Here is a 72,089-nt window from a genome sequence, read left to right as displayed (position 1 = left end):
TCCAAACTCTAGTAAGTCTGACTGAACAACCCTCTATACAGTCAGTCATTTCTCGTCATAACCCGTCATGGGGACTCGTCACGATTACCGAGCGCGATGCCGTCAAAAGGTGTGAATGGAACGCCGGGCCCTTCAAGCGTTTCGCCAAGGACTTGAAAATTGCCATCGAAGATGACGAAAACAGGAACCGAGCGATTGCACAACAACCAAACCCATTCCAGATCGGAGATATAGTGGTCAGGGCTTCCTCGTTTCAAGTCGGAAAGATGACAGTGAATATGACGGTTCGAAAGATCCCTCCTGAAAGAAAGGAGGACGAACCATATCTGGTGGCCGACATCCTTCTAGGAGGTTATTGCAAGCTCATCAATACGGACAAACTGGAAGGTGTGGTGGTCCACTCACGATGGCTCGAACCCTTCAGTACCTGAAATGTCACACTACCTCACTTTCTGACATCCACTCTTTGATATTTCCTTCAGCAATTTCCCTTTTTCACCATTACAATTGTATTCCCCCGAGATAAATACACCTCTTGCATTTATCCAGCAGGGTTCTAGTTTTCTTTTACTAAGCAATCTTATATTTTCCGTCCAATAAAATCTCTGAATCATTTTTTTTTCCTTTTTACCCATCCAAACTATCAAAACCATACCAGGAAGACCACTTTCAGTCAATTGGATGCTCCAATAAAGACAACACGGAAATCAAGACAATCCTTTTCCATAGAAGTCTCGGGTTTATAAGTTTTATTCAGTATGAAGCCACAAGAAGTTCAGCATGAATACAAAAAGGGGGATTGCAAAACGTCAAAACAACTAAGCGACAAGAAAAAACAGCAAAAGAGAAAAATTATTCGCCAACAAAGACTCGAATCCATGGCGCCCCTATTTAAGATGCTTCAGACACTTTCCCCAGCAATCCATCGGGCAGCAAAGATTCCACAAGAAAGGCGTGTCAACAACAACTGCCTCAATGTCCCACCTGGGTACCGTCCCAGCATCAGCGATGTCCAATCCCTTCCTGGCTTCCGCTCCAGCAGTTGATCTGATATGCGCTACCATGATTTCCCCAGCATCACCAGCAAAATTTTCACCGTACGTCTCAGAAACTTTCTCAGTAGCCGTTTGAGGAAGATCCCCTGACTCACCCATGTCGGAATCCATAGAAGTATGGTCTTTCACCTGTATCTCCCATGGGTAGACGGAAGGAATATCCTAGATGATTGCTCTGATTTCGCAAAACAGTGACCCGATCCTGTCCAACGACTCCTCATGATAAGAGGACTGGCCTCCATCATCCCCACGACATCTCTCCAAAGACCTGGCGGTTCCATCACTACTAGGACACGCCATCACGGTATCAAGAGAAGATCAAGGTTTACCCTACCTACAATCACTAGAAAGAGGAAGACGACTTAATTTCACCAACAGTATATATATATATTATGCAAACCCTAAAAAAGAAGAAAGGAAAGAAGAAATGACAAGTGTAACGCTTCCGGATTTTGAATAATGAAATAATATCTTGATTAAAGCCGTGCGTGAAGGAAGGCAATCGGGCCCACAAGGAAAAATCTCGCCACTCCCAAAGCATACGCATCTCCCTTGCTAACACCGGCTCTATCAAGCGCTTACTTTCCAAACACCAGCCATGCTCTCCTTTGCCAACGCCATGCCAGCCAGATGGACCACACTCATTTCAAGCTCCTTGATGCTGACAAGTCCCTCTCACACCAAGTCTATGCTAGCAGCTCCGCCTCGCGCTCCAAAGCCTGACCACAAAGACATATAAACGACTGGGATTTATACAAAGCTACCAGATGCAAGGATTACGAATTCTACTTACATCTCGAAAAAGGTCAGACAAGTCTCCTTAGCCCTTTTTCACGACTTACTGTCTCAGTTATATCCTCGTCTGTCAGCATCTTATGCTTACCTTGCAACAAGGCCCATGTTCCAAGCTAAGCATAAGACTTAATGTTGATGGTTTTTTTTAGACAAGGGGTAAAATCGTAAAACCTTACGCATAGCATGACGTCATCGGTGACGCTAAACACATTTATTAGAACATTTAATGCACTTATGTAAAAAATTACCAGGGTATCTTTTTTCAAATGCTAAAGTAGGGTTTTGACACACAAAACCCTAAGCCGCACAATCTTTGCGCATCATGGCAACTATGCCAAAACCAAAGCCGCACAATCACTGCGCATCATGGCAACTATGCCAAAACCAAAGCCATCGCTGCGCATCATGGCAACTATGCCAAAACCAAAGCCGCACAATCGCTGCGCATCATGGCAACTATGCCAAAACCAAAGCCGCACAATCGCTACGCATCATGGCAACTATGCCAAAACCAAAGACGCACAATCGTTGTGCATCATGGCAACCATGCCAAAACCAAGCCGCACCATCATTGCGCTTCACGGAAACCGTGCCGAATTCGAGCTGCACAATCATTACGTTTCACGACAACCGTGCCAAATTCGAGCTGCACAATCATTGCGCCACATGCGCCATTGGAACATGCCAAACGACGCTTGCGACCTAGCATGCCAAGCCATGCAAACCTAGGGCCAAGCCGCCAGACGCGCCATTTACACATGCCAAGCGACCCTTGCGATCTAGCATGCCAAGCCGTGCAAACCTAGGGCCAAGCCGTCACACGCGCCATTGGCACATGCCAAGCGACGCTTGCGACCTATCATGTGAAGCCGTGCAAACCTAGGGCCAAGCAACCACACACGTCATTGACACAAGACAAGCGACGCTTGCGATCTAGCATGCCAAGCCGTGCAATCCTATAACCAAGCCGCCACACGCGACATTGGCACATGCCAAGCGACCCTTACGACCTAGCATGCCAATCCATGCAAAGCTAGGGCCAAGCCGCCACACGCGCCATTGGCACATGCCAAGCGACGCTTGTGACCTAGCATGCCAAGACGTGCAAACCTAGGGCCAAGCCGCCACACGCGCCATTGGCACATGCCAAGCGACGCTTGCGACCTTGCATGCCAAGCCGTGCAAACCTAGGGCCAAGCCGCCACACGCGCTATTGGCACTTGCCAAGCGACGCTTGCGACCTAGCATGCCAAGCCGTGCAAACCTATGGCTAAGCCACCACACGCGCCATTGGCACATGCCAAGCGACGCTTGCGACCTAGCATTCCAAGCCGTGCAAACCTAGGGCCAAGCCCCACGCGCCATTGGCATATGCAAAGCGACGCTTGCGACCTAGCATGCCAAGCCTTGCAAACCTAGGGCCAAGGCGCCACACGCGACATTGGAACATGCCAAGCGAAGCTTGCGACATAGCATGCCAAGACGTGCAAACCTAGAACCAAGCCGCCACACGCGCCATTAGCACATGCCAAGCGACGTTTGCGACCTAGCATGCCAAGCCGTGCAAACCTAGGGACAAGCCGCCGCACGCGCCATTGGCACATGCCATGCGACGCTTGCGACCTAGCATGCCAATCCGTGCAAACCTAGGGACAATACGCCACACACGCAATTGGCACATGCCAAGCGACGCTTGTGACCTCGCATGCCAAGCCGTACAAAGCTAGGGCCAAGCCGCCACGCGCGTCATTGGCACATGCCAAGTGACGCTTGCAACCTAGCATGCCAAGCCGTGCAAACCTAGGGCCAAGCCGCCACACGCGACATTGGCACATGCCAAGAGAAGCTTGCGACTTAGCATGCCAAGTCGTGCAAACCTAGAACCAATCCGCCACACGCACCATTAGCACATGCCAAGCGACGCTTGCGACCTAGCATGCCAAGACGTGCACACCTAGGGTCAAGCCGCCACACGCGCCATTGGCACATGCCAATCGACTCTTGTGACCTAGGATGCCAAGCCGTGCAAACCTAGGGCCAAGCCTCCACACGCGCATTGGCACATGCCATGCGACGCTTGCGACCTAGCATGCCTAGCCGTGCAAACCTAGGGCCAAGTCGCCACACGCGCTATTGGCACATGCCTAGTGACGCTTCCAACCTAGCATGCCAAGACGTGCAAACCTACGACCAATCCGCCACACGCGCCATTGGCACATGCCAATCGACCCTTGCAACCTAGCATGCCAAGCCGTGCAAACCTAGTGTCAAAGCCGCTACGCGCGCCATTGGCACATGCCATGAAACACTTGCATTTTGGCATTACCACCTGCACCCGATGCACAACCTACAACCAAGGCATTCCACACAAGCCATTGGCACATGCCATGCAACCCTTGCACTTTGGCATGCCGCGCCTACGTCAAAGGCCACGATTCCTCTCCAGATGAAAAATATCGACCGTCGAAGGTTCCCAATGAGACGACACATCTCTCAAGCTTAAGTGATCAAACACCAGCGACATGCTACACGTTTTTCACGAAAACACTCGAGACATCAATACATGTCACAAACTGGGGATGCTCTTTAGGGTTTTGGTTTGGCGGTTTACAGCATGCGACATACACAAATGCCCGTTTGAAGACAGTGTATTCAGAATAAAACGGTTAATAAATGCAGGAAGTAATGGTGAAATGCTCTTTCATTATGGACATCAATTCCATCAAATTCCATCAATACCAGGCGTTACCACCTCTTCCCATTTAACTTATTCGTTTCTTTTTCTTACGAGGCCATAGTACGTTTCACTTAGACTTGTATGAATAGGTCTTACCTATTTCAACCAAGACAACAAGTTTTTGGTCAGGAGAAATACAATACTCAGAAAGGAAACTTTGCTAGCTTTCCCAAAAGCTTTCACCTCCTGATACAAGTCAAGTACTACTCTTCCAGAACTGTTCTGGTCTCAACACTCTCTTCGCTTCCCTCCCTAAACCAGCCCTTCTCCTCCTTTTTGTGACCGAAGCAAATCCGGAACGACCATTTCTTGGTTTAGGCCGGAGTTGTACAGATTAATATCTCGAATCTAAAGTACTCCCGTGCAGTACATTTGTTTAGGGTTTAGATTTGTTTCTCACTCACCTACCGAAATTGCCAAAATCGGTAGAAACGATTTTCACTCATAAACAACAGTCTCCTGCATGGAGTCCTTAGAGGCTCCACAATTCCTCAGCCGAAGTGGATCTCGATTTTCTCCCTCGTTCCCCAGATGAAGTTCCCCTGCTTTTATATTTTCTTTCAAGATTTGTTTTAGTCTATTGCAATCACTAGTTGGGTGATGAACAAATCTGTGGTAGTGGTAGTGTTTTGGCTTTGCCATCTCGGCCTCAGTCGGTGGGCATCTGGGAGATGGTAGTCTGATAACATCATCTTGAATCCATGCTTCTAAGAGATCGATCACCTCCTCAATGGGAAACGGGAAATCCAGAGCATTTCCTTCATCTTCATGATGACGCATGGGAGCTTTAACGACGGCCTTCCATAGCAAAGTTGCTCGTTATGCTGGTGCTTGGGTTTAGGCTGCTGGTCTGCATCTAGGGACTTCATTTTTCCTCCCTCGTTTACTATGATCACATAGGAGGGACCGACATTGTACTATTTGCTGATGAGACGTCTATTCCCGCGAGTTTCGCGAACGTCTTGGGCTCTGGTTGGTCTAGCTCTTTCCAATAATGTTGGTACTGTCGTTGATGATCGCTTGGAAACTTCATGGAGTTCAGAGAATGTCTGGAAACGCAGGTTCTCTAGCAAGGCGCGGTAAATGGGAGCCATACCCTTGATGCATGAATTCACCAACTGCTGCTCGGTCACGTTTGGGTCATGAAAGTCTAGTGCTTGAACCCTGAATCTCTTGACAAAATCATTTGGATGCTCATTGTCCCGTTGGTACATCCTTCCTAAGTCCTAGAAGGTAACTTGTTCAGCCACAAAGAAGTACTTCTTGTAAAATGCGGTAACCACCTCAGTTGGGGACGTTGTTTGGCACGATGCTGTTGTACCATGTGTATGCTCTTCCGGTGAGCGATTTCGAAAACTCCCTCAGAGGAAGAACGTAATTGTATTCATGATCGCCAAGGGACTCCAGGAATCGAGAGACATGTTCACGTGCATTTCGGTGCCATCGTACATGGTGATTTGAGGAGAGGAGTATCCTCTTGGAAGAGGAATTCTTTGTATTTCAGGTGGGTAAGGAGGTTGATGCTAATGCATGTCTACTTAATCATTCTTGATTCGGTTACGGATAGGTTTCTCCGTATCTTATCGTGTGACAAAATTGGAAGGATGATTTATTTCCAATAGGATTCTGGCACGAATCTCCTCGTCCGCGGAGATGCGTTCCGCCGAGGTGCTGGCACCGGGGGTGTTGGAGGCGTTTCTCATCGGCTCTGGAGGTCATGACTCCTGCGGCAGCCGCTCTGTCAGGGCTTTGAGAAAGACGAGTACTTCTTTTTGTGTCAAAACCATGAACGTATGGGCTCTAGCGAGAACCTCCTTCCATTCCATCAAATCAGCGATGGTGATATAGGGTCGGCTTCCTATGGTTCCTCCGGTATCTCGTCCTGTTGGCGGGGTAATTGCAGTTTTAGTGGAGGTTGGAGGCGCCATGCTTGACGAAGCAGTAGGAACGTCAGCGGCATCTCTGGCCCTGGTGACTGGCGGCTAACGCCTGAAGGAGCGCTTTCAGTACTGCCAGGATTAGCAAGTTGGGAAGGAACATTAGAGGCAGCAGCGGCTCTAGCCATGGTGATCGGTGGTGTTACACTTGAAGTAGTGATTTTAGTGCTGCTGAGGTCAGTAGGTGGCGCAGTGATGCCGTTGGAAGTGGCGTTAACACTAGGGACAGATTCTACGTTGGTGTTTTCGGGAACTGATCCGGATCTGAGTTCCACCATGTTGGAATTGGAAGTGAAAGGTGATATCGGAAATTTGGAAATCGATGTTGCAACCGAGAGATTGATCTACCACGGTGGTTGTCAATTGTTTGAGGGTGAAAACGGTTTCTGCTGATTTTGGTAATTTCGGGTGTGTGGGTGAGAAATGAGTTTAAACCCTAAACAATGTACTGCAAGGGAGTACCTTAGATTCGAGATATCAATCTGTAAAAATCTGGCCTAAACCAAAAAATGGTCGTTCCAGACGTGCTTCAGTCACAAAGTGAAGGAGAAGGGTTGGTTTTGGGAGGGAAGCGAATAAAGTGTTGAGACCAGAATAGTTGATTCTGGAAGATTAGTTGTTTCACGACTTGTATCAGAAAGTGGGAAGCTAGATGGGAAAGCTAGCAAATTTTTTCTGAGTGTTGTATGCTCCTGACCAGAACTTGTCGTTCGGTGTAAATATGTAAGACCTATTTATACAAGTCGAAGTGAAACGTACTCTGGTCTCGTAAGAAATGGAAAATGGATGAGTAAACGGGAAGAGGTGGTAACCGGTAACGCCTGGAATTGATGTTCCATAAAAGAAAGTGTTTCACCATCATTACTTGTATTTACTAACCGCCTCATCCTTATGACACTGTCTTGTAACGGGCGTAGTGTACGTCGCACGCTGTAAACCGCCAAACCAGTACCCAATGAGCATCCCCCAGTTTGTGACATGTGTTGATGTATCGAGCGTTTTCGTGGAAAACATATAGCATTTTGTTATTGTTTGGAAAGTTGAGCTTGGGATACTTGCCGGCTCGGTGGTGACCTTCGACGGTCAAGATTTTGCATCTTGAGAGGAAAGGTAGCCGTTGATTTTGAAATCCTTCGTTTGGTAGCCAGTGGCATGAAAGCATGGACGGACTGGCTTTTATATGGCATAGTTTAAGCGCGTCCAAAAGTTAGGGTTTTGGTATTGTTTGGGAGCGACCAAACTATGGCTTGGTGTCGGGCCAAAGGTTGTCGGGCGTTGGCTGGTAACCTTGGACGACTAGGATTTTCATCTAAGATGGAAGGATGGTCGTTGATCGTCGCAAGCCTTCGTTTTGGCAGCCGTAAAGGGAAGGCCGACATGGTATGGCGTGGCAAGGTGGCTGACATGCTATTGGCACATGTGGCATGGACGACATGCCTTGGCGTGGCCAAAACTAGGGTTTTGGTGTTGAGCCAAGGTTACCATGCGTTGGTTGGGGACCTTGGACGGCTAAGATTTGCATATAAGATGGAAGGATGGCCGTTGATTGTCGCAAGCCTTCATTTTGGAAGCTGTAAAGGGAAAGCCGGCATGGTATGGCGTGGTAAGGTGGCTGGCATGCCATTGGCACATGTGGCATGGCCGGCTTGCCTTGGCGCGGTTTAGGCGTGGCCAAAACTAGGGTTTTGGCATTAGGCCGAAGGTTACCATGTGTTGGTTGGCGACCTTGGACGGGTAAGATTAGGGTCTCAGATATAAGGATGGTCGTTGATTTTCGCAATCCTTCGTTTTGGTAGCCGCAAAGGGAAGGCCGACATGGTAGGGTTTAGGCGCGGCAAGGTGGCTGGCATGGCCGACATGCCTTGGCGCGGTTTAGGCGTGGACAAAACTAGGGTTTTGGCGTTGGGCTAAGGTTACCATGTGTTGGTTGGCGACCTTCGACGGCTAAGATTTTCATATGAGATGGAAAAGGTGGTCGTTGATTGTTGCAACCCTTTGTTTTGGTAGCCGTAAAGGGAAGGCCGTCATGGCATGGCGCGGAAAGGTGGATGGCATGGCAAGCATGCCTTGGATCGGTTTAGGCGTGGCTAAAACTAGGGTTTTTTCATTGGTTGGCGACCTTGGACGACTAAGGTTGGCTTCTCAGATAGAAGGATGTCCGTTGATTGTCGCAAGCCTTCGTTTTGGCAGCCAGCGGCATCTAGCAGGGCCGACATGGCATTGGCATGTGAACGTTGATGGCATGGTTTGTCATTGACACGGTGGTGCGGCTGGCATGGTCGGCATGTCGTAGCGTGGAGACGTCGCTGGCATGGCAGGACATTAGCACAGTGGCGCGTCTGGCATGGTCGGCAACGCCGTGGCGCGGAGACGTGGCTGGCATGGTCGGCATGCCTTGGCGCGGAGACGTGGCTGGCATGGCATGCCATTGGCACAGTGGTGCGGCTGGCATGGTTGGCATTCCTTGGCGCGGAGACGTGGCTCGCATGGTTTGCCATTGGCATGATGGTGCGGCTGGCATGGTTGGCATGCCTTGGCGCGGAGACATGGCTGGCATGGTTTTCCATTGGCACGGTGCTGCGGCTGGCATGGTTGGCATGCCTTGGCGCGGTAACATGAGAATTAGGGTTTGGCATAGATGATTGTCAGTCAATGTTAAGGGTTCTGCCGTGGAACATCACCCATGTAAAAAAAGGTACCCCTGTAATTCTTACGTAGGTGATGTGATTATAGATAGTGGAACATCACCCATGTGAAAAATCACTAATAATTATAGCAAACACTGACAAAGTTGATATCAATATTAAAAGACAACTGAGGCTAAGATTTCACTATTTTTCAAGTTCAAAGCGATTTAATCCAATCTTTATATTCATGCAATTTTCTCGTTCAATTTGATTCTAAAATATTGCAACAAGTAGATTTTCAAAAGTAATAGTTGAAAAAACCAAGTATGAAGCATCAAAAGTCTTAAATTGAGCATACTCCATCAAAATAGATCACAATCACTCAAATAAAAATCATATTCAATCATAGTTTAAGGCAAATAATCATAATAATAATTGCAATAAATAGATAAAATAGAATATACCACTTCTTGTTGGAAAAATAGCTTCCTCTATCGCCTCAGCAATGGGGTTTAACTCCTCATATTAATGATGATCTCAAAATATGTGTTTATGGCTCAAAAGTTGATTAGAAGGATGAAAAGTAACGATACAGACGATTTGCAACAGTGTAAATATGTTACAGAATCTCTGTTACAAAGAGGAACAATGGATAAAGACCTAATGAAATCACTGTTGGTAAACGATATGTAAGTTCTGCTGTTGAATAACGATAGTTTTCTGCGACAGATACGTGTGCGTCAATGTTCTTCGTGTTCTTAGTATTGCAACAGCGGAAATAAAACTCCAACTCGTGACTTCAGCTTCCTGTTCTCCTTCAAACTTCCCCAAAGTTTACGTAACCCCTCTTTGACTTGCAACCAACCTATATATAGCCAACAACCCCCAAGCAAACCCTAAACAACTCGAGTTTATCTTCATTCTTCTTTCACGACAAGTCACGGATTTTTATATTTCTTCTCTTTTGTACGCGTCAACTGGATCAATCCCACCTCTTCAATACTCCGGCACGATCTCATGAACTCAATCATGTGCGTCAAATCCTTTCCTAAATCATCCCGGAATTTCCAAATATTCCAACAGAATCCCAACAACTTTTCTCTTCCTTGTTTTATCCAACTCAATGATTTCCTCCTCTATTTTAGAATCTAAAGGGATTATCATCCTTGTTTGACCGAAACAGGATACTCTCAATCCATCTCTACGTTAAACTCCGACTAAATCTGCTCCCAGTCAACAACAGAACTTCGATAAGCTTCCACCTCCTCTGTTTCGCTCCAACAGGGTTGCCCAGCCCAAAATACTCGATCCAAACAAACACACCAACCATGTTTGGCTCTAACAGGTCCATTCCAACGAAAATAATCCATTGAATCTCCATAGAAATCGCTCAAGACTCCAACCCTAAATCTGCCTGGTTCTGCATTATTTCCCGTCAATTTGAAATTTGAATTTGGGAAGAAAGATGGCCACCCCCTATCCAGAGTGGGGGTGTGAATAGCAGCTGCCTTGGGGGTGTCCTGTAGGTTCCCCTTATCCAAACCGTAGGTGCCAATATCATTTCCTCCGGGTGCTTTAGACAACTTTTCGAGCCGATTTCTCCAAAAATGTTTATTGGCCAAAAATACCTACATATATTTAAAATACCATCATAAGTACAAAAATGAGCACTATCAATATATAGAATCGAGACAAATCGGACACAAAAATGTGTCCATCAAATACCCCCAAACTTATTATTTGCTAGTCCTCGAGCAAAAATAAAATAAAATAAAAACAAAATCTTAACTCACTGTCGCACGCATCGTCGATTGCATTTAGCATATGCAATAAGACTTTAAACCCCTAGGTGGCCCTAGTGGCCGAGTTATAGTCTCGAGAGGGCTTATCAGAGGTACACCCACAAAACCTTTACTCCAGACCGTAACTATCTACGCAGAACCTTGGAAGGAACTAAAGAATCTCCTTGGTTGGAATACTTATTGACTACAGGAGGAAGTACCCTGATGGAAATTCCAATTGTTGTACACGAGTTTTCACTCAAGCATACTAAAATTCATATAAAGTGACAGTCTCTACTCAGATAGTTTCTGGATATCATAATCGGAGTCAACCAATCACATGGATGCATTAAGAAGATGGATGTAGAGAAAAACGTAGATGATGTTAACTTAGGTGAACCTGTCCTAATGGACTGAGATACTGGTCTGGATTAATATCAATACACTGGCATACATAAGGGAATCAGTGGTCGATAATCCTAACTCTAGGTCAACTCAGCTGGCATATACAAGGGTAACAGTGGTCGAATTTATTGTATTTATTCCGGCTGGTCTAGTCTCAATTTTTTTTCAACTTTTTTTTTTTTAATTGTATCTCAGTCACTCGATTTCACCCTAGCAATGGTAAAAAGAAAAAAAACAAGTGATCAGGATTCTTTCGATGTTTCCATCACGAGATATGGTGAAACTACCATGTTTTTTTTTCTAACACCTGAGCTCTGTGCTTTTATGAATAGACTCTTCTAGATGTTTCCATCTAATCAGATTGGTTCCTCAACTCCTACAACCAAAATGCTTCCATCCACTTAGATTGGTTAGTGTCATCCTTAATAAGCATAAATTTTTAGGCTCTGGAGTTTATTTATTGTAACAAAAAGGCAACAAAAAGTTTCTACCCACACCCAAATTTAAATATAACATTGTCCTCAATGTTTCTAATGAAAGAGCAGTACCAAAAAATATAAGTAACATGAGGAAATAGTAAAGAGAGAAGCCGGAAATATAGTACCTGGATGAAGCGAAACCAAAAACCTAAAAGAAAATAATTTACAACATACAAACTGCCTCGATGGTCAATCAAGGTAAACAGGGTCCTCCAGAGGGACCTCCTTAACATCACCTGTAGGACAAGGATCTAAAAAGGGCTTCAATCTCTGACCGTTAACCTTTGAAGAACTATTACCATCTGGTGTCTCAATCTCAATAGCGCCATGAGGAAAAACAGTACGGACCACAAAAGGACCGGTCCACCGAGAGCGCAACTTCCCAGGGAATAGATGCAAACGAGTGTCATACAAAAGAACTTTTTGACCTGGAGAAAATGACTTCCGTCAAATATTCTTATCATGCACAAGTTTCATTTTGTTCTTATACTCCTTAGCACTATCGTATACATCTCTACGAATCTCGTCCAACTCACTGAGATGGAGCTTTCTATGAGCTCCTGCCTTGTCAAGTGAAAAGTTTAGCTGCTTAATATCCCAATAGGCTCTATGCTCTAACTTAACATGACTTTCCAAATACTAAACGGTAGGGTGACATTCCAATGGGTGTCTTAAACGCAGTACGGTAAGCCCATAAGGCATCAGTAAGCCTCGACGACCAGTCTTTCCTATTGGGATTAACTGTGTTTTCTAAAATATGCTTAATTTCCCTATTGGAAACCTCTACCTGACCACTAGTGTGTGGGTGATATGAGGTAACTACTTTGTGGGCAATACCATATTGTTTCATTAAAAAAGCAAACGGTCTATTACAAAAGTGTGACCCTCCATCACTAATTATAGCTCGCGGTATACCAAAACGAGTAAGTATATTCTCTTTCAAAAACTGGACTACGACCATGTGGTCATTTGTTTTACACGGAACCGCCTCAACCCACTTAGACACATAGTCTACAACGACAAGTATGTAAAGATAACCAAAATAATTAGGAAATGGACCCATAAAATCAGTGCCCCACACATCAAAGACCTCGATCACTAAAATAAGGTTCAAAGGCATCATATTTCTACTGTAAACGGTTCCTAACCTCTGGAAACGCTCACAAGTAACACAGTGACTATGAGAGTCTTTAAACAACGAAGGCCAGTAAAAACCACACTTCAATATCTTAGCAGCAGTATTCTTAGCACTAAAATGATCCCCACATGCATGTTCATGACAAAAGGACATAATACTGGACTGGTCATTCTCAAGTACACATCTCCTAATAATATGGTCTGCACAATACTTAAACGGATAAAGATCGTCCCAAAATAAATGCTTAACCTCGGGTAAAAACCTAGAACGATCTTGCTTACCCCAATGTTGAGGCATTTGACCAGTAAAAAGATAATTCACTATATTTTCATACCAAGGTGATTGGGAAACAGAGAACAATTGTTCATCAGGAAAGTTATCCCTTATAGGAAGGGAATCATTGGGGGAACTAACAGCTAGCCTAGACAAGTGGTCTGCCACTACATTTTCTGCACCTTTTTTGTCTCTAATGTCAGGGGAAAATTCTTGTAACAAAAGGATCCATCTAATCAATCTAGGTTTGGTATCCTTCTTAGACAAAAGGTATTTCAAAGCAGCATGATCAGTGTAGATTACGATCTTAGAACCTAATACGTAGGATCTAAACTTATCCAAGGCAAACATGATGGCTAACAGTTCCTTCTCGCTAGTTGTATAGTTTATTTGGGCATCATTCAGAGTTTTTCTAGCATAGTAAATCACATGAAGTAATTTGTTTTCTCGCTGACGTAGCACAGCGCCTATAGCATAATCTGAAGCATCACACATAATCTCAAAGGGTAGGTTCCAGTTAGGTGCCTGGACTATGGGGGCGGTAGTGAGTAAACTATTAAGCTTCTCAAAAGCCTCTAAACAAGCATCATCAAAGACAAACTTAACATCTTTTGCAAGAAAATTGCAAAGAGGTCTAGAAATCAAGCTAAAATCCTTAATGAATCGACGGTAAAAACCTGCATGCCCTAGGAATGACCTAATATCTTTTACAGTTTTAGGGACCTGTAAAGTCTTAATAAGGTCAAATTTGGCTTTGTCTACCTCTATACCCTTTGAAGAAACAATGTACCCTAACACAATTCCTGATTTAACCATGAAATAGCATTTTTCCCAATTAAGCACTAAATTCTTTTCCTTACACCTAGTCAAAATTAATGTCAAATGATGCAAGCACTCATCAAAAGATGAACCAAATACTAAAAAATCATCCATAAAGACCTCTAGAAACCATTCTACCATATCGGAAAATATGCTCATCATACAACGCTGAAAAGTCGCAGGGGCATTACATAGCCCGAAAGGCATGCGTCTATACGCGGAGGTACCAAAGGGACAGGTAAAAGTGATTTTCTCTTGGTCTTCTGGGGAAATAATGACCTGATTATAACCAGAGTAGCCATCTAAGAAGCAATAATGACTATGTCCAGCTGATCTCTCTAGCATTTGGTCGATAAAAGGAAGGGGAAAGTGATCCTTCCTTGTGACCTTGTTAAATTTCCTATAGTCGATACAGACACGCCATCCCGTGGTCACTCGGGTTGGGATCAACTCGTTATTATCATTCTGGACTACAGTGATACCTGATTTCTTGGGGACAACCTGAACGGGGCTGACCCACTTACAGTCTGAAATTGGGTAGATAATGCCCGCATATAACAGATTAAGCACCTCTTTTCGAACTACCTCTTTCATGTTAGGGTTTAGTCGACGTTGCATCTCCCTAGAAGGTTTGGAGTCTTCCTCTAAATGAATCTGATGTATACACACAGTAGGACTTATACCCTTAATGTCTGCTATAGTCCAGCCTAAAGCTTTCTTATTATCTTGAAGTACATTCACTAGCCTACTTTCCTGATCACTATCCAAATCGGAAGCTACAATGAAAAGTAAAGTCTCAGATGGGACTAAAAAGACATACTTTAGAGTATCGGGTAGTGGTGTAAGGTCCAACTTCGGAGGCTCTTCTAAAAAAGGGATTAGGGTAGTCTCAGAAACTGGTAATGGTTCGAACCTAGCTTTCCATATATCAATGTATAACACATGGGTAGAATCTAATAGTGCATTCACTTGTTCAATGGTGCTATCATCGTCAAAATCTAAACCAAAATGGGATAGACAACTCTCTAATGGGTCTTCAGACAAGATGTTTGGTAATGAATCTCGAACTAAGGCTTCTATCATATTCACCTCTTCTACGCATGTGTCATATAGCTCATAAGGTAGCTTACTGACATTAAAAATGTTCATCTCCATAGTCATATTACCAAAAGATAAATCCATCACACTATTTCGACAGTTAATGATCCAATTGGACGTAGATAAGAATGGGCGACCTAAAATCACAAGTATCTGTTTCTCTGGGTCAGGAACAGGTTGGGTATCTAGGACCACGAAATCCACTGGCTAAATAAACTTGTCGACCTCAATAAGAACATCCTTAATAACACCTCGAGGAATTTTAACATACCTATCAGCTAACTGCAGTGTCATCTGAGTAGGTTTCATTTCACCAAGTCCTAGTTGTAAGTACACATGGTACGGAAGTAAGTTCACACTATCTCTTAAGTCAAGTAAATCTTTTTCTACCCGGTGTTTACCTATTGTACAAGCAATGGTAGGGGAACCTGGGTCTTTGTACTTTGGATTTTTGGTATTCTAAGTGATTGAACTTACTTGACTAGCTTAAAAGGCTTTCTTATGGACGTTAAGTTTTCTCTTTCGCGTACACATATCCTTAAGAAATTTGGCATAAGCAGGAATTTTCCTAATTGCATCAAACAAAGGAAGGTTTGTGGTAACTTGCTTAAAAACCTCCAATGTGTCATTAAAGTTTGATTCCTTCTTTGTTGGTACTAATTGCTGGGGAAATGGGGCTCTAGGCACAAAATCAGACCTCTCAGGAACCGAATTGGCATCATCGAAAATTTTATCAGTCCCCTCAGCTAGTGGTGGTCCTGAGGGTGAGATCCTGAAGGGTGAACTACAATATGTTCACTATCGGGCATGGTTACCTGATTTTCTACTATTCTACCACTCCTAAGGGTTCTAATAGCATTCAACTGATTCGATGGTTTTGCACCTACTTCATGAACTCCTCTAGGATTGGGATTAGTCTAACTAGGGAACCTTCCGTTATCTCTTTCACTTAAGGTCTTAGCTATTTGGACCACTTGAAGTTCTAACTTAGCAAGACTCTTAGCATTAGTTTGAAAGTTCCGCTTGGTTTCCTGTTGAATACTAATTTGGCTCTGTGCTAACATATCTTGAGTTTTTGCTAACATCTTAATAGATTCCTCTAAGATAGTCGTTGTATTTTCTGGGCCTGAAGAGTGCTTAGTATAACCAAAACCTGGGGGAGCATTAGAATTACTAAACTGAATATGGGTTTCTGAATTATAGGTTTCTGGCCCTTAGACCAAGAAAAGTCCGGATGGTTTCTCCAACCAGGATTATAGGTTTCTGAATATGGGTCAAACTTTTGACTATTATCAAATCTTATGTTATTATAGAGAGCATTGGATTGTTCTTCATTATTCTGGCCTTCCGAAAAAGGATCTAATCTACCACTAGTGTGACCCACTTATAAAGCTTCTAACCTTTTCGCTATAACAACAATTTTGGCATCTGAGTCAAAGCTTCCTCCTATCCTATTAACGTTTCCTCTGCCTATAATAAATTTTTTTTGGGGTCCCCTATTACTTTCCCATTGTTGGGTCTTTTCGGCGATTTCATGCAAATATGTCATCGCATCATCAACTGTTTGGTTTTCAAACCCACTTGTACACATGGATTCTACTGTGGTTGTAGTGGGATAATCTAAATCCTCATAAAGGATCTGAACTAACCTAACCTTTTCTAAACCATGATGAGGACATTGGGCTAATAGATCATTGAACCTTTCCAGATACCTATACAAAGATTCTCCATCTTGTTGAGAAAACGTGCATATTTGCGTCCTAATAGACGATGTTTTGTGCCTAGGGAAAACTTTTTCAAAAAGGCAGATATAAGTTGTTCATATGTTTCAATTGAACCAGAAGCCAAACTATATAACCACGATTTATCTTTATCTTTCAAGGAAAAAGGGAATAACCTAAGTTTCAAAGCATCATCATCAAGGTTTCTAATTTTTAGGGTACTATAAATTTCCTCTAAGTCCCTAACATGGAAATAGGGGTTTTCATTTTCTTTCCCTAAGAAGATTGGGAGCAGCTGTAAGGTCCCAGGTTTAAGTTCATAATTTGCTTTTGTTTCAGCTAACCTGATACACGAGGGACGAGTAGTCCTAGTCGGGTTCAACAAAGCTTTCAGAGTTCCCATTTCTGGCATTATCGGAATATTAGGGATTGCCTCGTCAAACGGAGGTTCAAAAACGGATTCTTCAAAAATCGCACTTTCTAAATTGAGGTAATCAAGACGCTTAGAAATAATAGGTTTCTTTTTAACAAATCTACCTAGGCGTCTCTTTCACGTTCAGGCATGCAAAATAATAAGGAAGGGGATTCTATGCAATCACAAAACAAGGCCGACTCAACCAAACCAAACCTATTGATTTCTAGCAAACAAAAAGCATGATGGCTCCACTTAGATCGTTTCTATACCAGCTTCTAATCTTCCGAAAGGCAACTAGGTACAATTTTAGCAAACCTCTAAGGAACGAGTTAAGCTAATAAGATACACAATACAGTCCTTTTGAACGATTTTCCTACAAGCTCGTTACCTTATCGGTCTCGTTCTAGTCAAAATTTTAAGCTTGGGTTCGCGTTTGGTATCATTTTCCTAAGGGGGCAAGAAAAGAACGGTGATGAAATCCGAACCCTTATCTTGTATGGTCAGGCCTTTCCCTTTACTAGGAAATTAAAGTCTGTATTCAGTCCTCAACATATATGCAACCGAAGGAATACAGTAAACTCGCTGACAGGAGATTCACTGGTGTTTAGAATCTTACCTCCCGTTCCAGACGGGGGATGAATCAGTTGTAGTCGACTCGGGCCACCGACTCCGATGTCAATGTACGAACCCAAGGTGCAGAGACAATATCGTAATTGTCCTCCTTATCTGCAAACAGTTTATATTTAAACGTACCCTTTTGTAGGGTAAAATTAAAAATAATGTCCAAAGTCCAAAAGTCCAAAAGTGTCCAAAAAGAAAGGAAAATTTACAAAAATAATAAACCCTAATACAATTTTTTTTTTCCTTCTAAAAATGGAAAATTAAACAAAAGCCTAAAAAAATAAAATAGCAAAAAAAACTGTCTCTTTTCCGTTCTTTTCGCTTTAATCTTTCGCTCCAAGTCTTTACGCTTTTAGCTCCAAGTCTTTACGAAATCACCAAACTCCTTGGCTCAATTTTCTTTATGATCCAAAACCTGTAGACAAAAGATAAATACCAAAAAAACGTAAAATAGAACAAAAATAATAAAAACCTAAAAAAGAAAAGAAAAATAAATCTAAAACCCTAAAAGCAAGTTCGCGTCGGCGGCGCCAAAAATTGATGTGATTATAGATAGTGGTAAAAGTGGTTCGATTCTCAGACTAAAATATAGACTTAATTATAAAACTAAAATAGAAAAATCACTAATAATTATAGCAAACACTGACAAAGTTGATATCAATATTAAAAGACAACTGAGGCTAAGATTCCACTATTTTCCAAGTTCAAAGTGATTTAATCCAATCTTTATATTCATGCAATTTTCTCATTCAATTTGATTCTAAAATATTGCAACAAGTAGATTTTCAAAAGTAATAGTTGTAAATACCAAGTATGAAGCATCAAAAGTCTTAAACTGAGCATACTCCATCAAAATAGATCAAAATCACTCAAATAAAAATCATATTCAATCATAGTTTAAGGCAAATAATCATAATAATAATTACAATAAATAGATAAAATAGAATATACCACTTCTTGTTGGAAAAATAGCTTCCTCTATCGCTTCAGCAATGGGTTTTAGCTCCTCATATTAATCATGATCTCAAAATATGTGTTTATGGCTCAAAAGATGATTGAAAGGATGAAAAGTAATGATACAGACGATTTGCAACAGTGTAAATATGTTACAGAATCTCTGTTACAAAGAGGAACAGTGGGTAAAGACCTAATGCAATTATTATTGGTAAACGATATGTAGGTTCTGTTGTTGAATAAATATAGTTTTCTGCGACAGATACGTGTGCGTCAATGTTCTTCGTGTTCTTAGTATTGCAACAGCGGAAATAAAACTCCAACTCTTGATTTCAGCTTCCTGTTCTCCTCCAAACTTCCCCAAAGTGTACGTAACCCCTCTATGACTTGCAGCAAACCTGTATATATCCAACAACCCCCAAGTAAACCCTAAACAACTCGAGTTTATCTTCATCTTTCTTTCACGACAAGTCATGTATTTTTCTATTTCTTCTCTTCTGTACGCGTCAATTGGGTCAATCCCACCTCTTTAATACTCCGGAACGATCTCATGAACTCAATCCTGTGCGTTCAATCCTTTCCTAAATCATCCCGTAATTTCCAAATATTCCAACAGAATCCCGACAACTTTTCTCTTCCCTGTTTTAGCCAACTCGATGATTTCCTCCTCTATTTTCGAATCTTAAGGGATTATCATCCTTTTTTGACCGAAACAGGATACTTCCAATCCATCTCTACGTCAAACTCCGACTAAATCTTCTCCTAGTCATCAACAGAACTTCGATAAGCTTCCACCTCCTCTTTTTCGCTCCAACACGGTTGCCCAGCCCAAAATACTCGATCCAAACATACACACCAACCCTGTTAGGCTCTAACAGGTCTATTCCAACGAAAATAATCCATTGAATCTCCATAGAAATCGCTCAAAACTCCAACCCTAAATCTGCCTGCGTTTACATTATTTCCCGTCAATTTGAAATTTGAATTTGGTAAGAAAGATGGTCGCCCCTATCCAGAGTGAGGATGCGAATAGCAGCTGCCTTGGGGGTGTCTTGTGGGTGCCCCTTATCCAAACCGTGGGTGCCAATATCATTTCTTCCAGGTGCTTTAGACAACTTTCGAGCCGATTTCTCCAAAAAAATTTATTGGCCAAAAATACCTACACACGCATAAAATACCATAATAAGTACAAAAATGAGCACTATCAATATATAGAATCGAGAAAAATCGGACACAAAAATGTGTCCATCAGTAGGCATGCTGATTGATTCAATAAATGTGCTAATGGTCATAGTGACGTCATGTTAGATGTACAGTTTTACGATTTTAACCCTAAGCTAAAAACCACCATCAACAAGAGTAAAGTTATTGCTGGACCTTACAGTTGGCAGGAGACTTTTATTGAGGATTGGGGTCGCTTGAAATCGCAGGAAAAAATTAATCGTGTGGTTGAAATTCTCATTACAAGAAGCTGAGGTTATGTAAGCAAGCTACGCATTATTGGACTTTCAAGTGACAGTACTTTGACCTTCATTGCTTGTCATTAAGTGCAATACCACTTCGGTGTTGCAGAGACCTTAATTTGTATCATAATTGAGTTTGAGTGGTAGTAACTGGTTTAGTCAATTGAATTTAGGATGTTGATTTAATTTCTTTTCGTCTTCTTTTCTCGAAATAGGGCATTTCTTTGGTTTCCAACCCATTTTAAGCTTGGACCTGTAACATACCAACTGAATTCTACCCCTCCATTTTTGCAAGAGAAAGGAGTTAGGGATGAAGTTCAGGAGCTTAACTCTCGATTTCTAAATCAAGATGCATGCATTTAGGAACGTTGAATGGTGAATAAAAAGCTGAAATCCTGCACTCCAAAGTATCACACTGGCTCCCTCCGTTAAAAAAAAACAAAGGTATAAATGTCAAGATAAATTTTTTTATCATTGTCGTCTTCATTTAATGCGTAGTTAGAGTAAACTTGATATGAATTAATCAAGAGTAATATGGATTAAACCGAGCTATGTCGGTAGTATAAGAAGCATCTAGAGTGCTTAGCTAGTAAGTAAGAGGGTGGGCGATTTGTCTATAGTGTTAGTGAATATTTTGTAAAAGATTGTTGGAAAGCCGGTCACTAGATTATTTTAGAGTATTCGTATACTAGATAGTAAAAGAAAGTTCTTGACCTTCTAGAGGTCGGTTAACTAAAGTTATAAATAGGCTTGAGCGGGTTCAGTTATAATTTGTAAAGTTGTAATTGAGTGGAAACTCAAAATTGGTAGTGAGGTTTGTACTCGAGTGAAATCATGAGTGGTAAGGTGTTAGGAAAAAAAAAATAGAGAGAGCATTCTGTAAAGAAAGTTAAGGTCTGTACGACCAAGTTTTAAAAAAGAAATAAAAGTTTATTTTTCTTAAGTGACCCGTGAGTTCTTTGAGTGAGTCTAAACACATTTTAACTACCCATTAGCCTTTAACCTTAAATTCTAGTCTCTAAGTTTTGATTTTAGGACTGTATTATTGTTCTCTTATTCTCACACTTGTCTCTTTGTTTGGATTTGCTTTTACATTCTCCATTTAGTTCACTTATAACAGAGTTAATTTCTTGATATTTGATTTTCATGGTTTTGACTTGTCTCTGCATATTATACCAAATCTAGGCTTTAGTATTTTGTTTGTAACCTCGTACTGAAACATCAAATTGGTTATTATGCAGGTATTTGGGCTTAAGTCAAAAAGCATTACTTGGTGATATTTTTAGCAGCAGCTAAATCTACGTATGATTTTCTGAGGAAATTTGTTAGCCAAGCGGAGTCTCATGATACATTCTGGTGATATTTTAGTCATTTTTTCCCTGTTCTTCAATGCCTCTGTCAGTTGACACAAATTAACTAGGTTACCCATCCATTTATAAACATCAACATAGAACGAATATTGTATGTCAGTCACAAAATTTTTGGTTATGTAAGTTTACTTGTGTACATTTGTATCAATTGAAGAATTCTTTCTTCTATAATATTTTCTAGTGGTGGTTCTCAATAAAATTCTCCACAATACAGTTTTGTATCACCATTGTAGTTTATATATCTGTGTGGATGTTGAATACGGGGAACTGGGTAATTGCAGGGGGGAAATATGGGGGCAATGAATTTTGACTAGGTCAATAAACATAGACTTGACCTTTTTTTGTGGTTGCAAAAAATTAGCAACCTCAAGAATCTGTTGCTAAATTAGAACCAGAACCAATAAATTAGAACTGAAATCAACAGTATCTAAGTCCGGGTAAGGGTATTCATGCAATTAGAAACAGATTAGCAACAACAGCCTGTTGTTGCTAATATAAAAATGTAGCAACGTCAAGCGCCATTGCGAATTCCCGTTGCTGACCGAAATTCGCAAAAAATCTTATGCCATTGATAAAAATTGCGACACTGTGTTTAGCAACAACGAAAGCCTGTTTCGACCCTGTTTAGCAACATCTATGGTAGATTGCTAATACCTTAAAATGGTGTAGTGTGACTATAGAGATTTAAATAGAGTTACTATACCGTATAGGTTTCCTATACCACGCATTAATGATATGATTGATATACTTTCTGGTGCTAAAGTCTTTACCAAGCCTGATTTACGTATTAGATACCATCAAATACGTATTCGTGAAGGCGATGAGTGGAAGACAGCATTCAAGACAAAAGAAGGTTCATATGAATGGTTAATTATGCCTTTTGTTCTGTCTAATGCGCCTAGCAGATTTATGTTTCGCATGAACCAAGTTCTGCGACCTTTTATTGAAAATTTTGTCATTATTTATTTTGATGACATATTGATCTTTAGCAACATGGAATAAGAACACATAAAACATTTATCTCAGGTGTCAAAGCTTTATAAGCAAATGTTTTATATGTGAATTTGAAGAAGTGCACTTTCTTTACAAACATAGTTACTTTCTTAGGCTATGATGTGTCCGATACTGGTATTTATCTAGATGATTCTAAGGTAAAATCAATTGTTGATTGGCATGTTCCAACTTCTATACGTGAATTACGCATTTTTCATGGATTAACATATTTCTGTAGAAGATTTTTGAGGAATTTTAGTATTGCAGCTGGTTTGACAGATTTTTTGAAGCATGATACTTTTGAATGAACTGAAGAAGCAGATAAAAGCTTTAATATACTCAAAGAAAAGTTGTGTACTGCTCCTGTTCTTCCCACGCCAAATTTTGATAAACCCTTTGAGATTCATTGTGATGCTTCTATTGTTGGTATTATGTTGTGTTATCTCAAAAAGGACATCCAGCTGCATACTATAGTGAAAATAATTCAGATACAAGGAATAAGTGGTCTACTTATGAGTTGGAATTAATTGCTATTGTTCAAACTCTTAAAAACTGGCATCCTTATCTTATTCACAGTGAGTTTGTTGTCAATACTGATAATCAAGCTCTAAGTTTTTGAAAACATCAGCTAAGGTCAATCGTATGCATTATAGGTGTACTATCAATCAATACACCTTTTGTATTGAACATCGGAGTGGAAAACTTAACTAAATAGTTGATGCTTGAGTATAAGAGCTCATCTTCTTGTCACTCTCAAACATGAGAGTTTCTCTTTTGATTTCTTAAAAGATCTGTATAGTGAAGAAAAAGAATTTCAGAAAATCTGGGAAAAGTGTGGTTCTTCAACAGGCAGCGTTGATGATTATCTCATTCAAGATGGTATTCTTTTAAAGGAAATCATTTATGTATACCGCAATATTCTTTATGTCTTTAAAACCATTACTTTCGTTGAAGAACGATTTTTCTGGCCTTCAATTAAAAGAGATATTTAGAGGTACGTACAAAAATGCATGGTTTGCCAGCAGTCTAAGGGTAATATTCAAAATACATGCTTATATACTCTACTTCCAATTCCTGATGCTCCTTAGATGGATATTAGTATGGACTTTGTGCTTGGTTTACCACGTATTTCCAGAACGAATGATTCAATTATGGTGGTTGTTGATCTTTAATCAAAAATGACTCACTTGATAGCATGCAAAAAAAACAACAAATGCCTCCAATGTTTCTTACTTATTTTTCAAAGAAGTGGCTCGTTTGCATGGAATTCCAAAGATAATTACTTCTGATCGAGACAGTAAGTTTTTGAGCTACTTATAGAATTCTTTATGGATGCGTTTCAGAACTAAAATTCAGTATAGTACAACTGCCCATCCCCAAACAGATGGCAAAATGAAGTAGTTAATCGATCATTAGGAAATCTGATTAGAGCCAAGGTTATTGGAGGAAAAGAGAAGCAATGGGACGATTTCCTACCCAATAGTGGAATTTTATCATAACACTTCAGTTAATCGATCTACAAGTAAAACACCTTTTAAAATTGTTTATTCTTAAAAAGAAAACTTATATTGGATTTGGTAGTGCTTCCAAAACTGTGAAAATAAAATGCTAAGGCCGATAACTTTCTTGAGAAAGCTTCTCTCATTCATCAGGAAGTAAATTCCAAGCTTACGAATTCTAATAACAAATAAAAAGAAGATGCAAATCAACATAGAATACTTAAGACTTTTGATGAAGAAGAATTTCTTATGGTTCATCTCTGAAAAGAAAGATTTCATACTGGTACTTACAACAAGTCCAAGATGAAGAAATATGGACCATTCAAGATTTTAAAGAAAATCAGTGACAATGCATATGTTATTGATCTTCAGTCGAATTGGAACATCTCTAATATCTTCAATGTACAAGAAATATTTACATTTCATGAAGAGAATGAAGTTCTTTTTTACACATTAACTCGACGAAGATTTTCTTTCAAGAAGGGGTTAGATTTCCTTTTTTTCTTTTTCTTTTTCTTTTTTATGTTAGTCGGTTCTTGTGAACCTATTTAAAGTCTATGCCTTCTTGTTTTGAGGACACATCTTATTATCAATATTATTATCAAGTTTGATTATCAATATTTCAACCCTAGAATCTTGATCCTAGAATCATATTTTAACTAAGTTCATTACGAAATTTTATATTATTACGTACGTGTATATGTCATGTGACCTTTTATTTTCCTTCTGCTTTTATAGATATTTACATGATGCTTTCAAAGTCCCCCTTGTAATACAACTAACTGATGATGAGAAGTACGTCTATAAGAATCTTTCAGTAGAAGAAACCAAGAGGCTTTCTCGTGAAAATGCCAAGCACATCATTGCATGTGGCTTTGATATAACAAGAACCTTCATTTTCTCAGATTTTGGTTATGTCGGTGGAGGGTTCTACGAAATCGAGATCAAAGTTTTAGGTAACACCAGAAGAAATCAGATGCATGGAACATTTGGTATCACTCTAGCAGATTCTTCTACGAAGTTCATTTTTCCAGGTCTGCAGGCAGCGACATCCTTCCCGGGTTCGTGTCCTCATTTGTTTACAGGGAAAGATAAGTTATGATGCCTGATCCCTTGTGCGATTGACCAGGATCCGTATTTCATAATTAAACGAGATGTTGCACCTAAGCTTGGATATCAGAAGCCTGCTTTGATTGAGTCTTTTTTCTTACCTGCTCTTCAGGGAAACACAGGGAAAATGTCTGCTAGTATTCTGAATTATGCTATATATATGTTACTGACTCGGCCAACAACATTAAAAGAAAGGTAAACAAGGCTGACATTGGTGGAGGGGATTCGTTAAAGGAACAACAAGAACATGGAGCAAATTTGGATAAATATATACCATTCAAGTATCTAATTTTTTTTTCTAGAGGACGATTCTGAGCTAGAACAAACAAAACAGGCATATAAATCTAAAAAGATGCTGTCCGGAGACATTAAAGACCGTCTTGCTAAGGTTGTGTGGGTAAAATACCCGACGGCCACGTGTCAACATCCTAAGGAATGAATATATGATGAGATGATGAGGTTGGAGCACCGAATCATTAGTGGAGAGAAGGATTTGTATCAGTCGAGGCAACTGCACAAAGCCCACATGAATGACGCGTGTGTATAAAGGTCTAATCTGCTCAGACGGTCAAGTCTAAAAAGAAAGATCGCATTTAGTGAAGGATAAGAACAGGACTTGGGTAGTTGGGTGATAGACGCATTTATGTGTCTATTTTCATCTCTATTGTGCATATTGTTATTACCCATTATTGTACTTATTTTTGGTATTTTATCTCTTTGTAGGTGTTTTTGGAGAAATAAGCTTTTGCGGCGAAATTGGCTCGAAAAGTTGTTAAAGGCACCTAGGAGGACATTTGCTATTCGGAATCTCGCTTTGGATAAGGGGAAACCCATTTCTAGGCATGTGCTAAAAGGACACCGAGACTGGATAGGGGGAGGTCAGTTTCCTTCCCAAATTCAAAACAGAATTTTGGCGGGAAACTGGTTTCATGCATGCTATCACTGGCAGATTTTCAACTCGATTTTTGAACGAGTTTTATGGAGATTCAACCTCTGTTTTTCGTTGGGATGGACTTGTTACTTCATAACAGGGCTGGTAGAGGTGATTTGAAGGGCCAGAATTGGCTGGATAAGCCGTGAAAGGGGAAGAGAGCTAAACAGGGAAGAAGTAGGATATTGGGTCCTGTTTGAGTCGGATTTGGAGTCCCAGCGTGACTAGAGTGCAGATATACATTCATATAGATTCTACTATATCTAATTAAGAGTTTGGGATAAGTTGGGAACTCACAGAAGCCGCGTAAGAAGACTTGGGAAGAAATTATCGTGACCTGCTGCCAAAGAAAAAAAAGAGATAAACCAAAAGATTTCGTGAAGATTTGGTGGTCCTGTTGTGTATAAAAGAGGTTGCCGCAAGTCATAGAAAAAAAAGGAGAAACCCTAGGGAGAAGTTTAGAGCCTCAGAAAAGTGTAAACAATCAACATCCAGGAACCTCTTCAGCTGCTGCTGCTGCCGCCATTGAAGACCTTCAAGAACATGAAGAACAGACACTTAAAGGCAGTCGTTTCTCAACAGTATCAACGACAGTGCAGGAACGGTCTTAGAAAACGGAGACAGAAGCAGTTTCTTTGTATCGTTTATCTGTGACGCTTTATGTGAGTCTTAAACTTCCTGTTTTAGTACTTCTTCATCTTTTAATCAACTTTTTGGCTATAATCATGTATTTTGATCAAGTTATTAATATTAGGAGCTAAACCCCATTGCTGAGGCGATAGAGGAAGCTATTTTTCCAATAAAGAGTGGTATTTTCTATTTATCTTTTTTATTGCAAATATTAATATGATTATTTTGCCTTGAATGATAATTGTTTGAATGATTTTCGTTAAGCGATTGTGATTTCTTTTGATATAGAATGCTTAGCTTAGGCTTTGATGCTTTATGCTCTGGATTTACAGTTGTTATTTTGGAAATCTACTTGTTGCAATAGTTTAGAATCGAATTAAACGGAAAAATTGCATAATATAAGTATTGGATTTAATCACTTTGAATTTGGAAAAATAGTGGAATCTTAAGCCTCAGTGTTCTTTTATTATTGTTATCATATATCTCTGAGTTTTCTATTTAGTTTTGGACTTAAGTCTAAAAAAATCCTTCACAAGTTCGAGTTTGAACGATACTCTATTTACCACAATCTACAATCACATAAATTTTTGGCGTCGCCGACGCGGATTTGCTTTTAGGGTTTTTAGACTTAGTTTTCTTTTATTTATTTTTATTTTTTAGGTTTTTATTATTTTTGTTTTTTTTACGTTTTTGGGTATTTGTCTTTTGTCTACAGGTTTTGGATCATAAAGAGAATGGAGCCAAGGAGTTTGGTGATTTCGTAAAGACTGGGAACTTAAAGCATAAAGACTTGGAGCAAAAGATTAAAGCGAAAAGAACAGAAAAGAAGACAATTTCTTTTTAGATATTTTATTTTATTTTTTTAGGGTTTGTTTATTTTTCTTTATTAAAAAAAAAGAGAGAGATAATTGTATTAGGGTTTGCTATTTTTGTAATTTTTTTGTTTTCTTTTTGGACACTTGGACATCGGACTTTGGACATTATTATTTTTAAAGCCTAAGGAAGGGTTGGTTTAAATACAAACTGTGTGCAGGGAAGGACGGTGATTACAATATCACCTCGGCCCCTCGGGTTCGTACATAACATAGGAGTTGTGGCCGAGTCGACTTCAGCGGTTCTTCGCCCGTCTGGTACGGGAGGTAAGTTTTTCGAAACACCCGTGAATCCCCTGTCAGCGGGTTTACTGTATTCCTTAAGGTGAATATATGCTGAGGACTTGAATACGGTTGCTTTTAATTCCTAGTAAAGGGCAAGGACTGGCCATACAAGATAAGGGTTCGGATTTCATCACCGTTCTCTTCTTTCCTGCCTTAGGAACACGAAACCAAACGCGAAACTAAGCCTAAAATTTTGACTAGAACGAGACCTATAGGGTAACGAGCTTAATAGGAAATTCGTTAGAAGAATATTGGTTACTCTTTTGAGCATACTTCGAAGTTCTTGACGGTTTCTGTGAGTTGAATGCGTGACTGCGCTGCCTTGTAACCGGTGAGGCCTTGGGTATCAAAGCTCCACTGAGCTTCCCTCTCCTTGATTCAACTTACTTTGACTCGGATTGATTCCAGAGGGGTTTGCTCAGATTGTAACGAGTTCCTTTTCGAAAGAATAGAAGCTGGTCTAGTGACAATCCAAGTGGAGCCATCATGCTTTTTGTTTGCTAGAAATTTAGGTTTGATTTGGTTGAGTTAGCCTTGTTTTTTGTTTGTATAGAATTCCCTTCCTTATTCTGTTGCATGCCTGAACGTAAAAGAGACGCCCTAGGTAGATTTGTTAAAGAGAAACCTAGTAGTTCTAAGCGTCTTGATTACCTCAATTTAGAGAGTCCGATTCGTGAAGACTCGGTTTTTGAACGTCCGTTTGAAGAGAAAATCCCTGATAGTCCAATAGCGCCAGAAATGGCAACTTTGAAAGCCTTGTTGAATCCTAATAGGACTACTCGTCCCTCGTGTATCAAGTTACCTGAAACTGAAGCAAATTATGAACTTAAGCCTGGAACCTTACAGTTGCTCCCAATCTTTTTAGGAAAAGAAAATGAAAACCCCTATTTCCATGTTAGGGACTTTGAGGAAATTTGTAGTACCCTGAAAATTAGAAACCTTAATGATGATGCTTTAAAACTCAGGTTATTCCCCTTCTCCTTAAAAGATAAAGCCAAGTCGTGGATGTATAGTTTGGCTTCCGAATCAATTGAAACCTATGAACAACTTACATCCGCCTTTTTGAACAAGTTTTTCTCTAGGCACAAAACCTCGTCTATTAGGACGCAAATCTGCACGTTTAGACAACAGGAGGGAGAATCTTTGTATAGGTATTTGGAAAGGTTCAATGATTTATTAGCCCAATGTCCTCATCATGGTTTAGAAAAGGTTAGGTTAGTTCAGATCCTTTATGAGGTTTAGATTATCCCACCACAACTACAGTAGAGTCCATGTGTACAGGTGGGTTTGAAAACAAAACAGTTGATTATGCGATGACATACTTGCATGAAATCGCCGAAAAGACCCAACAATGGGAAAGTAATAGGGTTCCCCAGAAAACAATTCTTCTAGGCAGAGGAAACGTTAATAGGGTAGAAGAAAGTTACGAATCAGATGCCAAAATTGCTGCTATAGTAAAAAGGTTAGAAGCTTTAGAAGTGGGTCATACTAGTGGTAGAATAGAGCCTTTTTGGGAAGGCAATACTGTTGAAGAGCAAGCCAATGCTCTCTATAATAACACTAGGTTTGATAACCGTCAGAAGTTTGACCCATATTCAGAAACCTATAATCCTGGCTGGAGAAACCATCCCAACCTTTCATGGTCTAAGGGCCAGAATCAAGGTCAGTATAGTAACTCTCAAGCTCCCCAAGGTTTTGGCTATACTAAGAATCCTTCATCCCCGAAACAGTTTCAGAACCCTCCGGATAAGAAGATTATGAGTTTAGAAGAGTCTCTTGCTTTGTTAACTCGTAACACTATGCAGTTTCAGCAATCTGTTGCTCAAGGTATAGAAGAAAATAAGAGAATAGGCCAGGATAACTCTCAGGCTATTTTCGATTTGAAAACCCAGGTTAGTCATATAAATGAGTCTTTAAGAGAAAGGGGTAACTTTCCTAGTCAAACTCAACCCAACCCTAGAGGATCTCAAGAAGTAGGTGCCCAACCATCGAATCAGTTGAATGCTATTAGAACCCTCAGGAGTGGTAGAGTAGTATAAAATCAGGTAAACATGCCCGATAGTGAACATACTGTAGTTCACCCCTCAGGATCTCATCCCTCAGGACCGCTAACTGAGGGGGCTGATAAAATTTCCAATGATGCTGACTCGGTTCCTGAGAGGTCTGATCCTGTGCCTAGAGCCCCATTTCCCCAGCTATTAGCATCAACAAAGAAGGAATCGAACTTTAATGACATATTGGAGGTTTTTAAGCAAGTTACCATAAACCTCCCTTTATTAGATGCAATTAGGCAAATTCCTGCTTATGCCAAGTTCCTTAAGGATACGTGTACGCGAAAGCGGAAACTTAGCGTCCATAAGAAAGCCTTTTTAGCTAGTTATGTAAGTTCAATAATTCAGATTACTACCATTCCAAAGTACAAAGACCCAGGTTCCCCAACCATTGCTTGTACAATAGGTAAACACCGGGTAGAAAAAGCTTTACTTGACTTAGGAGCCAGTGTGAACTTACTGCCGTACCATGTGTACTTACAACTAGGACTTGGTGAAATGAAACCTACTCAGATAACACTGCAGTTAGCTGATAGGTCTGTCAAAATTCCTCGAGGAGTTATCGAGGATGTTCTTATTGAGGTCGACAAGTTTATTTATCATGTGGATTTCGTGGTCTTAGATACCCAACCTGTCCCTGACCCAGAGAACCAGATACCTGTGATTTTAGGTCGCCCATTTTTAGCTACGTCTAATGCGATCATAAACTGTCGAAATGGTATTATGAATCTATATTTTGGTAATATGACTATTGAGTTAAATATTTTTAATGTCAATAAGCTACATTCTGAGCTAGATGACACGTGCATTGAAGAAGTGAACATGATAGGAACCTTAGTTCAGGAGTCATTACCAAATATCGCATCGGAAGATCCATTAGAGAGTTTTCTAGCCCACTTTAACATGGATTTCGACGAAGATAGCAACATTGAACAAGTGAATGCTATGTTGGATTCTATTCCTATGTTAGATACTGATAAATGGAAAGATAGGTTCGAACCATTACAAGCTTTTGAGTCTACCTTAATCCCTTGTTTAGAAGAGCCTCCTAAGTTGGACCCTAAATCTGCATTCTTAGGGCCATCTAAGACTTTGCATGTGATTATAGCATCCGATCAGGACAACAGGACAAAAATCGTGCTTCAAGACAATAAAGAAACTCTAGGGTTGACCATACAGGATATGAAACATATAAGTCCTACATCTAGTATACCTCAAAATAATTTAGAGGATGAACCACCCTATTTATAATTCAGAGAAAGCAATTGACCTTTTTCAGGAACCTGATGGTCTAGAAGTTAGGAATATTGTGACTAGCACTAGTGGAAAATGAGTGTTTTACCACCCACATCAGAGACCCTCAATGACGGTAGCCGGACCGCTGACTACAAAGAGCGGTCTCTTATTTAAAAAAAATTCGGAATCTGTTAAAAACCGTCTCTGAATATTTACTATTTTATCCTCATTCAGGGACCCATTCCGCTACCCATGATTAGTGATGTATCTGTTGTTAGATGAACGGCTGAGAAACGTTTGAGATATGAGCCATTGATCTATATGAATGGACGGCTCGATCTGGAAGTAGAGACTTCGTTATTATCGATGCTGTCTGTACTCATCTCAATCTCTTTATCTTCCATTATCTTTATTCTCTCATACATCTCACAGCAGAACTCCTCTCCATCTCCAGCTCTTCTTTTTTCTATCTCCGTAAGTGTAAACGTTAATTTTCTCTCGATCGACCTCCATCATCTTCTTCTTCTACACTGGATCCAGATCCGGAAGGTGAAATAGAAGTTAATACCCTGAAACAAATAATTGATTTCAGTGATAAAATCCTTCTTACGATTCATTGGGGTAATCATCTATGACTCAATTTTATACATCATTTTCAATTACAAAAATTTAATTTTTATTATTAGGGTTAGGGTGAATTTTCAAGGTCTTGATTTTCCTGGTAATAGTTTGGATTGAAGTGTTCTTTGATTTCTTCGATCTATTCAGAACTAGCTTTGATTTCTTCGATCTATTCAGATTTAGCTTTTCATATATTTTTTAAGGTTTTTAGTTTTTACTTCTCGTTCTTCAATCTGAGAAGATTTAAATTCTAAGATTTCAATCCTTGAGTTAGATTGATTCATAACTATATTGTATTACATAAGTACATGATTATTGATTCCTCATGTTAATAATCGTTACATTGATTCATGACTCTTGGATTTAACCCCATCATAGTTTGGTATTTATTTCATGATTCTCATGGTGTTTCTTTAGTTAACAGTGTTCTCTTGATTTCAGGATTCTAAGATTTGTTTGTGTTTGATGTTGTTGTTGTTTGTATGTAGGTGGGTTTATGTTTTTGAGTAATGGGTTCTCGTAATTTTTAGGTAAGGTATAGAATCATCCTCATTACCCACCTTAAAAGGAAATGTTCAATATGCCATGAAAGTTATTTGTTTATTTGTTCATATTTTTCTGGATTTTCGTCAATACTTCAAGAAATTTCCCAACTTGCAGTTTAAGCATTTTCTTGGGACATTGGTGGGGAAGCCATCAAATTGGGAAGTTATACATAGGGTGAATCACTAAAAACTAAAAAGTTCGTCTGCACATTAAGTATGATGCATTTTAAAAATTCTTAAGTTTTAGAGATGAGGTTCCCCATGTGGTAGTTTGTCATTGGCCATGTAATAAACTTGCAATCAAAATTTAGTGTTGATGAACATTTTCTCCATGATTTTCTTATGAAGATGCTATAAATTGAACATCCAGGTGATTAGGTAAGATTGATACATTAGGAGTGTGTATATTTTTTATTATTTGGGGTTGTTTCGAAGGATTAATGTGAATTTTAGTTCGAGGTATATGCAAATGGTACCACTAGATGTTGATTGTAGTGTCCCTTCAGTTTATCGTACATTTATTAAGGAAGCTCCTTATGTCAGCGAGGTATAATTACAGGATTTAGGAAGTGGCTATTCTGCGTAGAGGTGGTTTGGCTGAAGCTCTCATGGTGGACCACTCATTTGATCCTGCAAGTTATTACGTCCAAGTGTATCGAGCTGGTACTGAAGGCGATGGCCGCTTCTCTCCCTTACTCATACCAGCTGCTGCAACCAAGTTTAATGGAAATATGGCACTATTATCCTCGCAGGCTGGTCAGTCTCCTCAAGAGGTATGCACTTAATACATGTTACAGCTTTATGTTTATAAACCTGAACGCAAAGGTGCGTAGTTCTTCCAACTTATCTTGTTGGGTATCTTAAAGAACCAAAAGCTCCAGATGGGACACTGTCATTGATCAAGGTTGTGCAAATGATAAGTCAATTTCTTGATCTTATCAAAGACGAAACTCATATAGCTACAGAATCCTTCCAGTGTCAGAACCAGAGTCGTCGTTCACTCATTTGGATGACAACTACCTTTTGAAGGTTAAACTCGTGTTCAGTGTTCATGTATACTATGGACTGCTGGTTTATGAATTTTTGACGTTTTGTCTTTAGCAATACAAGGGGATTCTGATCCATGTAGCTATCACCCATGACGGTTTATGTGCACATATTACCCATGCGATATTAGGGTAACACAGGTGACAAGTACAAGTCTAAGGTGTGTGCACTTTTGATTTTGGGAATGATCTGCACTGTAAGCTCATTATACATGACATGTATGTTCTCCAAGAAATTTTAGCGGAGTGTTAACTATATCAGATTCTGTCGCTCTGGTAATGGAATTTGCTACTCTATTGGGTGTGCTTGGTTCTGTCTACACATGGTCTGGGAAGGAGACTCACACCATTATTTTATACTGGTAGTTTGTATCTTTTGGTTTCCTATAGATATTCACATGTGTGTGTGTGTGTTTTATGTACTCAAATGTCTATGTTCTGTTATATGGTCACTGGCCAAACTAGTCAGTAGAGAGCACAGGAGTTCCTAAGCATATATGCCTAGCTCATTCAGTTTTTTTTCTCTCATGACCTTAAAAAATTAAGAGTAGAGAGTTCTGTTTCTACACTTTTAGTCGTGTATAACTCTGTAACTAGTTCATGCTTTAGAAAATATGCCTCCTACATCTGTTGTTTCTTGGCCCACCAGTATGTTTTGATGTAATGTTAATTTAATTTTTTTACATTATCTCCTTGAAAAGGCTTTATACTGTTTTCTTTTTTATGTTTTCCGTTATAGCTGCATAATTCTATTTATAATCATTTGTTAAATGTTTATTATATAAATTCCTGATTTTTTTGTATAAATATGTCCGATTGCAGAGTGGGGACTCTCTGATTCAATCTACAAATCCATCACCTCATGTGAGCCAAGCTACTTATGTTAGCGAGATATAATTACAGGCTTTAGGAAGTGGCTATTTTGCGTAGAGGTGGTTTGCTGAAGCTCTCATGGTGGACCACACAGCTCGATGAGAAGATGAGTGTAACAGAAAGCAAGGTAGTGTACGGTTTATAGAGGGTGGAGATTCACAGAGGTAGTCGAAGGGTTCATGGTATCTTTCTGTTTAAGGAAGCATTGAAGATATCCATCTAAGGGAATAGGAATGTATTGTGTTTTGCTGTATTGTGTTTCTGATGATCGTAACATGAGGGTTATGTTAGTGATTAATCACATCTCTGAGTGTTTTTCCTGGAAACAGCTCGAGCTTCAATATCAACATGAGTACAGCAGCATCAGTACTAGCATTGGCTTGACAGCAAACCCCATGGTCAATTTCTCTGGGTTGTAGGAACACCCCTTCTTTCTCTTGGTACTGATATTTCTTACGACACTGCATCCGGTAACCTCACCAAATGGAATGCTGGAGTGAGCTTCACAAATGCTGACATGATTGGTGTTGTCACTTTGTGAGTATTTTCTTTTGAGCTCTTTCACATGGATGACTGACTCTTTGTTCTTAGTTGAGTGTTTTTCTTTTTTTGATTGCCAGGCTCCTTGTTTTCTTTTGTCGATGTGTGTGTTATTTTCAATGCTTCTTACTGGCACATTGACGGTCCCTTGACCTATACAGATGTTGGTGCCAAGCTTTCCCATAGTTTCAGTACAAATGAGAACACCTTGACCATCGGTACCAAGAAAGCTTTGGACCAATTGACTTATGTCAAGGCTAGGATCAACAACCATGGTAAGGCAAGCGCTCTTATCCGGCACAAGTGGAGGCAAAAGTCCCTCTTTAGCGTCTTAATTAACCAACTGTCGATGAATTAGAGTAGCCGATAATCTTATACTAAGATTTTATTAACCAATTTAGTCTTTGTTATAGAGAAGCTCAGATAATAATACTGGTTTCTTGTATGATTGTTTTACATTTTACACGTGTTTTACTGTCACATTTAGGAACTAAGAATGTGATGCTTAATATGTAATTTCTAAAATGAATTCTTCAGGTATTATCATAGGTGCAGTTGGGTCAACCGTCTATTAAAATCTTTAGCAGTCGCACTGGCTCTCGTTTTCCTTACTAGGTATTCATACTTTCCCTAAAGCTAACTAGGCTCAAACTTTATTCTCAAACTTTATGTTCAAATGATGGAATTCAATTTAGATTGTTGGATTATATATTTTAGAATTATGAAGTGCATAATTTTACTCTTGTGATAACATGAATGTTCCCTTGTTATTCTTTCAATTTATTTGCTTCTTAATAGTCTTACATATGTCCTTTTTGTTTAAACATTAAGCCCCCACCCACAGTTAGTATCATCAAGTGTCGGTCATTTTTAAGCATTGGGCGTCTATTCTTTTAGCCTACTGCACTTGTGTACAATAATTATTGTGTAGTGGATGCTTACTTGAACATTTGATTGAGGTATGGTCGTATTATTGTTAAAACCGGATGTTTTAAATTTGTCTACGGAACTGCTATTGGAAATAGTGGTAACAGGAACTAAATTTATACCTAACTTATCTTCTAATTTTCTAGTCCCTGATCTTGTAGAAAAACTCAAACTGGGTGGCCCTAATAAAATTTTTGCGTACAAATGCATGATTTTGTTCTTTTGGCTTCGATAAGTTCTCTAATTGTTAGTACCATTACATTTTCTTTCATTTATTCTTTGATTGATAAAGACTATAAAGTGGAGGCATGAACAATGGTTTTGTTTGTATGATTAATATCCATAACATATCAGTTAGATGCATAAGTATAATTTTTGGTGTTCTTTTCTTGTTGTCTCTTCTCTTGGTGTTTACCTTGTGCTTGTACCATCCAATTTCTCGACTAATCAATGTATCATCTGCTGTAGGCATGGTTTTAAGTCTAATTTGAAGGAAGTGACCATACCCATCACTTATTTACTGGTAAGTCATACTCATCATATCTAATTTCTTTGGCTATGCACATTTATGTCCCTTTACTTCTACTATTTTTCAGAATTATAACTTACTTTTGCTACAGATACACAGATACACCATTATGAAGTATCTGCTCAGTTGGGGAGTTGGGAATTTTAACATTTTGTTGTTTAGTCAATTGTCTATTAGTTAATCATGTTGTTTAATCTTAGAACTTACTAGCTAGCTCGAACATATGTATTGCTCCGAACTCAGGATTTCCATCCTTTTTTGTAATTTTAAACCCAATAGATTAAATTCATGAATGTTGAATTTTCAGTTTGAGTTTGAATTTGAGTTTAAGATTTGGTTCCATTTGAATTTAATTTGAGTTCCATTTGACTTGACTTTATCTTGAGTTCCATTTGACCTGACTTGACTTTGATACAGTCAGATTATTTCAGATTTAGCCATTCAGGCATTTCAGAAAATTTGAATCTCTTATTTTTTTTTTATATTATAATTTAAATCTGAGACCCACGAGTAAGAGTCTGTACACCGTTACCCTTAAAATCGGTCGTTGTTTTGAGACCCACGGATAAGGGTCATACGAAACAGCAACGCTTTATCAGAGACCCCAACAGAGACGGTTAAATCCGGTCGTATAACTCGTATAAATGACTTCTCCTGACGGTCGCGGAACTTCTGTTTTCCACTAGTGTAGTCTATTTAGAGACACCCAAAATTCTAAGTTTGGGGGTAGTGATCGTCAAATAGAAGTCCCTAACTTGGGACTCGAGCCTACTGCATATGAGGTATCACTTGAGTCTATTCAGACTCCTCAACCTGATCCTCCTGATACTATCCAGGAGGAAATACAGCTATTAAAGTCCCGTTTTTCGGATGAATCTATTTTTCAAGACACTCATATGAAGCCCAATCCAGTTGTCTTGCAAGAAACTTTCAATGAGGTTGTGATCCTTATGTTATTTTTTCTGATCCTGTGCAGTTGTTTCATATTAGTGGCAGTTTTATTTGGTTTTGATGACCCACAATTATTTCGACTACTGATATATGATTTGAAAGGTAACTAGCCATTTTATGAAACTTGATGTCTGGCTGAAGACTTTAAACTTAGCACTTCTTGGGAGGTAACCCAACATTCATGCAACACGGTAATATCCTTCCTTAACTCTTTTGCTTCGAATAGTAACCGTTTCTCCTTGTTCATGCTTTTAATTTTATCTTTAGAACATTGAGGACAATGTTAGATTTAAGTTTGGGGGTATGGGAGAAACTTTTTAGTTGCAGTATGAATAAATAAACTCCAGAGCCTAGAAATTTATGCGTATTTAGGATGGCACTAACCAATCTAAGTGGATGGAAGCATTTTGATCGTAGGAGTTGAGGAACCAATCTGATTAGATGGCAACATCTAGAAGAGTCTATTCATAAAATCACAGAGCTCAGGTGTTAGAAATAACATGATAGTTTCACCATATCTCGTTGAGTCCTTTTCACTTCTATTTTTATTTTATTTTGTTTTTAAACTATGTTTCTCTAAATGATAGGTGGGGCCCACGATTCAAGTTGTTACCAATGCTAGGGTGAATTAGAGTGATTGAGATACCATGCAAAAAAAAAGTTGAAAAAAAAGTTGAAAAAAAAAAGTTGAAAAAAAAAAGAAAAAAAAAAAAAGAAAATTTGAGACCAGACCATTTGACCAAAAGGAATAAATTCAATAAAGTCGACCACTGGTACCCTTGTATATGCCAGTTGTGTTGACCTAGAGTTAGGTTATCGACCACTGGTACCCTTGTATATGCCAGTGTGTTGATATTAGTCAGACTAGTATCTCAATCCATTAGGATAGGTTCATTTTGGCGGAGGCCTTCAGACAGATATGGGAAACGCCATTCACTTAGTAAACATCAAAACCATATATGTTTTTCTATATCCATCTTCTTGATCTATCCATGTGATTAGTTTTGACTACGAATATGATGTCCATAGTGCAACTATCTAAGTAGAGCTCTGTCACTTTATATGGATTTTAGTATGCTTGAGTGCAAACTCGTGTACAGCAATTGGAATTTCGCATCAGGGTACTTCTTCCTGTAGTCAATAAGTATGCCAACCAAGGAGATTCTTTAGTGTCTTCCAAGGTTCGTTGTAGATAGCTAGAGTCTGGAGTGTAAAGGTTTTGTGGGTATATCTCTTGTAAGCCCTCCCGAGACTATAACTCGGCCACTAGGGCCACCTAGGGGTTTAAAGGCTTATTGCATACGCTAAATGCAATCGACGATGCCTGCGACAGTGAGTTAGGATTTTATTTTATAGTTTTGATTTGCTCTAGGACTAGAAAATAATAAGTTTGGGGGTATTTGATAGACGCATTTATGTGTCTATTTTCATCTCTATTGTGCATATTGTTAGTACCCATTATTGTACTTATTTTTGGTATTTTATCTCTTTGTAGGTGTTTTTGGAGAAATAAGCTTTTGCGGCGAAATTGGCTCGAAAAGTAGTTAAAGGCACCTGGGAGGACATTTGCTATTCGGACTCTCGCTTTGGATAAGGGGAAACCCATTTCTAGGCATGTGCTAAAGGGACACCGAGACTGGATAGGGGGAGGTCAGTTTCCTTCCCAAATTCAAAACAGAATTTTGGCGGGAAACTGGTTTCATGCATGCTATCACTGGCAGATTTTCAACTCGATTTTTGGACGAGTTTTATGGAGATTCAACCTCTGTTTTTCGTTGGGATGGACTTGTTACTTCATAACAGGGCTGGTAGAGGTGATTTGAAGGGCCAGAATTGGCTGGATAAGCCGTGAAAGGGGAAGAGAGCTAAACAGGGAAGAAGTCGGATATTGGGTCCTGTTTGAGTCGGATTTGGAGTCCCAGCGTGACTAGAGTGCAGATATACATTCATATATATTCTACTATATCTAACTAAGAGTTTGGGATAAGTTGGGAACTCACAGAAGCCGCGTAAGAAGACTTGGGAAGAAATTATCGTGACCTGCTGCCAAACAAAAAAAAGAGATAAACCAAAAGACTTCGTGAAGATTTGGTGGTCATGTTGTGTATAAAAGAGGTTGCCGCAAGTCATAGCAAAAAAAGGAGAAACCCTAGGGAGAAGTTTAGAGCCTCAGAAAAGTGTAAACAATCAACATCCAGGAACCTCTTCTGCTGTTGTTGCCGCCATTGAAGACCTTCAAGAACACGAAGAACAGATACTTAAAGGCAGTCGTTCCTCAACAGTATCAACGACAGTGCAGGAACGGTATTAGAAAACGGAGACAGAAGCAGTTTCTTTGTATCGTTTATCTGTGACGCTTTCTGTGAGTCTTAAACTTCCTGTTTTAGTACTTCTTCATCTTTTAATCAACTTTTTGGATATAATCATGTATCTTGAGAAAGTTATTAATATGAGGAGCTAAACCCCATTGTTGAGGCGATAGAGGAAGCTATTTTTCCAATAAAGAGTGGTATTTTTTATTTATCTTTTTTATTGCAAATATTAATATGATTATTTTTCCTTGAATGATAATTGTTTGAATGATTTTCGTTAAGCGATTGTGATTTCTTTTGATATAGCATGCTTAGCTTAGGTTTTGATGCTTTATGCTCTGGATTTACAATTGTTATTTTGGAAATCTACTTGTTGCAATAGTTTAAAATCGAATTAAACGGAAAAATTGCATAATATAAGTATTGGATTTAATCACTTTGAATTTGGAAAAATAGTGGAATCTTAAGCCTCAGTGTTCTTTTATTATTGTTATCATATATCTCTGAGTTTTCTATTTAGTTTTGAACTTAAGTCTAAAAAAATCCTTCACAAGTTCGAGTTTGAACGATACTCTATTTACCACAATCTACAATCACATCATTGGGCTTCGTGACGGAAGACTTGGACGATCTATACTACGACCCAGAGGCGATGGAGCACGAGGTTCTCCACAGAAGGGAAGCACGATCCAAGGGAGAGCGAGACAACTCGGAGGGAGGACCAAGTATATATGTCATCGCGAGGGACGGTATAGAACGAGTTCTAGGGAGCCAGGACGTTGGAGGAAAGCTCACCAAACTCGGACAATCAAGCGACCACGAGTTCATTCTGTCTATAAATACCAGTCCATGTACCAGGAGATGGACAACTTATGTAATCTTAGATGGTCTTTCTACAGAGAATTCCTGAGAGAGACTTAGATAGAGATAAAGTGAGAAATCTAGAAGAGATCTGTAACACTTTCAAGGGTAAGACATTATGATCAATAAGAAAACATCTTCTTCTCTGTGGACTTAGGTCTTCATGGCCGAACGACGTTATATGCTTGTGTCAATCTTTACATTTCATGCTATTTACATCTTGTTCATGTTGAATCTTGTATGTTTAAGTAGTTTTTAGTCTTTAATCTTACTTGGGTGTAGTAGCCAGAAAATATGCAACTACATTTTGGCGCTAGAAACTGGGAGGTATGAAGATCTAATCTACCTCCCTAACAAAAGCTCTATATTATTTTCATAATCTCTGTAAGAGAAGTGTTTTCACACAACAAAGTTGATTTCTGTTGATATGAATGAGTAGAGCTCGGACTCAAAAAGGATCTTCACGATCTGAGAAGTCTAGAAGAACCTCAAGATCAACAGATCTACATTTTTTCACTAATTTTCTTTAAGATTTCTTGTTATTTTCGAGATTTTTAAAGTCTTCCTCAAGTAGCTCACGAGAGTTATAGATCAGAGTAAACATGGAGTTTTAAACACTTCGGTGCTCAAACGATCTCCTCCATGAAAGCGAAGGGAAGAGATGCTAGTCAGTAAACTACATAAGGAAGCAATCACCTTATGAGAGTTTAAAAAGACGAACTTTTCATGATGTTCATCATCAAACTCACCATAATCTTGGAATCTCCTTCTTAAAAATTTAAATTTAAGTCAAGGGGAGGAATTAATGAGTATATAATCAATCATCAAACTCAAAGTTTGTTTGAAATCATAAGTTAAAATATGATGAGATATATTTCCTAGAATGGGAAAACGTACTCAATCGCCATAATTAGATTCTTTCCCTATAGGGGTATGGCGTGTTGAAGGAGATATTTCCTCGAAAAAAGAGGACTGGAAAAATACCATTTCTCCATCATCAACACCTCATGCAAATAGGGATGTTTTGACATTTTCACATGTCAAAACACCTCATGCAAAGAGGGATGTTTTGACATTTTCACATGTCTCCAAAATCTACTGCAAAGTCTTACTGTACTAAACTGTCCAGTCTGAACTATGACTTAGTAATTGCATGTGACCTGCAAATTTAGGGTCCCACTTTTCTAAAAGAAAAGAAAAATTAAGTATTATTGCATATGTTCCAGGGAAGGTAATGGTAATGCGGCGATCTAATCGTGCGAGTCAAGGAGTAAATGGTGGAGCCCAAACAGAAGGACTCGACGATATGGAGCCAGGAGAGGCTCTGATCCCAGGAGAGGGACAACCCGATGACTAATATCTGGAAGGACTAACTGATAATTCTAGCTCCGAAGGCGAGGGAAACACCTTCGAGAAGGATGATGATATTCATCTTACTCATCCATGACGGTTGAGCCGCTTGCCAAGACAAGCAGCAAACAGTGAGTCAAAGAAGGAAAACACTTTAGACCTCGCCGATGCTAATGCTGCTATCGCAGCCATCCTGAAAACCCAAGAGGCGCATGATAAGAGAATGATGAAACTAGAAAGGCGTAACAGAAGGCTGGAACGGAGAAACTGCAGGCTAAAACACAAAGTAGCCAAGAAGGTACCACTCACACCATTGACAAAATCCCAGAGGAGGAAAACCCTTTCGAGCATCTGCAAGACGACGAGCGAAAAAACATCCCTGGCACCTCGAATGGGGAAGTATAGGTGCGCCCGACCACGAGGATAGCCTATCCGAGGGGTCATCAGATGTTGATCCCAAATACAGACGAAGCAAGAACCAAATCGACGACTTAAATATCAACTACGAGACCGAGAATCTCGCAGTCACAAACCCAAGACGAGGAGAGAATTCGAGGTCAACTCGTTCTAAGATTGTGTCATACGTCGAACAATCGGACGATGACTCAGGGCGATCAAGGCATCGTCGTCATGAACCATCTTTCTCGCCCGAGAGAGCTCTGGGAAGAAGGAAGAAGGATGAAACCAGGCGAATTGAGGATGAACTCCAAGCCCGAGTCGACCGACTCGAGGCAATGTATAGAGAAGCTACAAGGAAGAATGAGAATAAGAAGTTGGAAGTAGTCGTGCAAGAAGCAGGACCATCTCCCTTATCCGAAAATCTATTAAGATTGCCATTTCCAAGAAAATGCTCACTACTGGTGTTCACACAACCATTCACAGGAACATGAGATGCAATTGAGCACCTTAGGACCTATCGTACGACACTGACCCAATGGGACCACTACGATGTGGTGTTGTGTAAATTTTTCCCGGCTAGTCTAAGAGATGAAGCTCCATTATGGTATAACAATCTACCCAAAGGCTCAGTCAAGTCGTTTGCTCACCTATCCGAGCTGTTTTTAGAAACATATATTCATAACAGTCGTATTCGACCAGTAGTTGATGCGTTGTTTCAAATATCTAGAGGACCGAAGGAGTCGCTTCGTTCCCTGTTGACACGATGGAGAAAACTATGTGCTGATATCAGAAAGGTCCCTGAAGACTATGTGATCTTAGGTTTCAAGAATAGTCTTAGAAAGACAGACCCTCTTTTTGTCCGCATGTATGAGGACATGCCAAAAAGCTTGGGAAAGTTAATAGAAATCCAAGAGGACCACATAGCCTTGGAGGAACTCCATGATGGAACTAACGACAAGATGGCAAAAGGAACTAGCAGAGGAACAAATATGGTAGAACCACAGAACCCTCCAGTGCCATCCCAAGGAGAAAGGCGATCCTACAACGGGTCAACCTAGTTCGACAAACATCGGACTAGAGGATGGAAAGGAAGAGACCAGATCCAACAGAAGAAGGGCAAGTTCACTGATCCAGTCTATACAAAACTGAATACCGCCATATCCGAGATCCTCAAGAAGATCGACAGACAGTATAAAATCACTTATCCATGGACAGAGGTCAGCAACCAGAATGAACTAAAAATAAGACTGACTTTTGCGAATTCCACAAATTTTACAGCCACACGACAGACTCGTGTAGGGACTTAAAGAAGGTATTGCAAGATATGATTAACGATGGAAAGCTCCAAGAATACATTTCAAAACCAACAGCTCCACCCACCACTGGGGCACCCATACATCGTGTGGAGATCCCTCGCAAGGCACGGTACTTAGGCTGCAATACCATTTCACACTCGGCGATAACCACCCCCGTACGAGAAGAAATTATTACTGGAAGAATTCACAAACGAAACTTCAAAGGCGATAAAGTTTTCAGTATAACCAGGGAGCCCCCAATCGAAGAATGGATGAAACTACCCATCATCTTTTCAGCTTCGGAGGAACCAGAAGGAGGACAAATCCATAACGACCCACTAGTGGTCACGAAGGCCATCACACTCCCCGAGCACGAGGGAGAGGAAGCAAAGACTAAAGCACTGCCCTGGGCAATGCCCAAAATCTTGATTGATGGTGGCATTTCTGTTGAAATCTTATTCTATGAAACGTTCAAACAAATGGGCCTCACAGACGAGTGCCTCATACACTCGCCCTACAACATATTTGGATTCAACGGGTCATCAACCCGTCCAAGAGGAGAGATAACATTAGAAATACGGGTTGGAAGAATCCTTACCCTAACCACTTTTTGTGTGCACTAGCCCAGAAGGGGCTATAAATGACGAATGAAGTCTGTTATAAAGCATAATTTATCACGGTTTTCATTTGTTATTCGAACCGTTATTTATTTGGTGTGACTCTTTATAAATGACAAATCGAGAATGTTATTAAGTATGACACATAAAATTTGTAATTTAAAGTCACATACATAATTTGTTATTAAGTATCACGCTTATTATATGTTAAATACAATAACAGTCGATATCTGTTAGAATGGAGGCAGTTAAATCAAACGAGAATGTTCCGACAATTTCTTGCTAACGTTTCAGATTTTTGTATTCAGATTTTGGGAATATGAAACCCTTTGAGATTTAGATTTAGTGTTTCAGAAATTCATTTAGATTCAGGTCCGTTATCTGAAACTGATTTTGGAATCTACACCATTATGATTTCAAACTGAATTTAAAATCAACTTTATTAATCTAAAATCAACTTCATTAATTATTCAGATTTTGAGTCTCTGGATACGAACGGAAAGATAAATACTAGCAACCTTACATATCGAACATTAAAACTGAGTTCGGTCTACTATTACCCTGCCACTCTAATACCTTAGATATCAAACATTAAAACTGAATTCAGTCTACTGTCACCCTGCCACTCTAATTTGGTCGCTCTTCGAGCCTTTGACCACTTAATCATCTTAACGCTCGACACATCTCGAAGTACTCCATCTCTCTTGCATAACATCACACTTACAAAGCAATCATAATCTTCATTATTTTGACTGAAGAAGGTGCTCCTGGATCCCAGTATCCTGTATAACAAGATACCATCTTAGTATAAGATATCATAATTTCTATTATCTAATTCAAATATCACAGTTCAAAGGCTGAGAGTAAAATAATCGGTCAACATTTATGTAACAAACACATATATGTACACAACACTTATGTCTGTGTCATCCACATTTCCAAACTTGTATACATCTGATTGACGTGGTTCTCACATATGTATGCAATGTGTGCAAGTTCACCTGCCGACAATTGTGAAAGCTCGTACCTTGTCCATGGTGCAGATTCCTGAACATTTGCTTGGGATAGTTCTGCTTCCCAACAATTGTTTAACTTCTCATTTCATGTTGCTGCATATCACCACATTTGGCCATAATCAGTTAAAACTCAATAGTAAAGCCTGATGACAAATGATGATGCTACAACAGATGCAAGACATAATGTGGAAGTTTTTATGAAATCACTTGTGAAACTCGAGGACCATCCCATTCCAAAAGACTCAATATCAACAGTTTTTTGTGGCAATAACAATCAACATCACACACCTGCTCAATAAAACTATCACGTTGCGCACTAGGTTCGAAGTTTCATAACATTCCAAAAGACTTAAAGGCACTAGCTCCCATTATTTGATCCATTGACACCTGCATACAAGTATTCTCATACTCTTCACAGATAACATAAACAATGTGGCATTACTTTTTCAACCATAATTAAAATAAAGACCAAGTAATGGCATCAGCTTCATGAAACTTTTTGTAAACTCAGTTACCTGTAGATTGCATAGCCGCATAAATGGAGCATTAAGAAGCCAACAAGGAAGCCAGCACCTCAAGAAAATAATCCCAAAACATCTGCACCGATAGTCCTCCTGAGAAAGATGAGAAACCAGGATCAAATACCTACTAGAGTTTGATCTACATGCGTTAAGATGCCTATTCAGAGTTTTTGTGTTTCATATTGCCAGTGAATAAATGTAGTTCATATGACTATCACTCAAACAGATAACATTTCAATTATATAAGAGAAGAGACTTTGTTGACTTTGATGTATATTGAAGTGAGCCACACCTTATGCAGAAAAAAAACACACACACGCAAGTTAATTAGGCACAAACTGTAAATCCAAACTTAAGGCCAGTCATACTTCATAAATTTATGTCATGGACAAAATTTTGATTACCCAACACAGACCAGAACTGATTCCAATTTTGTCCAATTTACATGGTGTTATTAAGATTGGTATACCATGGTAAAGTAGCCTGAGTTCAGTGGTTCCAAACTCTTAATAAGCAAATGAAGCCGACATGCACAAATATCCAACAGAAAATTAATTCTCAATATAAGAATTACACGAAAAGACTTTATTAAAAGAGTAACCTTCAGACAGAACCAAATATAAGGAGGATGGACAAGATAAGTATTCATTATTCCTAGATTATTGAGAAACAGAGTGGTATTCAATTCACATTTCCTAATAGATTTCTGGTGCCCAACAGAAAAAGAGGATTGCGAGATAGTCCCACTATACTTTTTATAATGCTCCCACCAAAGATTTGGTAACAGAATGAACTTACTAACTACCTATACAACTTATATACCACCAATATCCTGCTACACTGCTCTACTTCACAAAAAGGGACTTACCAGGAAGTGATTCCAGTCGCATCATTCTGAACGGAGCCAGCTTCAACCGATTTGATTACGTAGCAGCCTCTGGACCATCGATCATGTCACTCTATTGACTCCATCAGGGACCATTTTCCTGAGAGAGCCATAGCCATGTTTTTCCACCAAGCTCCATTTGATTTTCAGGCTGCATCAGAAAGATATGATGACATGAGATAAATGCATAAGAGATTGGGATCAAATAAACATCAAATCGAAATTTTTTCTAAACTTTATACACAAATTGAAACATGGAAGGCATGAACCCTTGTATTTTTAAAGTTTGCTTTCTTACCCGTAGTACCACTAACATCACCACACCACAGTAGAAAGTTGCGTGAGCACTAGACCATCCACTTCCATAAACAGCCATTATAGCTAAATCAAGCTATCAATAAATGTTAATACCAGATGAAACCTAAGCACCAAAAAAATCTTCATCAATCTTTAAACTACACCCAAAAAAAATCAGTGAATGAACAACAAAAATAAAAGAAGATTGAAACCCAAACAAGACAAGTTAGCTAATTATAGATCTGGTACTTAAAAGGAGAGAGGTTTTTACCTTGTAAGAGTCATGACACCATCAATTACCAATAAACACCTGCAATCATCAAAACCCTTATAAGTATTAGTGAGATTTAAACAACATCTAGGGATTAAATGTTTGGTGAAGAAATTAATAATAATAAAGAATAAATAGAAAATTGAAGGTTCATAGATCATACCTTCTACTTTTACAGGGAAAAAACAAAATTAAAGTAAGGTTTCAGAAGGTAAAACGAAAATTGGGTTCGTTATACGGCTAAATCTGAACAACTATGGGTTGAGAAGATAATGAAATAGGTACAATTGTGTGTGTGATTCGAGTAATTCGGGGTTAGGGTTCGGTAGAATTCAATCATATAAACTCTGAAGAGGAAGAAAACTCAACAATTCTCTCTTTGTATGACTGAATGATACGATTGGAAAGCAAATCAATGAAATAAAGAAACTAATTTTGGGGGAAATCTGCCAAAGCTTTGCCCATAATCGAAGAGAAGAGAAAAGGAGGAAGAAAAGAGAGATGCGCAGTTAGGTTAGAAAATAGGAAGAAGAGCGATAGATAAAGATGCGGGTCAAAGTCTTAGATTATGGCATACCGGCCAAAAAATAAAGACTCATGGCAACCATGTCGGTGGCTATAGAAACATGTACATTTTATATATAATTTCAGTTGAAATTGTTGGCTTCACGTTGAAAGTTAGGCCAAAAGCTCGAATTCTAGAGCTTCTGGGCCACGACCAATAAGAATCAAGGATTGACGTAGCAAATTATAATAATTTCAGTTGAAATTGTTGGCCTCACGTTGAAAGTTAGGCCAAAAACTCGAATTCTAAAGCTCCTGGGCCACGACCAATAAGAATCAAGGATTGACGTAGCAAATTATAATGGATAGGTAAATGAGCGCCGAATCATGCTCTTCCTGGACCACGACCAATAAGAATCAAGGATTGACGTAGCAAAATAGAATGGATAGGTAAATGAGCGCCGAATCATGTTCTTGGCCCTCGACCAATAAGAATCAAGGATTGACGTAGCACAATAGAACGGGTGGGTAAATGAGCGTCGAATCATGCTCTTGGCCCCCGACCAATAAGAATCGTGGGATTGACGTAGCAAAATAGAATGAGTAGGTAAATGAGCGCCGAATCACTTTCAATATACATAACCTATTTTTTACATAAAAACCTATACGCTTACATGGATTAATTACCTTTGGGACAACCAATTTGAACCCGTGCAACGGACGGGCACTTATATAAAAAATATATATCGACCATAGCAATGGTAAAAATGAAGGTGATGAGAGTGATGACGATTTAACTATTTTATAATTTTTATGATAGCAACTTTTAATTTGTTACTGTTGCATTTTTTCCTTGGATTAGAACTCGATAGAAACATTAAGTAGATTCCAAACTGATAATCTCTCCGAACCAAGATGAATCTGTAAAAAAAATTAATAATTTTCTTTTTCTTTTATTACGAAAATCTAATCATATCTTGATGAAACTGATAGAAGAGAAAATATTTGTCAATTGGTAACTGAAGATGATTAGTACAATTTCAGAACTGGGACAAAATTACAAAATTTAAGCAAAATTCCCGAATATAAAAACATTGAATTACTTAACTTATGCATTTATATAATAGTAACAAATTCGGTATGACAGACTTAAACCCGTGCAACGCGCGGGCTCAACACTAGTGATATTTAAATAGCTGGTCATTTTTGGGTACGCAATAGATGGTGGGCGTACATAAATCTAGTTTATTTATCGGACATATTTCGTTATTTAGTTCTTCATCGTTAAATCACGTACCTAATAAACTATCACGTTTGACAATGACAGTTTTTTTACGTTAATTGCAGGATCCCACCATTTTCATATTATATGACGGGATTTGTTTGTAAAATTCTAATCACACAATTAATCTGTCATTTAAAAGCGTGATTAATAGTCCTTTCTGGATTAATGGTGGTAGATGTACTGTCACCCTACACAGCCATTATCAGACGATCCTGGGTCCACGAAATCAAAGGAGTGGCCTCAACTTACCATCAAAAACTAAGATTTCCTACGCCTGATGGAGTGGCAGAAATTATTGGAGACTCTGGTGAAGAAAAGTATTGCTACAAGATGGACGTCAAAAACGGCGAGAACAAAGTAAATTCTGCAAAAACACAGACGAGGAGGGCTAGAGATATTGATAACTCCAGTGAAGCTCACGACTACACTGCAATAAGCGATGCACCAACACGCTTGTCTGACGCCTCAGCCTCATGTAACACCATAACCTCGGGACCGACCATACGTCCCTTATAGCAATCACAGAACCTCCCCGATGAGGGATAAATCGAACCTCGTCCTGATAACAAGGTCCGGTACACCCCTAAGAAGAGTCATGGAGAGTATCACACAGGAATCAACCTGGAATGGAGAATGCCGCCACCTAACCAACGAGCAACCTTTAAGGAGCTAACTCGGCCAAGCTCACGACATATCATGCTACAGCCACCACCATCTGGCAACAACAAGTCGTCAACAGGACCCATGGGAATCTCTTCCCAAAAATTGGCTACTGATTGGATTATAGATGTTGCGTCTACATGCGCTTTACTATCCTTATTGGACAGTTACTCGGGTTATAGCCCTTTCCTCGAACAAAGATGTCGACCTCAGTCAGGCACAACATACACAAGGCGAGAGCACACCCTCTCCCAAGTCCTCGGCGATATATTAAGTCCTTGACAATCTATCAAGAAGGCACAAATGTTGCAAAGACCAATTAGGCTACTAAGCAAGCTTACCTCACAAAGTAGGCTGGAAGAAAAGCCCAAAATGTTGCTTCAAACTAATGAGAAGTATTAACGCAATTATAGCTTATCTCTCACTAAGTACAATATACAGCCCATGAAGGTTGATATCTAGAAGTTAGGGCTTCGAGCCCCTACTTGTAAGTAGGTCATGTGACCCCCCTTGAAATGTACTAAGGGCTCACACCCTCTTTTGAAATTAATAAAACTACTCCTTTTGTGTATTGCTTGTTTACGTTATGTAGATTTCAATTCTTGTCATCGCATGTATTTACTTTTCCTTTCTGATTTTTATATGCATGTAGGTTAGTTGCATCATGCTTGCATTCCCAGCAAACACACAAATGCGCTCAACAACTATGGCACGGTGCTGGCCACACCTCCCATTCTACAACAAAACAATGAGGGTAACATCACCCCAAGTTACCTTACACGGGCAACATACCCAAGGTAACGTCGTCCCGATCATGATATCGGACGATGTCCTAATATGACAGGAGATACCCAGATTTGACAACTCTATCTTACGCGGCAGTAAGATTTGATCAACCAAGGTATCACCCTTGAAAAAATATGCATCGACAGCAAACTCAAGGAACAAGTGCTCCCACAATTGGCACTAAACAAAACATGCAAAGCTAAACGAAAGTTGCTACAATCCTAGTTTAACACCATTAGAGATAGCATGTCCAATTAAGGAATTGATCACTCCTTGGATATTTTACCCAAGGTTGGACCAAAAATGTACAACCGAAACTCTTTCACAGCCAAATCATGATAAAAATATCATACGATTAAAACGAAGGCAGACGCCAAACAACACTTTCAAAAGCAATTAGTAACAATGTTAAAAGCGTCTTCCACATACGAGGACTTACCGAAAAATAATAACACAGTCATGCCTCCCACAACTGAGGACTTTCCAATAAAGACGAAAATGTTTCCACAAAGGTGCGTATGAACCCACAGACTTATATTCAAAATGAGAAACTAGGAGAAAGAGGCTAAAATAAGCAGACATCGCTTACACAAAGCGATGGGAATCTCAAGTCTGTGCACCACCAGGAGCCCCTTGATCGTCGTCCCCTTCATCCTCGATGTCAGTAACATTCTGCACAGGCTCAGACTCAACAACCGGGGGAGGGACCACGATGTTCGCTGCAGTAGCGGCGACGACTCGTTGACGCTCTCGAAGGATGGAAACTTTACAAGATTTTGTTATCAAAACCTTATAATCCGCATGAAGGTTATTCAACTTCTCATCCTTCTCCGCTTGAGAAGCAGCTAATTCTTCCTCATGACTGCTCACCAACTCGTTAAGCTCCTGATCAAGGCCCGGCTAGCCACCCTCTCTTCCTCCAATTGACGCTCCAACTCATCCTTTTTCTTTCAAGCCTCTACAAGAACAAAGCAAAAAGATTAACTCGTGCGAAGTGTCATGGCAAAACAATGCACAAACTGATGCATAAGTGACCTTCATTTTCAAACAAAACGGCGGCTAAATTCTGTTATAATAGAATCTTTTCGGCATCTAGAGCACTAAGCTGGACTTACACATGAGTTACGGCCATATCACCATGAGGACAAGATTGCATATATCTATCCCTATCCTTCTTCAGGGCAACATAATCCCGCTTAAGACTTCTCAGTGCCTCCCTATCACCTTCAGCTTGTGTTATGATAGGCATATGATCGCATTGCCAATTAATAAGCATCTTTCTGCACATGAAGCACCTTGATCCCATCTGAACGCTCCACATCTGTTCTCTTCGCTTTCTCAAGCAAGTTTCATAACTCCACAGTGCGTCTCTGATGTACCTCAACGTCCTCAAGCAACTTCACATTCTCTTGATCTAAGGAGTCAATCTTACACTGGCGCGCGCTAACATCGAGTCTAAGACCACTGCGCTCTCTATCATGTCTATGACCAACATTATCTAACTGCTCCTCTAATCGTTTGACTACAACTACCAATACAAGGACTATTTGAGAAGTCTCATCCCTATGAAGAAGGTGCAATACTAAGGATATAGAACAGATAAATACCTTCTAATTCCTTTTTATCCTGGTGAAAGGCCAATGCTTAATCCTTCGCCAATGCCAATGCAGTACGAAGTAGTTGAACCTCTTGCTCAGAAGCTTTGGCCCTCCTTATAGCAACACGAGCCTCGTCTAGCATACCAATTCTCAAATTGTTGCTCTAAAAATACAACACTACCAGTCAAGACCGGGCAAAAAAAAAAATGATGAAAAACTGAAACAAGTTAAACACCGCATACCGATAGCACCAACTGTTGATGTGCAGACCTGTCCAAAGACGCCAGGACGCGAGCTTGCTTGTCATCTCTCAGCTGAGCATACCTATCGGAGTGTATGATCTTCATCGACTCGGATCCTCCACTAAACCAGGACGTATAAGAAGAAGCACCAAACGGACCCGCTGGAGTAGAAGGAAAACCACTAGCAAAGTTGCTTGGTACACTCGGGGTACCACCAACAACACTCAGAGTCACAATAAGATCATCGCCTACCTCGCCACCAACACTTGCACCCCTGCCAGCGATATCCCTAGCCTGGGGCGGAGTTATCACCGATCCAAAGGAAGCACCAGGATTGGAAGGGTCTGCCAACAGAGTTTGATCAAGGTCCTCGAAGAACGAATCGTAAACATCCAACATTTCATTATCACCAAACAAAGCATCCACATCCACTTCCATGGCATGTTCAATAGCAGCTGCAGGAGCATTCGATGGCCTATCACCATCAGCTAATCTTCTCCTCTGCCAAACCGCACAAACACACTGGATGCTAATGCAAAAAACAGGGACAAGGTGTATATATATATATACATCAAAAAATCAGGACAAGTATTTTTTACCTTAGCATCCTCAATAGCTCGGGCTGACTGAGACAAACGCCTACGAGGGATAACCCACTTAAGCTCACAGGGCCTATAGGCAGGCAGATGGGCGTGCATCCCAGGAATCAAGGAAGAACATTACCATAAATGTAAGGACCCACAATTCGGATAGGAGAAACATGCTACTTGGGATCGTGAGTCTTACGAATAGTACGCTGAGTAGCAACAGGAGGATCCAAGTAGGAGAGATACTAAGAATCTCGAGCGCTCTTCCGAGATCTAAAAATGAAGATGATGATGATCATATGTTCATATTTCAAGTTAGGATACTAAGAATCCGATACAACTAATCTAAACCGGAAACTTCCTTTTCTCTCATTCGATTTTTCAAGTTAGGTTTACAGAAAGAGTAAACTTGTCACATGTAAAGATGAAGATGATGATCATATGTTCATATTCCACGAATACTTTAATAAAAAACTAATGATCGGACATCAAAAATCTTAAACGAGTTTTTTCTTGTTCTTCGTCATCATTTTCCACGATTCCTCGAAGTAATAGGGAAACAAAATCAGTTTCCATGAGGTGATGGATTTGACATCATAAGTATCGGATTGGTGACACCAGTAGTTCTCCACAAAATTATCAGAGTTATATAAATCCTTCTGATCGGGAGTAAATCGATTCAACTCGTGTTGAGTAACCTTGCCTTGACTTCGGCGATTACGCTCTCGGGCGATCCGATAGAAATTACCATTGGGATGATAAATGGCTCGTTGCGGATCAAGCTTGCATAATACCTCGTACTGGAAGGGATTCAACGGACAATACAGAGGAAGACGAAGGTCGGCATCAAGTTGACCCACTGAAACTATGATCTCGTTAGGACCACAGGGGTTCTTCTCGAAGAGATCCTTGGAGAGAACACCAAACTTCCCCTCAGGAGTGGCAAAATAAATATTGAACCGCTAAATACGATGCCTAACCCTCACCGCTTACAAAAACGCCTCATCAGACAGACCGGAGAAACGATCAGAACTAGGGGTTCTCATCAGAGCTTTTCCAGGACTGATAAAAAAGCAAACAGAAGCAAAGAAGTGAGAACAATGGCTAACATGGCAAAGAAAAACCAGACTAAAACAAACATACACCGGCAAGAACTTCCGGAAACAATGGCGGCAAAGCTTCAAATTCGTAGCAAAAGAGGGAAGTTACCAGTAAAAATGACTGTAATAACCACATAACCCAAAAAAGGGAAGGAAGAAATGACAAGAATCATTGATACTAACAAAACCGTATGATTACAGACAAAAAGAGATCGATGATAATCATCGGAGAAAACAAAAGTAACGAAAAAGAGAATGGACCGTACCGTCTTGAGGAGCGAGATGGGGAGTTCCTCCCAGACATTATAAATCTCTTTATAGGAGACAAGCAGTTAAGAAGAAACAGCAAAAGACAAAGGAGAGAAAGAATGAATAATCTCTGAACTGTGAAAAGAGATATTAAAGGCGACATTCTCTCCTCTCAATAGATTTTATAAGAAGCCAAAGGACTACAAACCGACGCCTCAAGTCCAACAGGTAAAATCGCATTAAAAATGCAGATGTGGCGTAAACCAGGGACGTGGGGGAAAAGTTGAAACGATTACATAGTTTTCTTCCCATCATGCCCTCGGCAAGTTGCAAAGAAAAGGAGAAAAATGTGTGGGTAAAATACCCGACGGCCACGTGTCAACATCCTAAAGGATGAATATATGATGAGATGATGAGGTTGAAGCCCCGAATCATTAGTGGAGAGAAGGATTTGTATCAGTCGAGGCAACTGCACAAACGCCACATGAATGACGTGTGTGTATAAAGGTCTAATTTGCTCAGATTGTCAAGTATAAAAAGCAAGATCGCATTTACTGAAGGATAAGAACATGACTTGGGTAGTTGGGCTTCGTGACGGAAGACTCAGGCGTTCTATACTACGACCCAGAGGCGATGGAGCACGAGGTTCTCCACAGAAGGGCAGCACGATCCAAGGGAGAGCGAGACAGCTCGGAGGGAGGACCAAGTATGTCATCGTGAGAGACGGTATAGAACGAGTCCGAGGGAGCCAGGACGACGGAAGATATCTCACCCAACTCGGACGATCAAGCGACCACGAGTTTATTCTGTCTATAAATACCAGTCCATGTACCAGGAGATGGACAACTTATGTAATCTTAGATGATCTTTGTACAGAGAATTCCTGAAAGAGACTTAGATAGAGAGAAAGTGAGAAATCTAGAAGAGATCTGTAACACTTTCAAGGGTAAGACCTTATGATCAATAATAAAACATCTTCTTCTCCGTGGACGTAGGTCTTCATGGCCGAACCACGTTATATGCTTGTGTCAATCTTTACATTTCATGCTATTTACATCTTGTTCATGTTGCATCTTGTATGTTTAAGTAGTTTTTAGTCTTTAATCTTTCTTGGGTGTAGTAGTCAGAAAATATGCAGCTACAAGGGTTTTGATGCAGGTGGTTGAAAACCACTGTCAAGCACGAGCAGCAGTGACTGATGCGATGGTTGATGAATTCATGGTTGTGAGACCCCTTCGGCCTTCCGTATATGTTTGACTAAGCCACGATGCATTACTAGTAATGTAATGTAATTGGCTTTACAAGTTGATTATCAGCCAGTCTCTAAAAAGATCACGTTGACGTGTTTTGTGTTTTTACATTTGTTAACTTGGTTCCTATTTTCATGTCATTAACTTAAGGAATTTCTTGATGCTGTTTGGCTAAATTCTTACTCTGGCATGCACCAAATTAAGATGACAAGAAAGGAATTTGTGATTTTGTAAGAAAATCTAGTTTTTAATTCTGAAACTCTATTTAAGATAAATATTAGTGATATAGATCGAACAATATGATTTGATGAGAAATTTCGATTCTGAATTTTGCAATGAAGCGAAAAAAATCAGAGAAACAGTATACTGAATTTCACAAACTACAATTAAGACTTAGTATCAAAATTCAACATTAAGCTTGGCTTTAGGATTGCTACATTTAGAGTTGGAGAAGGCAAGAAGAAAGGTCCTGAAAAAAGAAGCGCGAACCAGCCAACACCACACACACTGGGACAAGTATCATATGATGTACAAGATGCACAAACTGCACTTCCAAACCTCAATCCTTCCAAGGTCATGCAAACCATAAGTACTATTAGCAGTTACCATTACCAACCAAAAAATAATTAGAATATAACCAGACCCAGAGACCTTGTCGCGGATCTTAACGGGCGGATCAATCACAAGTCTTCAGCAGACATCAAGAAAGAACATTCCAAAAACTTATGCCAGATAGTAGTATCCATGTAAAGATTGCTAAACTGATAACAAAATTGATTACACCTCGTGCGCTCAGACAAACCACACTAACAACACACACTATTCAAGCTAATACAATAATGCAAATTACAAATCTAATTTTGTTCCTTGTTTGCAAGAATTTGATTTTCTTTTATTTCCAATATCAATTTCTGGAAAACAAGGAGAAATATTAAATCTGGCCGCTTCATCTTCGATTCTAGGCTTTCCCATCATTCCTCCCTCTCCTCCAATCAACAAAGTCTAGGGGATCACGCTACTGCTGTTGAATGGTAGCTTCTTCCACTCCAGATCCTTCGCCACCAGGAGTATATTACTACTTTGAGAAGAAATATCATAATGCTGCATTAGTTTTGAGTCTCCACCGCCACATTCCCATACAAAACCAAGACCACCACCCATTCATAAAATTGGGCAGCCCAGATAAATTGATGATTATAGATTTCAGATCACACTAAGTAAAAACGCGTTCTGTTTGTTTCTGATGTTAGAAATTACTTAATCATTTGTTAGGAAGGACAAATGATGAAAACCAGACAGGAATATTGTAATTTGTGATCACGGGTCCGACCGTCTGGTAATAAGGCCCTTATGCAATTTGTGATGTATTCATTACTTTTCCTTCTTGTTTTTTAGTGGATTATCTTGTTTGTGAATTTCAGTCCTCTAGCTTGTTTTTGTTGCATTCCAAGTTTTACCGGTTACTGTTTTATCTTTAAAAGTAAGGATTATTACCCATACATTTCTATTTCTAGTAGTTTAGAATATGCCTAGTTAATGCCTTCGGATATGATCAAATGATACCTTAAGGCTGTCATTTCTTTTCTATTTTTTTTTCCAAACAAAGGCCTTCAGAAAAGCTAATGGTCTTTCTTGACAAAAGACCTAAGCCAAATCAGGGTGGACGTATCAGTACATAGGAGACTTGTTGGTTTTTGTCCATTTAGCTAATTCGTGAGCAAAAAAACTAGAAGTTCTAGGTTGAAAACAGAAAATACAGTCTATAAGAGAAGAAGTAAAAAGTTCTAGGAGTTTCATCAAATCTTGCAGCAGCAAATTCGGAAATCAGGTCTTGAGCGTCAGTCTCCACAATGATATGGGTAAACTTTAATTCCATAATTTTCTTCAAACCAACCCAGATAGCTCTAGTTTCAGATTAAAACGATTAAAATAACCCCAAAGGAGTCAGTATCCATCCACAAAAAAAACCGCCAAAACAAAAGTAACACAAAACCCTAAAAAACAAAATTTGGTTTCATCATAAAATTTAATGAAACCGCATAGAATTTGACGAAACCAATTTTTGGTTTCATCATAAAATTTGATGAAACCAATTTTGAACTTTGGGGTTTTTGTTTCAAGTTTTTAAAATTTTGGGGTTTTGTATAATTTAGTTTAAGATGGAGTTTTAATGAATCCCAACATTTGAGTGGGGTTTTGTACCACAAGTTTGGTCACCTTGGGTTTTTATAACTAGTTTTGTTAAAAAAATACATAAATTTCATTTTTTTTTACCCCATAAATATCCTTGGATCTTTTGGATTTTTATCATAAGTGTTCGAAGTTAATGCAATATTTTTTTAATATTTTTTTGGATTTTCATCATAAGTGTCCGAAATTAATAAAATATCCTTTTAATATTTCTTTAGATTTTTATCTTTAATACTCCAACATTAACATAGTCATTTTTATATTTTTTACCTTAAAGACTATTCAGAAGATATAAATCTGATCTTTTTTCCATTACTCAGATTTTTTGGATTTTAATCATAAATGGCCGTAATTAATACAATATAGTAATTTTTTTTAATTTTAATTTTTTATCATAAATACCTGTCATTAATATAATACTATGCTTAGTGTACTTCTTCTTGGTAAATTAAGTTGACAGGAGATGGAGTATTAAGCGAATAAGAAAAGAAGCGAATTATATTATGTATATTTTATTAATTTCTAAATGAAATGATGGTGAACACTTATAATATTTCAGTTATTACGAATAAAGAATAGCTAGCAGCTGGATTAGTGCTGGTAATTATCTCTTTAAGAACCCGATTAGCAATCCTCCGCAGCAAATGAGAGTGTCAGATCAGAAGTATCATACAACATCTTTTTGTCAGCTTGCTGCATTGCTCCAAGAATGTTTACATTCGCGTCGGATGGAATAATAGCTAAACAAAAATCAAGAAGACCGATAGAAAAGATAGTCTCCGGTTTGTCGAGTACAAAATCCGCGCCTTCAAAGTGAAGTGTCATAGGTGGATACGGGATCTCCTTGTTAAGTATCAGAAAACAAGTCTTAAAATTACCGTGTTTTAATAATGGAATCCAATAAATGTCGAACGCATAAAAATATGCAATAAGCGTATCTGCAACTTTATTATATTGTGGTCTGTGCATAACTGTGATTGGAGTCGCTGAATCTATGAAAAAACCTCCTTTTCCGGTACGCCGATCATATTCGAAATCACTTTTTCCAAGGAAGGGGATTCTAAGCCCCATTATGCTAATACCCTCTAAATTCAACAAATATGGACCGAGGCCAGTCGGAGGAGCAACAAGGGGAGTTTTGGATGCTCCTAGTAATCCACCTCCGATTGTCGCGTCTGAACCAAACCTTAAGTACGTGGTTGGAACTGTGAAAAAACCAGAATATGGCTTCAGACAGTGGGAAAAGGTGCTTATTTTTAATTGACTTGTAAGGGACCTAGGCCCCGATCCTAGACCGAGTACTCCAGTAACAAGATCATGTTTCCCTCTTTTAGAACCAGAACCGATAGATTGTTTTTCGAAACCATTTTGCCAAAAGCCACAACCCATGATAATATCAAAAGTTTCATCTGAATTTACCGTGAATTTTTCTTTAGCCAAAACACCCCTCGAAAATGCGGTCGATGGGTAAGATGCTAAGTAAGTGCATATGCCTGCCTCACATCTTCCTGGGAAGCAAAGAGGGTGATGACCCTGACAAAGAAGAGGTTCATAGGTTCTTGAATTTCCTGCAGGATATAAGGGTTTGTCTTGATGGAAATATTTAGACTTAATTAGAGCACCTGCGCATTGAGTCCATACAATCTCGCTACCAGTATCAACAATTAAGTAGTTTTTCTCGTAAGATTGTAGAGGCGGAGGAAAAGTACCTATTCCTATCTCTGCAACATAAAATGCTCCTACACCTTCGTAAGACACGGGTATGCTTATAGCATCGGGGTTTATCGAGTTTGTGGTTTTATTGGAACTTGATACTTGTAATCCAACATAACGTGCTCGATCTTTTGATTGTTGGACGAGTCTTTGTAACCTTTCTTCTGGTGTTAAATGATCACCTGGATACAGAGGTGACTCTTTAGAGTCACTATGGATGATCTTCAAACTAAACCCACTTGGGTTAATTGCAATGGCTGAGTTTATTTGTAATATGGAGACATAAGAAATTGTGAGAAAAAGAATGAAAAGAGTGACCGGACCCATTTCTATGGTTTCTAGCAATATGAAATAACCATTCTTCTTCTGAATATATTATATATAGGATTGAAAATTAGGTTTCTTATTATGGAATTATCAAAACATATTGCTTTTACAGAAAGATATTGCTTTAATGGCATTATCAATATGGAATGACCATTCTTTTACAGAAAGATATTGCTTTTATATATTGTCATTAATTCAAAAAATTAAATACTGTTATACAGAAAGATATTGCTTTTATGGATTGTGTTCATCAAAGATATTTTTTCATGTATTATCATTAATTTGTTTCCAAAAATAAAGTACGAAGGTTTTTCTTTTTTTTTTTGTTTCCGTTCCGTTATTGATATATTAATTTCTTGTCAACGTTTTAATGAGGCAACATATTCGAGTACAATTATGTTCTAAATTTCCTTAATATTGTACTCTTTTTCTTTAGTTCAGGTTTTGTCCATCTGGATTTTCCGAAGTTTTTACGAGACAATTAACTTAGACTCATCGATCTGTGAAGATCGTAATGCATGCGATGAACCACATGTAAAGTACGAGACAACATGTGAAGTACTACATGTGAAGAGTTGTACTCAGGTTTTATCCCACTGAGTTTTTCCTTGTCAAAGTTTTAGTAAGGTAATTAATTTCGGGACAAGTCATCAAGGAGAGAACGACACTGCAAGAAATACATTCAAAGCTCTATATGTGAAATGGGAGTGTTTTGATTTTCCTTTCTCCATGTATACAGAGATATGATATCCATGTAACCACATAACCGTGATTAATGGAATTTCTCTCTTTGCCTCTTTTTCTTTCCCTATTATATTCTAGGGCAAAATAAATATCTCTTATTTTTTCTAGGGCTGTTTCTCCAGCCTTTTGCATGTCCACGGAACTAGATCCAGTGTTACTCATTCTACATTATTAAGATGTAAATTGGATGGTCAACACAGTCAAATAAATAAAGTGAAACTCAATTTTTCCAAAAATTAACTATTGATTATATTTTTCTGCATAAAATTTGATCTTACTAACGATTTAACAGGAATGCATTGGTGTTGACCCACAATCCCATGTCATCCATAAGAGTGTACTCTTTCGTCGGTCGGAGGAGAATGAGAACTTGTTACCAGCTTGCATTTTTGCTCCACAATCGGAGTTATTTGAACGTGGCCACGATGGGAAGTAATGCGTCATCCTCAAACAGCAATTGACCTGAGTGATCAGGGGGTCCAAAATGCCAATCTGCTAAACAATAATCGAAAACTTTCTGATCAGGAGGAGCAAACTGAGAAACTAATGACCGCTCCATATGCACAACCGAACACAATTTTATCACCAGTCATAGAACCGTCTCCCTCATCGTCTCCATCATGATCATTTGGGAAATGAAAACTATCTATGGACATAAATCCTTCAACGTGCACATCCTAAGTATCCCATTAGGTCAAAAGAATAGGCAGTTTTATACTCGATTCGGACTAGTACATGGTACCGTTTAAATTAGATTAGTGGCGAGGGTGATGAAGTTTGTGTAGGCACTACTGTCTTGGTGTGGAAATTTGCACCCGGTGGGAACGATTCTTGATCTTCTAAAATCACATTTTATTAAAAAAATTCACTGAGGCGGCTCAGCTATCCTTTCCAGCTGTTAGGAGATAAACGCTGGGAGAGTTTTAGAGACAGAGAAATGAATCTCCAGTTGCATACGGAGAGTTTTAAGGTTTAGGCATCGAAAGTCAGAGAGGCACTATGAATTGAATTTCATTTGCAAGCCTAGTTAGAACAATCTATAATAACTTCTCAATCAATTCCTGCAAGTAATATAATCAACCAGGATTTATTAGTTAAGGACCCGACATTAAAATTTCACCTGACCATCTCCCTGCAAATAGATTCAACTAAGGGTTGTAATATCACGTTTGTACCATGTGTAAAATTGTCGCATATTGGGCCAGAATGTTACCTGGGCCATTGTTCAGCTGTTATCCAAGCTTGCTAACCAGTCAACCGACGGGCCCACCAACCTGCCCAGTATTACATAAATTCAATGATCGGTCAATGGTCAAAGTCAATGATCAAAGTCAACTATCTGTCAATGGTCAAAGTCAACCATCAGTCAAATGTGAAATTGAAAGTACTAACATAATCCCTTTAATGACAGAATGGTGAGAATCTTTCTCTTTTGTAGGTACGGCGGGTGATTGTTTTGCAAAGAAATTGAATGCTTTGAAGGAGAAATTGAAAGTGTGGAATAAAGATGTTTTTGGGAGCATTGATAGGGATATCGAAGCGACACTTACCAAGGTGAAAGAGTTGGACGATCTAGATGATGGTAGGGGTCTTACCGAAGTTGAAGAGGACGTGGTTGTGACAGCTAAAGTGGAGTTTGAGATAGCTCATCGTCGTCAATTCATAATATTAAGACAAAAGTCAAGAGTTAGATATTTTAGAGATGGTGACCGCAACACCAAACACTTTCATCGAGTAGTGAAGGGACATGAAGCTTTTAAAAACATCAACAACCTTCGCATCAATGGTCGATGGACGGCAACAAAGAAGAAATCAAGGAGGGTATTCGAAATCATTTTTAGTTAGCTTTTAAAGAAATCTCTAACAACCGTCCAAGAATCAAGAATATGTGCTTAAGACGTATTGATGAGAATGCAAGTGTGTGGTTGGAGAGGGCTTTTAATGAAGATGAGGTCAAGAATGCAGTTAAAGATTTGGGAGTTGATCGTGCTCCGGGTCCGGATGGATATCCTACGAAGTTCTTTACTGTTTGTTGGGATGTTTTAAGAGAAGACTTGATGAAGGTTTTCAAAGAATTTCATGACCACAATATTTTTCATTCGGATCTTTGAAAAACAACTTTATTGCGCTTAGGCCTAAGAAAGCGGGTGTAGAAGAAGTAAAAGATTTTCGTCCTATTAGACTTATTGAGAGTGTATACAAAATCATCTCAAACGTATAAGCGGAGCGTTTAAAGGTATATCTTTCTACTCTCATCTCAACATCTCAATATAGTTTTATTAAAGGTAGGAAAATTCTTGATGGAGTATGGATAGCAAATGAATATGTGGATTCTCGCCAAAAACTACGGGGGTTGGCTTTCAAGCTCGATTTCTAAAAGGCATTTAATAATGTGAATTGGAAATTTCTAAATGAGGTCTTATTCAAAATGGGGTTTGGTGGTACTTGGAGAGCTTGGATTAGGAATTTTTTAACATACTCAAAGTTCTCGGTTCTTGTTAATGGGTCGTCTTTTGGTTACTTTGGTAGTGAGAAGGGATTACGTCAAGGAGATCCACTTTCTTCTTTTATTTTTACTAATGTTGGTGAAGTCCTAAGTTGTATGTTGAGCAAGGCACAAGAAGTTGATCAAATTTTGTATTTCCCGGTGAAGGAGGGGGGAACAAAAATAAATCACTTACAATTTTCCGATGATGCTATTTTTTTACTTGATGCTAAAAGAGAACAAGTTGATGCCCTTCGTTACATACTTCTTTGTTTCGATCTAACTTCGGGATTGAAGATAAATTTCTCTAAAAGTATCTTATTTGGGGTCGGGTTCGAAGAGGGAATTGAAAATTTTTCTAACATGTTAGGATGCAAGTTTGCTAGTTTTTCTAGTATCTATCTTGGTCTTCCTTTGGGAGACAAAACGGGTGGAATACAAAAATGGGAAAAGATGCTTGAAACTTGTGCGAAAAGAGTTTCTACTTGGAATGGGAAAACAATAACAAGAGGAGGTAAGCTAACTCTCATCAAAAGTGTTTTGGCTAGTCTTCCCATTTATTATCACTCTATTTTTCTTGATCCATGTTCCATTACTAAGAAAATTGATAAAGTGGTGAGAGATTTCTTATGGGATGATGCTCCCAATAAGAAAAGAATTCATAATATTCGTTGGAAAATTGCTAGAAAACAAAAGAAAAAAAGGTAGTCTTGGTATTCGGAGAACTAAGCAAGTGGACTCGGCATTGCTAAAGAAATGGTGGTGGCGTTTTGCTTTGGAGAAAGATTGATTGTGGAGGAAGATTGTTGTTAAGAAATTTGGCGAAACCTTTACCGGTTGGGAAACTCTCAAACCTAGAGGACCAAAAGGTGGTAGCTTGTGGTTTAATATCTATAAAGAGATTGAAGATTTCAACAAAATTATTAGATTCAAGATTGGCGCGGGCAAGGAAACTAGATTTTAGGAAGATGCTTGGATTGATGAAGGAAGATTATGTGATATGTTTCCATTGGCATACGAAGATTCAAGGACCAAGGAGTTTGTGGTGGCTAGTATGTATGAAGTCGATGAAGATGGTATAAGGTGGGTATTTATGTCTAGACATAAATACTCTCAAAATACTTCAAGTGAAGTTTCAAGCATATCAAATCTTCTTTCTTCTATATCTATTCAAGAAGGTGTTTTGGATAGCCGAATTTGGGTAGGAAATGAGCATGGTCAATATATGGTTAAGGATAGTATTAGTAATGAAGAATATCAAGATGAGCCAAACTTTCCAATCGATGTTGTGTGGCGTCGTGATTATCCTTGCAAACTCATTTTTTTTCTCTGGCTTCTTTCTCATGATAGGGTAATGATGGCGGATATGGATGTGAAAAAGCGGGGGTCTAACAACACCACCCAATAATTCGATTAGCAATCTGTATGTACAAACTCCAATATACTTTTTATGAGAACCAACTAGACTGTCAAACTCAATCAATAAAAAGATATATCAAAGAGTTTATACCTCAATCTCCCGATTTGATCTTTACTCAAGCAAATAGAAATCTGCGAGTCTTTATCAAAGAGAGATAACTTGGACGGTACCAAAGACAATGTCCAAGGATCAATCAATATCAATCAACAACCAAATATTGGATTTCAAGTTGATGATCACGAACGCACAACCTGTATTATTTCAATTATATAAAACAAGATTGTTTCATGCCCGTACAATGCACGAGCTAGAGTCATAAAATTGCTTCCCGTTCTTGGTTTGGGGTCTGTCATTCTGTTATGCCCGTCTAACAACGAATCTCATGTCAAAACTTTAAATATCCAATATTCATGTGTCCCGTCCATGTTAAAACTTATCCCATTTTTACCAAGGCGGATCTCCTTGTAGGATGAATCTACTTTTCGATAAGCACAAAAATGAAAGTCCGGTTTACTTGAAAGGGCAGGCGTTATTTGTGTGATGTGGACTACCACTCTTAGTAAATTCTGTTCATCCTTAATTCTCGTTGTACTTCTCCTTTTTGTGCTTGCATGCTGTGAAAGGATGTCAGTAAGAGATTCCGATGTGCTTTCTTCCTTGGAGATTTAACACACGATATAACTATTGCCATATAAACTCTTCTCAAAAAAGCATATAATAGACATAGCAGGACACAATGTTAAAGGGGTGCTTATGTACAATTGATGGGTTTTTTTTAACCATTTCCCATTTTATTCGAAATGCATCCCCAAACTCCCAAACCTAGGGGATCATGACCGACACCTAGAGAAAAGGAATGGAACGTTTCTTAAATTGATCATGTAGTTCAGTGATTGTCTGGAATAAATGTAATGTCGACCGTATAGAACGTTTCTTTCAGACAGTTACAAAATACGCATAGCAAGTAGTGTTTCATTTCTCGTTACATCTCCTGATCTCCACCACCATATTTCTTTATAACATGCATCTACTTTTCCCGTCTCATGAAATAAAATACTGGGTTATCTGGCTTATCGGCTTGGAATTACTTTTTCGCCTTCTCTTCCCCTTGCATATTCATCGTTCGTTTGGTTGCATTTGTATCTTTACTTGCAATTCCATTGCACCTTTTTTGGGGTGATCATGCACTTCGAATCTGGTTCTGTAGGTACGAACATTTTGTGAATCATCTATTGGCTAACAATCTCAAATGCTCGTGGGTCTTGTTTCCTCTCATCAGGTAATTCTGTATCATATGTGTTGGAAAAAGAAATTAGATTTCGAGATTTGGAGTTCAACTTGGTGTGACCATTTATTCAACAACACGCACCTGAAATTCGAAATTCATATAATGGTACACTTGGGGGCTGGTCGGTATGTTGCAATTGCGTCCAACATTGATGCATTATGTTGGAAAACGATTAATAAAAAAAATAATTTTTTAAAGTTTTAATAAAAAATTATAATTTATTATTTTGTTTTGTGAATGAAATTTTTTAGTCCCACGTTGTGGAGTTTCCAATTTTTAGTAGTTTTAAGAAACTATATAAACTTATTAGTCCCACATTGTGGAGTTTCCACTTCTTAAATTGTTTTATTCCATTATATAAAGAAATTCACTACTTTTGTAAAATCTATGGGAAAGGGGTTGCTCTATATTTTAGAGAGACCCTAAGGGAAAATATTTTATAGCGTTTATTAAGAGTTCGCGATTTTCCTTAACAGGTTTTTCGGAGTTGCCAAGCTCAAGTTGAGCATCTACTACATATGCTAGTAGTAGGTGTAGTAGGGTGTTTTATCCTGGAGATATCCGTCCTGTGAGGGCTATAGCATCACTCTTGAGTGTAGCCGGGCGTTAATGTCCTAAGGGCAACGTGTTGAACACGTGACTCACTCTGTTTTTCCAAAGTTTTGCCTTGTTGCTGTTGTGGAGATATGAGAAGCTCGTTCGTTTCGTCAATCGATCAATTCCATTATAAAGGAGCTAAGTATCAATAATTTTTGCTTATTTGATTTTTTTCTTTATTTTGATTATTGCACCCAACAATCTTAAAACATTATAATTTGTAATAGTCGAAAATGGTTGGTTGGTTTGTGAATCATGGATGTTAATTGTGGAGTGAAAAACAAAAACAATTTTTGGTCAGCTGTAGAGTTTCGATATTATCTCATAACCTAGAAGGAATTTCGATGAACCCTTTTGACACAACTTAGTAGACATCCTGATAGTTATCCACGTAAAAGTTCAGAATTTTTGGAGTTGTAAAAGTATTTTTTTGATATTTTACAAAACAGACAAATGTTCCTGAAAAATTCTGACGGGCAAACTTTTGTTGTTAACTAAAGTATTTTTTATGGGGTAATCATGAGTTTTTTGATACGGTGGTTCAAACGAAGTTTGTAAATATAGATATTATCTTCAAAACTCATATTCTATCTTCCGTTTCGGAACTAAGGTTTGTGAGATGTGGTGTATTAGGTAATTGGGAAATTACCGTGTCCGTGGTCAGAGTATAAACGAAGATTGTGACATGAAATTGAAAAGGAACATGGCTACCAGGCGCATGTGGATGAACACAAGTCTTCCAAAGCTGACAAAGGCGGGAATATCAAACACAACTCTAACCGTAGTCTTCATAAGAAAGGTATGTTTCGTAAAACTGAATCCGACGTTACTTTAATTAAGGGTGATTGTTATGTTTGTAAAATTCCGGGTCATACGGTAGTAAAGTGTAGACAAAATAAAACCTTAATAAGTAGAAAGTTAATGCTAATTTAGTTGAAACAAATTAGAACGAGTTCATTGACATGATGTCGGAAGTTATTTTAACAACCAATGTGAGAGACCAGAAGGTGGACTCTGGAGCCACCAAGAATGTTTGTTGAAACAGAGACCTGTTCACCTCCTATCAGAGGATAGGGGATGTCGAGAAACTCTTTTTGAGTAACTCATCTACAATAGAGGTTGCATAAAAGGAAAAGGTCGAGAAGAAGCTCATATCTGTAATACTCTCACATTGAATGAAGTTTTCATGTTCCAAGCATATGCAAGAATCTTGTATCTTGTTCTATTGTAGATGGAAAAAGATTTAAGATCTTAATTTTTTCTAGAAAACTTGTTGTAACAAGGCAGTTATTTTTTAAGCAAGAGTTATAGGACTTTGGGTCTATATAAGCTTAACGGAAAAAACTGATGATGTGAACATAGTTGATTCTTGTGCTTTTTTTATGTGATTGATTGTTTTATGTGGTAAGCTTGTAACCATAAACTTATAAGTCAATGCTTAACTGGATAACATAGGCTGCGCACCCAAATTTAGTTTGGACTTTGAACACAAAAGTGAAATCTGTGAAGAATCAAATTTGCTTTAAAACCTTTTAGCACAAATGTTCAGAGTAATTCTAAGCCTTTAGAATTAATTCAGTTAGGCCTAGATGACATGAGTTCAACCTAAAATCACTGTGGTAAAAGATGGTTTGTAACTTCCGTAGATGATTGTACGAGGTACTGTCTTGTATACTTTCTTAGGGATAAGGATGATGCCTTAGAAGCCTTAAGATGTATAAACTTGAAGTTCAAAACCAATTAGAAGCCTTGAACATAACAACTGTATCCTTAAGAAGATGATAATTGTCATGTTGATTAGTTCAGGATTACCTGCGGCCTTGTGGGGGGAGGCAGTCATGTTAACTAGTATATCCTGAATAGAGTACCCTTAAGGATCAGATAAAACTCCATATGATTTATGGATAGGTAGATGACCTTCTTATGAATGCGTCAAAGTGTGGGGGTGTTTGACTAAGTTTGCCTTTCGTCTTCCTAAAAGAAGTAGATAGAAACCAAAAATGTTGATTGGGTCTTCATATAAGGTATGCTGAGTATACTTCTACATATAGATTTTTGGTTGTGCGTTCTGATTTTTCAGACTTTGGTGTGATTTTTTCTGACTTTGGTGTGATTACTATTACATAATCTAGGGATGCTGAGTTCTTTGAAGATGTTTATTCTTAAACCTGTACCTCATTAGAGATGTGTTGTTGATCCCTAGATTTATTTTCAAATACTCAGAACTTATCTTAAAGGAAGATGAAGTTACGATTGATCCTAAGAGAAGTAAAAAAAAAAATTAGAATTGAGACTTCTTATGAAGACGATTTCATAACATGCCTAGCGTAGTCTAAGCCCTGGACTTGTAAAGAAGCCTTGATATCTATTGAAACCCCATTCTGGTAAGAAGCTTCATTTAGTGAAATGGACTCAGTCCGTCGGAACCTGACTTGGGAGGTTTATAGTTTACCTCCAAAGAGTAAGACCATGAGATGTAAATGAGTTTTGAGTGGAAACATTAGGTATATGTAACTGTGGAAAAATATTAGGCTAAGTTGGTAGCTAAAGGCTATAAACTAAAAGAAGGTGTATATTTCCTTGATTCTTATTCACATGTGACGAGATTTACTTACGTTGAGATGCTAATTGTTATTGCTGTCATAAACAAATTAGAGATACATCAGATGGATGTTAAGACATCTTTTCTAAAATCGTGAATTAGATAAAGAAATTTACATAGACCAACCTGAGGACTTTGTAGTGAAAGGTTATGATGACAAAGTTTGTAAGTTGAACAAAATTTTGTATGGTTTATAAAATAAGCACGTAAACAGTGACATGGAAAATTTGATCATGTGATAATGTGTAGTGGATTTAAGTTAATGAATCTGACAAGTATATTTACAAGTAACTTGTTAAGGATGCCTGTGTGATTGTATGCTTGTATGTTGATGATATGATTATACTTGATACAAACATAAATGTGATTAATTACACTAAAAACATGCACTGAATGAGAACGTTGACTTGAAAGACTTAGGCCATGTTGATGTAATCTTAGGGATGAGGATTAGAAAATAATCTAACATATGTAGTCTTAGTCATTCTCGTTATTTTGAATTTGTGCTTAAGAGATACAATCAGTGTGATTGTAAGCCTTCTTGTACTCCGTACGATTATTCTTGTAGACTCAAGAAAAAAGGGTAATGGAGTATCTTAACTTGAATACTCAAGAGTTATAGGATGTCTGATGAATTTAATGAACTGTAAGAGTCCAGACATTGCCTATATTGTGAGTAAGTTAAGTAGATATAATTATAGTCCAGAGCAATAGCATTCAGATGCACTGAGTAGAGTATTATGGTACCTAAAATACTCTATTACCTTTTATTTGATTTATCAAAGGTATCTTGCTGTCCTTGAGGGACTTTGTGATGTAAACTGGATAGTTGACTTAGAGGAGTCTAAGTCTACGAGTGGATATGTTTCACTCTAGCATCAGGGTTTGTTTTTGGAAGATTTACAAACAAACATATATTGCTCAATTCATTATGGAATCTGAGAGTATTGAGTTAGATAAAGCACGAGAGGAGCTGACTGCCTAAGATGTTTTTTAGAAGACATTCCTCTCTGGCATAGGCCTGTGCCAGCTATATCTATACATTTTGTTAGCCAAGATATAATAGCTAAAGCTGAAAATAACTAATATCAATCGGCGTTATTTCCATTGATTGGATAAAGTCCAAGGAGAATATCGCTCAATCTTTGAAGAAAGGTTTATCCCAAGAGATAGTTAGAAATGCATCAAGGGGGAAGGGGCTTAAGCTCATAAATTAAACTTGCCATGAAGGATACTCAACCTTGCTGACTGGAGATCCCAAGATTAAGGTTTCGAATGAGACAACTAATTTGTGGTGGGTAAAGGTAAACACTATCGGAGAATTTTATTCTCTGTCCCTTCCCTATGGTGTAGACGTCATAGTGTGACTGCATGTGAAGGATGAATTTTAAGAAGTCTTAATGAGTTCTATAGTTTCAATTTAAGATTGAAGTGGGATGTAGCAGTAACAGTCTTTATGGAAACTCACCTATGTGAATGAGGAAGTGGGCCGCTTCCTATGAGAATATGAGCTTTGATTATCTAGAGCATTCTGAGAAACATGATATGTCCAGGGCCAAATTGGACAAAACGGCACGAGTTTGGCAGCAATCTTGGAGATATCACCCGTGGTTGTTATCGTGAATTACATCAAATGCTAGCAGTTCAAGACATAATTCACTGTCTCTAGCAAGTAATTCCGGTAATATCTCACTAAGCAAAGGTTCAAGACCTCATTGACACCTCTGCCTAAAATGGTATTTCCTGCGCTTTTTATGTGATTTTCGTTATGATGTTTTGGTATTACTGGAACTTAGGACCTAAAGGTCACTAAAGGTTCACTAGTTCATGCTTTTTCACTTTGGTGAAAGATACCTATAGTCTCACCATGTGAGAACTAAAGATGAAAGCTTTCAATATTATTATGATTTATGCAATCCATAGTATGACCTGGGGTCAACACACTTTTGTGTGAGGGAGAGGACGTCGAAATGACTAATATGATTTCAACACTTGCACGATCAGTATGTTTGGATCGTGAGGTTGGGATGTTGATTTACCAAGATCTATCTGTGTTTTCATGTTTTATTGAGTTTTCATTCATGTGGGGGATTGTTGGAAAACGATTAATAAAAAAAATAATTTTTTAAAGTTTTAATAAAAAATTATAATTTACTGTTTTCTTTTGTGAATGAAACTTTTTAGTCCCACATTGTGGAGTTTCCAATTTTTAGTAGTTTTAAGAAACTATATAAACTTATTAGTCCCACATTGTGGAGTTTCCACTTCTTAAATTGTTTTATTCCATTATATAAAGAAATTCACTACTTTTGTAAAATCTATGGGAAAGGGGTTGCTCTATATTTTAGAGGGACCCCTAAGGAAAAATATTTTATAGCGTTTATTAAGAGTTCGCGATTTTCCTTAACGGTTTTTTCGGAGTTGCCAAGCTCAAGTTGAGCATCTACTACATATGCTAGTAGTAGGTGTAGTAGGGTGTTTTATCCTGGAGATATCCGTCTTGTGAGGGCTATAGCATCACTCTTGAGTGTAGCCGGACGCTAATGTCTTAAGGGCAACGTGTTGAACACGTGACTCACTCTGTTTTTCCAAAGTTTTGCCTTGTTGCTGTTGTGGAGATATGAGAAGCTCGTTCGTTTCGTCAATCGATCTTATAAAGGAGCTAAGTATCAATAACTTTTGCTTATTTGATTTTTTTCTTTATTTTGATCATTGCACCCCACACAGTATACTTTGTTTAGATCTGATGACAAAAATGATGGCATTCGCTTCTTCCCAAAATTAAGAGAGATTGATACACATTAATTGTTATAGATTAAAAGGCACATTACCGATCATCGAACTAATTTATGTGAAGATGCTCTTCTGAAATGTTGTATCTCCATTTTTCAGTGATCTTTTTTGGCATGATTCTCCATCCATCCGACGCAAATATATACCGATAACATAACAAAATGTTATTCCCGAGAAATTTGGTTTTAGGATTTCTGATAAATCATTAAATCTATATTTTCCCTGTTGTTTGCGAGTCATATTTTTTGTTTCCAATTGTACTCATACGCATCATGCTTAAGAAAATAAAATTAGTAGCGAAGTGGCAATCAAGATGGGAAGGAATTAGAGGACGAGTATCGAGTTGTGTAAGAGCGCGTGTTAATATATGTTGGCTTTAGTGAAGAGTCGCGACCTTAGAATGGATGCACATTGCTTTTCATGAAAATTCTAAGGTCACAACTGTTGAAAAAATGAAGCAACTGTTTAAAACCAAACTTAAACGGAAAGACATATCTATTCATACTGGTATGTAACA

At 38.8% G+C, this 72,089-nt stretch overlaps 1 protein-coding gene, 1 long non-coding RNA gene and 3 pseudogenes across 4 annotated transcripts; 2 read left to right on the top strand and 3 right to left on the bottom strand.

Moving 5' to 3' along the window:
• The first annotated feature begins 16,805 nt into the window (after positions 1-16,805).
• On the top strand, positions 16,806-16,905 carry LOC113341719 (annotated as a pseudogene).
• Positions 16,906-24,483: 7,578 nt separating this feature from the next.
• On the top strand, positions 24,484-55,420 carry LOC113272636 (annotated as a pseudogene).
• Positions 29,111-29,210, bottom strand: LOC113341704 (annotated as a pseudogene).
• Positions 44,576-47,692, bottom strand: LOC113319296. Of its 3 annotated transcripts, none has more exons than XR_003345319.1 (8): positions 47,316-47,692; positions 47,153-47,191; positions 46,883-47,005; positions 46,567-46,735; positions 45,693-45,791; positions 45,466-45,587; positions 45,189-45,270; positions 44,576-44,943 (listed from the first exon to the last, which is right to left on the bottom strand). It is a non-coding gene; the product is annotated as an uncharacterized LOC113319296 (long non-coding RNA). The 3 variants fall into 3 exon arrangements; XR_003345329.1 differs by having other exon boundaries at positions 45,466-45,564; XR_003345308.1 differs by having other exon boundaries at positions 45,466-45,791.
• A 2,807-nt stretch (positions 55,421-58,227) lies between the features above and the next one.
• LOC113272625 (aspartic proteinase CDR1-like) lies at positions 58,228-59,643 on the bottom strand. Its single transcript, XM_026522441.1, has one exon. The coding sequence runs from the start codon at positions 59,641-59,643 to the stop codon at positions 58,228-58,230; it is 1,416 nt and encodes a 471-aa protein (XP_026378226.1).
• Positions 59,644-72,089: the final 12,446 nt, after the last annotated feature.

Source organism: Papaver somniferum, chromosome 1, assembly GCF_003573695.1.
Source record: "Papaver somniferum cultivar HN1 chromosome 1, ASM357369v1, whole genome shotgun sequence".
Taxonomy (NCBI): domain Eukaryota; kingdom Viridiplantae; phylum Streptophyta; class Magnoliopsida; order Ranunculales; family Papaveraceae; genus Papaver; species Papaver somniferum.
This window is presented reverse-complemented; position numbering and strand designations above follow the sequence as displayed.

Excerpts from the sequence above, each read along its gene's own strand:
- LOC113272625 (XM_026522441.1), bottom strand. The coding sequence starts at position 59,643 with ATGGGTCCGGTCACTCTTTTCATTCTTTTTCTCACAATTTCTTATGTC.